At 37.9% G+C, this 72,089-nt stretch overlaps 1 protein-coding gene, 1 long non-coding RNA gene and 1 pseudogene across 2 annotated transcripts; all 3 read right to left on the bottom strand.

The window, feature by feature from the left end:
• Positions 1–35,681: 35,681 nt before the first annotated feature.
• Positions 35,682–37,226, bottom strand: LOC148549857 (putative protein phosphatase 2C 52). Its single transcript, XM_088497224.1, has 4 exons — positions 36,913–37,226; positions 36,708–36,825; positions 36,402–36,625; positions 35,682–35,987 (listed from the first exon to the last, which is right to left on the bottom strand). Exons 1-4 carry the CDS (start codon positions 37,039–37,041, stop codon positions 35,682–35,684), a joined length of 777 nt encoding a protein of 258 aa, XP_088353350.1. The 5' UTR covers positions 37,042–37,226.
• Positions 37,227–37,813: 587 nt separating this feature from the next.
• On the bottom strand, positions 37,814–39,321 carry LOC107613899 (uncharacterized). Its single transcript, XR_015896046.1, has 5 exons — positions 39,043–39,321; positions 38,600–38,730; positions 38,426–38,485; positions 38,150–38,311; positions 37,814–38,015 (listed from the first exon to the last, which is right to left on the bottom strand). It is a non-coding gene; the product is annotated as an uncharacterized LOC107613899 (long non-coding RNA).
• A 1,104-nt stretch (positions 39,322–40,425) lies between these two features.
• LOC107612119 (putative indole-3-acetic acid-amido synthetase GH3.1 pseudogene) lies at positions 40,426–42,070 on the bottom strand (annotated as a pseudogene).
• Between the last annotated feature and the right edge of the window lie 30,019 nt (positions 42,071–72,089).

Genomic DNA, 72,089 nt, shown 5'->3' on the forward strand with positions numbered 1-72,089 from the left:
TCCCTAATAACTAAACTGGACTCGGAAATAGTTATTAATATATTTATGAGTTTGAAAGCAAATATATATTTTATTTTTTTTCAAAAAAGCAATTAGAAGGATAAATCATAAATGGAAGTCCATAACTTTCACTAGATACAGTGGATGAAGCCTTAATAGAGTATGTGTTGAGTGTGAATGTGTGTGAATTGTATGACTAAGAAAAAAAATAGATTAATGTCAAATAATTTTATTTATCAAAGTAAATAATATTTCATAAAGTCACTTATTGATGCACCCACAGAAGAGAATGTTGAACATATATACTACAACTCATAGGGGTTCATCACTTTCTTTTGACATCTCGTCAGTTAGTGATTCAAAGGAATAGAAATAATCTGTCTAGACTCTAATTTGATATATTAGTATTTCTTATGTATATGATCACATTAAATTAGTGTATTATGCACTAATCAATCTGATATCTAGTCAGTTAGTTGCATGTTCTGTATTTAGCTAGCTTATGTATATTAGTCTTTCTTATGTATATGATGACACTAAATTCATTCCTATGTGGTCTATATATACTTTTTCATCAACTTAGATAATATATATGTGAACAATAATATTATAAAAAATAAGAGTGACATTATTATTTTTTAATAATTATGGTGAATTCTCTTATCTATTAATGTATAAAAAATTGGTTTTACACTCTTTAGTCCACAACTTGATTAAACTAATTAACCATCAAAAGCCACCATCCAAAAATTGATTACTATGATAAATGAATGAGTGAGAAATGGTCTTCATCTTCCTAGTTTTTGATGATCATGACTTCAACTATTTTCTAAGTGTCAAAACTCAATAGAATGCAAACACTGAAACATAAATTCAAGAATCCGGTGTGAGTAAACATAAAACAAAGAGAAGAAGACAGAATTGGACGATTGTTGGTCCTTTGGAAGCATTGGTGTCCTTACTCGGTCGTAAATCAGCCGTAAATCAAGTCACTTGTATAAGAAAGTAGTAGTCTTATGTTCAAATCTATAATCAAACTTAATTTATAAGTTATATAAGCAAATATGATTCATGTTGATAAACAAATTTCTAATTGTATCCATTCACGATTGTCACTTGCTAGTAGGATGCTGAGTATAAAATCAGAGGAAAACCAATCCAGGAATCTTTTGACCAGTGGATAACTTTGTTTAGAGAAATGCAAACAATTCCAAATGAAATTCCTGCTAATTACTATGAAGCTAAGAAAATTGTTTCCCAGCTTGGGTTTAAGGAGGTTAAGATAGATTGTTGTGTCAATGGTTGTATGATATATTACAAAGAGGACAAAGATCTTAGACAATGTAAATTTTGTAGGGAGCAGAGATTTAAGCCTAGGAAGGGTAAAAATAAAGAGGTTCCATATAAAAGAATGCATTATTTGCCATTGATTCCAAGGCTACAAAAGTTGTATGCATCAATGAGTACTGCCCCTCATATGTTGTAGCATCACGAAAATCGCAGAAACGACGACGTGATGATGACACATCCTTCTCATGGTGAAGCATGGAAATATTTTGATACCAAGCATCCTCATTTTACAAGCGAATTGCGTAATGTTAGACTTGGACTTTGTTTTGATGGGTTTTCTCCTAATGTTCATTTTAGCACACCGTATTCTTGATGGCCTGTTATAGTCACCCCTTATAATCTTCCACCTCATATGTGTATGAAAGTTCATTTCTTGTTTCTAACGTGCATCATACCTAGAAAAGAAAATCCTAAAGCAAAAATTGATGTTTATCTTCAACCATTGATAGATGAACTTAAAGAGTTGTGGGACGAAGGCGTCCTAACATACGACATTCATAGAAAGAGGAATTTTCAGTTAAAGGCCGCATTAATGTGGACCATTAACGATTTTCCTGCTTATGGAATGTTGTCTGGTTGGAGCACGGGGGGAAGATTAGCGTGTCCAATATGCATGGAGGATACCAAGGCCTTTTGGTTAGATTATGGCGGAAAGAATTCGTGGTTTGACTGTCATAGGAGATATTTACCTGAAGGTCATCCTTATAGGCGTAATAAAGTTGGTTTTAAGAAGAATGTTGAGGAGGAAGAACCTCCTATTAGGCTTAGCGGCGAACAGGTCTGGGAAAGAGTTAGACAATATCCTAAATAAAATAGTTGACACAGGAGGACAAGTGTGATTGAGCGAATATGGGGTGGAACACAATTGGACCAAAAGGAGTATATTTTGGGATCTCCCATATTGGAAAGATCATTTGGTTCGTCATTGTTTGGATCTAATGCATATTGAGAATAATGTTTTTGATAACATAATGAATATTGTTATGGATACTCAAAGAACAAAAGACAATGAAAAGGCAAGGTTAGACATGGCTGTACTTTGTAGGCGACCAGATTTGAATTTGGTGGAAGTGCATGAAGGTCATTGGGCAAAGCCTAAGGGTAACTATGTCTTGACACTCCAACAACGAAAAAATATTTGTAAATGGGTACAAGAGTTGAAAATGCCAGATGGATATGTTTCAAATTTACAAAGGTGTGTCGATGTCAGGGGAGGAAAATTGTTTGGGATGAAAACTCATGATTGTCATGTATTTATGGAGTGTTTACTTCCATTAGCCTTCAAAGAGTTGCCAGACCACGTGTGAAAATTGTTGACCGAAATAAGTCAATATTTTAGGGACCTTTGTTCATCTACTCTTTGGGTTAACGATCTTGTACAAATGGAAGCTAATATTCCTGTTATTTTGTGCAAGTTAGAAAGAATTTTTCCTCTTGCTTTTTTTTGACGTAATGGAGCATCTACCAATTCACTTGGCATATAAAGCACATGTTTGTGGACCAGTTTAGTATAGGTGGATGTATCCATTTGAGTGTAAAATAGGCATGTATAAGAGATCGGTGAAGAATCGGGCTAGAATAGAGGGTTCAATTTGTCAAGCATACCTGGCTAGAGAGACATCAAGTTATTGTTCTTATTACTTTGAGCCACATGTAATGTCTAAGAGAACAAGACCGAACCGGAATGGCATAACTTGTCCTCATCTATTGAGTTTAGCATTCGGTCCAAAAACTAGGGCAACGAGTGTCGGTATGTTCAAGGTCAACGGTATAGATTTCATACTTCTGAGCTTGCATGTGGAAAGAAGACAGATAATACAGGTATATATGTTAAAGGTGATAGAGAGAATGATGCATCTGATTGGTATGGTACTCTTAAAGAGATTTTGATTGTTAAATATCCAAGTCTTGTTAGTTTGAGAGTCACCTTGTTTTACTGTGAGTGGTATGACCCTACCAGGCCTCGGGGAACGCATAGACACAAAGACTACAAAATAACTGAAGTATTACCTACTAGGAGATATGGGAGTTACGATCCATTCATCCTTGCACAAAAAGCTAGATAAGTGTATTACATGCCATATCCACAAGGCTGTAAGTGTAATTGGAAGGTTGTAATTACATGTAAACCGCGAAAAATAATAGAGGAGACACAAAATGAGTCTGAAACTGAGGTGTATCAGAATGATGAACCTCCACATGCTAGGATCATTTCAGAAACCGAGTTTCCAACATCATTAGCATCTACATCAGGAGATGTTAATATGATACAACTTCAAGTAGCTAACCTCCAGGTTCTTAATGTAAATAATGAGGAGGATGATGATGTTGAGATCTATGATGACGATGATGCTTACATTGATGATGATGATGGAAGTTTAGAATTCTCGGATTGAGGTTTTAGTTCGTTGTAATTCATATTTCGTAATTTCTTGTATCGATTACTTGTAATTCAAATCACAAGCAATTTAGTTGTGAAAATAAATATTTAGTGTGTGCGTGTGGAAGATGACACTGATATAATTTAGATTCTGAGAAATTAGGTTTTTATTTTCTCCCTCTGTTTAAGTCATAAGATGATGCTGGTTTGTGGTTTTGGTGGTCATTGCAGCTTTGGGATTGAATTGGTCATCACATAATCATGTATTGATTCTGCTATTATTTCTTTCTTTTATCAATGTGTTGTATTTCCTTTTTTGATGTTATTGTTTTCTTATGAAGATTGTGGTCCTGGTTTGTTTGTTTAACATGGATAAATCCAGGCAGAATCATCCATATCTATTATGTATATCATCTTGATGGTCCATATGAAGCTAAAAAGAGTACAGTTCATATTTACTCATTCATATAAACTGTCTACATTCTTTTATCCTTTTGTTTTCTGCATCTGATTGAGCCTTTTTTTGGAGTGTTCACAAGCATCTTTTTCTTGTAGTAGAAACTGTATGTGTTAGAAAAAAGTGCTTGGCATCTAATGCTTTTTTTTTTAATTTTCTGTTTTACCTTTTAATACAGTATTGAGAAGCAGCCCCCACATCAAAAAATTTGGAAAGTTGGAATATAGTATAGAATATGGTTGGTAGAGACGGAGATTGCAGCTGTGGCCGTGGCCGAGGCCGAAAGGGGAGGCCTAGGCTTTCTACTGGTCACCCCCTTGACTTACATGCAGATCCATACACTTTTGTTGGGTCATCATCAGCCATGACTGCTCCGACCAATGGGAGACCGCCACCTATTGCTACGACTACCTTCTCTCGTCAGGAGCCTCAGATACACATGATGCCTACTCCGGGTGTGCCAAGATCATGCACACAACAAGCCAATGAACCTTCCAACACTGCCTCACATGGTGTGCAGAGTGATCCAGCTATTGTAGTGCCCAGTCGAGCAGGATCTTGTGGGGAAAGACAAACCACATCTAATGGTATCCAAGATACTCATGGTCAAGGAATATCCACCGCCACTGGTCACTCCAGCACAAGTGCTCCCAAGCTTAGATATGATGGTGCCAAATGGTTTGTTATTTGCTTTAAATTTTATGAATTGCATGTCTCATTTTTACTAAGTAATCTGTCCTTATCATTTTTTTTTGTTTTTGATGTAGTTGACACCCACGTAAGCCTAGTTTGAAGCGTATTTCTCAGGTTTTTAAGGAAAACTACAACAAGACTTGGCTGAGTTTTGATGAGGCAGATGATGATACTCGAAAAATATGGTGGACAGAGTGGAGGGTAAATTTTAATTACTATATTACAGTAATTAACTCGAAAAATTATATGGCTGAGTTTTTAAGGACCTGCGTGTTTTTACTGCACATGCTAATCTCATTAATTAATTACTAAAGTACATGTCATAATCTGTTTAATTTCAACGTGATGAAGGGATAATTTGTTGCTGATAGATTTTTTTCTCAAATCTTGTTGTTTAGAATTTCAATGGAATATTATATACTATACCATCTGATTTATATATATACTTGCTGGCTGCTTTAGTTAACATGTATGTCCCTGCATCATGGACGAAATATATAGTGATTTATAAGGGTAATGATCATACTATATAAACTTTAGAAACACCAATTATTATAGATACTACCCAAGAAGAATTTGAGTCTTACTTTTTGGAATCTCTTGGTTACTTGACTTGTAAGATTTTTTAGTAATTCAGACTACTACTACCTAATATTTTTAGATAAATTAAGATTAGAAAAGATATGGTGGACATAGTGGATAGAGTAGAGGGTAAATATGTATCATAGTATGTTATATAATAACAAGATATTATTTTTTTTACGACAACCATGGCCTGAGCTCTGGAGAGAGGTAGTGGGGGTGGAGGACTGTTTTTCTTAACACCCTTAGAATAGGAACTCCTTCTGCCCCTGCCATCAGCGGCACACACTTCCAGAGGAGAAACTTCTTTATATCTCCTTCCATTGCGCTTCATTGCCTCTGTTATGTCAGATGCTCTCTTTAAGAGCTCAGAGAAAGTATTTATGTTGCTCATAGAAAGATAAATTTGGGATCCATCTTCCACATTTCTAATACACCCGTACACCAATTGTGGCTCTGGGAGAGTGTCTATACAAAGTAAAGCTTGATCTCTGTACCTCTTGACGAACGCTACCAATCCTTCTCCTTGTCTCTGTTTCACTCTCCCCAGGTCCATGATGTGCATGGAGGGGTTCCTCTTCCAGGAACTTGTTGCAGAACTCCGTTACTAATTGCTCCCAGGTGTTGATGCTACTGGCTTTCAACTTGCAATACCATGTGAATGCCCTTCCTGTCAGTAATTTTGAGAACTCCTTGATCTTGAGCTCCTGGTGGTTCCTGAACACTCCGAGATCGTCCAAGAATGACAGGATGTGTTCATTGGTACTTCCAGTACCATCAAATTTACGAAAGGTAGGTGGTTGGTACCCCTTAGAGTACGGTTTTGCCAAAATATGATGCCCGAATGGTGGACTTATCTCCCAAGTGGGTTCACTTGCTTCTCCTTTGCCCTTTAGAATACGTGCCAACTCCCTACTAGTGACTGGGGTGTTCTCGTCTTCCTCCATATTCTCCTGGTTCGCGAATAGAGGCGGTGAGGGGGTTCTATACCTCGTTTGATCTCTAGCCATCATTTCCGTGATCAAAGCTTGCATCTTTGTTTGGTTGTCTATCATATAGTTGTACACATGAGCAGGAATGGTTACATAAGTGTGCATGCCAGTGGTACCTCCAGCATGGGGTGTGAAGAAATTTTCATGGGCATGAGCTCCTTCTCCTCCTGCACCCAGATTCTGCTGCTCTATGTGTTCCTCTTCTTGGTTGTGCCCGTCCTCGTCTTGAGGTGATCCCAAGCTGAGGTTGAGATCCCGAGGAGCTATTGAGCGTCGCTTAGGTGGTCGATTCTGCCCAGGATGAGTATTGCTAGATTCAGCCATCACGTCGAAGTGTTCCTCCCCAGTGGAGTCGCCAGATGATTCGGGTGGGTTTCGTGAAAAATAGATTAAGTGAAAAATAATAGTTAAGATGAGAGATTAGGGGTAAGTAAACTTGTGAGGAAGACACTTCTATTAATGGCAAATAAGCAATACAAGAACTAATAATGAGGAAGAGAGGTGGAGAACAAGTGTTGAGACCTCCACTAATGTCACGAGAGGATGAATGAGCTTTGTTTAAAGTGAACAGGGTTGGTGTAAGACCCAGAATATTTGAAAAGTCTTATTAAGATCAAGTCTCAAATCCTACAGTTATTTATAGCCTTAATTTCAGAGATTATTTTATTAAAGATAATTAAGGCAAGTTTTGATTTATTGGATTTGAGATAAGTTATGATGATTATCCAATTTTATAATTATTGGACTATTTTCTATATTTAAAGTATAAGGTTGATAGTTATGAAATAATAAGGATTTTATATGATTCAGATTAGCTAAGTAATATTTTAAATATTAATACTGCTATTTTGAAAAATGAAGAAATTAAGTATATTATTTCTAATTTTTGATTTGAACGTTTTATTGAAAATAAAGTGTGAAATTGATGAGCAAATAGTATTTTTATACACTATTATTGTTGGATTAGAATTTATTTCTAATTACTACATTATACCAATTTTTGGGTGAAATTACAAAAATGCCCTCAACCCTAGTTTTCAAAAAATGAACGAAACCCTGAGGCCTCCATTCCAGCATCCGAAACCCCATCTATCTTCCCTTTCACCCACGGAGCAACACCCATGATTTCCCTTCTTCCACGGACGAAAGGAACAGAATCAAGGAAGGGAAGGGAGATTTAGCTGCGGCGAGGAGGGGAGGAGGGAGCTCATCGCCGTCATCCCGCCTCACCACGCCGCGCCGCCGCAGCAGTCCATGCTGCCAGGGTCGCCGTCGCCAAGCTCCCTCACCGTCGCACCACCATGTCGCCACCAATTTGCCATCGTCGAAGCTCCCTGCGTCGCCACTGTTCGCGCAGGAGAGGGTTTGAGAGGGGGCAGTTGTCGTCCGTGCGTTAGAGGAGCTCGTCCTTGCCGACCAGTCACCGTCAACAATGGAGGAGAGAGAAGGAGTCAGACGCGTGGAGGAGGGGGAAGCAGGATCTGAGGCCGAGAGGAGGTCCAACCACCACGTCGGGACCCTTCCATGTCGCCAGCGTCGCCGTAACCTCCAGCCGTGCCGTCGCTAGTCCTGCTTGTCCAGTCGCCAGTCTGCTCGCCGCCAGCATCGTCGGTATTGAGGTCAACCACTCCTACCACCGTTGAGCCTTGTTTGGGGCTGGTACTTCTCTTGGAGGTTTGGAGAGAGGAGGCAGAACTGCGAGGTAGAGGGGCCAGTGGGGGTTTGCCGTCGAGCTGCTGCACCAACCACCACTGCCAGTGTCGCTGCCGGAGGAGGGAGCTGCATCTTTGTAATTTCGGCCACCGAGAGTGGTTCTGTGACTTCCGGGATCACCGCCGGAGCTTCTGGCTACTCCTGCCATCGTCGGAAAAGTTGCCGGTACGGGTTTTAATTTATGGTTTCTGTCCTTTTTGGATTTCGGAAAGAGTGTTGACACTACGTGGTTGTACAGCTGCTATTATTAGAAATTCAGGCTGCCGCCGTCGCTCGGAAGTTATTGGCGGAGCCGCTGCCGGGCCGATTTGGAGTTGCGGCTGCTTCGTTTTGTTAATTTAGTGAGTATTTCTATTTCGAAAGCCTCGCGTTAGTATTTTGCTGTGTTCGGTTAATGAATATGAATTTTGATAACGTGGGATAAAGTCCTGATTATTGTATGTTGCGATTAAAGTCGTTGAGATTGTGCGAAAAACAAGCGGAGCCGAGATTTTGGTTGTTGATTTCGGTTGAGGCAGAAAAGACTCTATGAGGCGTCTGGATTATGGATTTGCGTTTTGAGGTAGGGGCGCTTTCCGAAAACTATAGTTTATTATTGGAATTATTACATATGGGTACTGATGTGAGATATTGTGTATTTGGTGATTGTATTGGCCTTATGTATTATTTGATTGACTCGAATGTTTATGGATGTTGGTTTGGTTGAGTTGTTGTGTGGTTTGTGAAATGTAATGTTTTGAAGCTGATTCTTTAAAGATTTGAAATGAGTTTAATCCGTTGAGGATTGGTTTGAATCGAGTCAATTATTTTGATGATGTGAAAGATAGAATACTCTTGAAATTCAGCTTGGGTTGCTTGAATTGATTTGGTTTTGATAAATGATTTATTGATGAACCGATTCTTTAAAGCTTTAGAAATGAGTTAAACCGGTTGATATTGAGTTGATTTTTGGAATGGTTTCCTTGAGATATGCCACTGAGGCGACTGTTGGATTTAGTTTGCTTTTGGATTGATTTCTGGTTTTGAGCTGTTGAAAAGAAATGAGAAACGGTTTAGTTGGGACCCGAACCGGGTGGCAAAAGTCCAAGTTTTAGGGGAGGTGCTGCCGAAATTTCTATAAAAATCCGAGTCTTTATTGAAATGCTATTTGGAAAAATAATGAGTTAAAGACTTCTACTATTTTATTTGAATTATCAAGAAAAAGATGATTCATGCTTTTGAAATGAGTTAGTAAAAGAGGAAATTGTAATTTAGTCTTGCTTCTTAAGAAAGGTATTGTATCTCTTTCAAGAGAAAGTTATTTAGATGAAACTTGTGTTTTAAAGCTATTTGAACGTGAAAAGGGTTTATGCCTTTGAATTTGACTTGGGGGTTTCGATTAAAGAAGTTTCAATGACTTTGAAAGAACTTGAATGTCTATTGACAAGTTTCATTTTGAAATGTTTTGAGAAAGGTTTTAAGTACTCCTTAAATTCTGAATTCTTGCAAGACTAAAACAATTTTTGAACAGTTGAAACGCTTTAGAATTTATCATAGGGGTGAAGTTGGTTTTGCCTAAGTAAAGGAAATGGCTTGGAAAGAAGTAAATGATTACATGGCTCGGTTTGGCTTAGATCCTGTTTTATTACTCAAATCGGAAAGCCAAGGTTTAAATGATTTTAAATGAATTTGGCGAAATGAGTTATGCTATTCTCCCCTAATGACTTGGGACTTTGCCGAGGAACTTTTGTTACAAAAATCCCATTTGTTGGATGGGTGATTTTGAATATCTCAAAGAGGCTTTTAACTTGCCATGATTATGGAAGTTTTGGAAAGAGGACGCCGAGAGTGGCATTGTTTTAAAAAGGGAATTTACCTTGATTAAAAGTGGCTTATGAGCCTGAGATAATTTGAGAAATGAGATCTTTAAAGCCAAGGCTGAAAAGAGTTGAAACTTGATTTCAAAGTGAAATGAATTGAGAAAATGATTTATGGCTTAAATGTCGATTTCATGAATTTGATGATTTTGAATGTGGAAGTGCTGTTTTGTTGAGAGCCGGAATGGCTGTGTATGTTTATACATATTGATTGGTTCTGGATTGAACCGTGAGCCGGAATGGCTGTGTATGATATGAATATTGGCTGGTTCAGGAAGGAACCGTGAGCCGGATGGCTGAGATGGATGTTGATCCATGGATGAGATTGATTGCATGTTTATGCTGAATCATTGATAAATGTGAATGTTGCACTTCCATTATCGGAGATGAGGGTTTCCCTAGAAGGAAGCAGTGGCTAGCCACCACGTACTCCAGGTTGAGACCTGAAGCTCTTTTGACCTCTACGTCGTAAGTGTGGCCGGGCACTGTGAAAGGCCCGGATGAGCTCGCCCCCGTAATATTCACCAGTGAGGGTGATGGATATGGATCATGATTATGATCAATTTTATGATGAGTATAACTCGAGTTGGGGATGCACGACAAAGGGACAGTCCAATGGTTAGCTACCAGGACTTGTCGGGTTGGCTTTATAACCGACAGATGATATCATCAGCCACTAGGGACAGGCATGCATCATATGCATTTATGTGACATTGGTTGGGTGTACATATTATACTTGGTTTGCCTATGTGATTAATTGCTAATTGTTCTACTTGCAATAACTGTTTATTTGTGCTTGCATCTTCCTATTTGTGTTTGCTACTGGGACTCTGTTGGACTGTGGTGATTGGTTGATGGTTGGATAATTTGGGCCTAGGGCCGTGGTTGGAATGAGATGAACCGATGGTTGATTTCGGTTTTGTGTTTCTGGTTTGGAATGAAATATGAAAGGCTATTTTGTTTCAGCATAGATAAACCGTTTTGAAAGGCTTTTGAGTTTTTGAGAATTGAATGATTCCTCTTTCAGAAAAAGATTTCCGACTTTACTTTTATTGTAAACCGTTGTTTTTGAAAAAAGGTATAAGATGATTATTAATCACTGGTACGGTTTATCTTCACGTATCCTATTACAGTAATTCCTAAAAACCCTCTACTGAGAACCCTTTCGAGGATGATGTTCTCACCCCCCTACATTTTTCCCCTTTCAGGATATGGGCGCAGAAGTCACGAAGAGTTTATTTAGTTGTGGTTGAAATGCTCTATATTGCTTTAGACTATTATTTGTACCCTCGCCTTTATCTTGAGATATTCTATAAGAGAGATAGGAATTGTATTGTCTAATGCTTGTAATATTATTTATATATATATGTGTATATATATATGGATGTACTCTTTATGAGCTTTTGTAAGTTGTATGGTATTTGTGGATGTACGTTATCGAACGAAAGTATTTTTGGGAACGGTATTGCGGTTTAAAGTTTTAAATAGGCTCATATTTTAGTATTAAATAATATAAGTGTCGTCGTAATGTCCGAGCTATCAGAGTCGCGCAGCCGGAAGCGTGAGCTTTGGTAGTTAGGGTGTTACAGTTGGTTAATGGTTGTTGAGCGTTTTGGTGGAACACCAGAACGCCAGTTTTTACTCGTGAAGGTAGTGAATGAAATGAAGAACAATGAAAGGAAATTTGGGTAGAGGAAAAGATGGATTTTTTAGCTTCTTAGCTTCAGAAGTCAGAAAGGTCTATGAAGAAGAAGATGAAAGTGAAAAGTGAGAGTCTGGTTGAAGGTGAAGGTGAAAAGTGAAGTGTGGTTGAAGGTGAAAAGTGAAGTGCCTTACAGAGGTGACTTGAGGTCCTTTTTATAGTGTAAAACCATGATGAAGAGGACACTCCTTAGCCAATGGTTTTAGTCTGACATTTAGTTTACTGCTCTTTCCAAAATATCTTTAGGTACTCCTGTCACCTCAAGTCTTGTCAACTGAAAAGGTAGGAAGTTGATTCCCACACGTTAAACTAAAGCTCCTGACATGTGACATTAGTGAAGGGACATCTAGTTTGGTTTTCTTTCAACTAGATGACACCTTTACACTCCAAATCCAACCAATCCACTTCCACCAATATAGTTCCCACTGAAGAGAAATTCAACTCCTTAAGGTGTTCTTTTGGGTTCCATCCTTTTAGCCCAATACCTTTAGGAGGAACTTAACTCTTTTTTTACCATGTTTGTAGGTCATTATAAAAATTAATTATGTACAAAAAAGGTTTATATTTTTAGTATACATTCAATCATAGAGCTCAAACTCTTTAGTGAGAGTTGACGGATTTCTTATTGACTAATCATTAATTTTACAAGTATTTAAATTATATCCAATATCCATTTAACTAGCACCCCAGGGTATTAGGTGTCCGGAATCAAAGTATAATAAATACATTGTTAATTATTATGACAATGGCAGGTCAAAGAAAACCCTATTACCATGTTCATCTTGAGAATATCCTATTGACAAATATGCGGTAATTATAACCATTAAGAATTCTCAAATTGAGTCAGTTCAATGGTCATATCTATATATGCACCATCTATATATATAATTTAATAATTGAGATCTATTAATCTTTATCCAATGAAGACCATTATATATATATATATATATATATATATATATATATATATATATATATATATATATATATATATATATATATATATATATATATATATTGATCTTTTTGGATTATTAATGTCCTTTTTAATAATCCTATGACCAAGAACAATTTAGATTAAATTATAAAAGATTTATCTCTCAATATTATGATCACTATCACAATAATAAATCTCTAAATTTAATCAAAGACTTTATTATATTAACATTTTAATATAATAACAATAACAAATTATTTGACACATAATTTATTAGATTGTGGTCATACTACTTATTCCCAACAGTAATATGATGATCAGATAAAGCTTTTTCGGAAAGTAAATATTTGATCATTAACAAGTAAAAAATTATTATCTTCTAAACTTTTTCACATTATGTTTGACTCTTATTTTTTCAAATAAATATTTGCCATGATAGCTCGTGCAAGTGTCTTCAACGTTCATTTTATTTTCTCTTTCGTTTATTTTGCTGCTTGCATTGTTTGTAAAAATATAAAGTAAATAAATTTGTATTTTTTAAATTTATCCTTAGGTTATTATTATCATAATATTGTTATCAAACTAAACTTTGGTTTCACAAGTTCGTGAATTTCACTGAGATCTGATGATCATATGCAAAGAATGAAACAGAATTCTAATCACATTGCGTTAGGATTTTATGAAAATATGATAATAAATTGAAATATAAGGATATATTCATATATAATAATAACTAGGTTCTAGTTGCCTTTATATATATGGCGTAGAACCTGTTATCACCAAAATAATGTTGAACATAATATTATTAGAAGAATTCAAATTAAAGCGCTTTTAATGCAAGCTTAATACTTGGGAGGCGGAAGTGATGTGTGGACGGAGATAGGCTTGCTTTGATGGAGGTGGTGAGTTGTAACGTAAGGAGGAGGAAGTGAAGGTGAAGAATGGCGGTGGAGATTTTTAATTAAATATATGGTGGAGGTGGTGACTTGTAAAAATATGGAGGAAGTGGTGGAGACTTGTAGACATATGGTGGTGGTAGTGATAGAGATGATGGTGGTGGCGATTTATAGATATAAGGAGGTGGTGGTGATGGGGATGGTGATGGAGGAGACTTGTAGAAATATGGAGGTGGTGGTGAAGGTGAGGGTGGAGGAGGAGACTTGTAAATATATGGTGGTGGGGGTGGAGAGTTAAAATAATAGGGAGGAGGAGGAGATTTGTTGATATATGGAGGTGGTGGAGAAAGAGAAGGAGAAGGTGGAGGAGGAGATTTATAATAATATGGAGGAGGTGGCGACGGAGAAGGTGGTGGTGGAGACTTGTAAATGTATGAAGATGGAGGAGGGGGAGACTTGTACATATAGGGTGGGTGAGGTTTATGTGCGGGTGGCGCCGCCTGTGGAGCTGGGTGGTAGGGAGAGTTGTGGCCTCCATAATAATTAAGGACTCTGATCATCATCAGCAGCAACATTTGTAACACCCTAACTACCAAAGCTCGCACTTCCGGCTGTGCGACTCTGATAGCTCGGACATTACGACGACACTTATATTATTTAATACTAAAATATGAGCCTGTTTAAAATTTTAAACCGCAATACCGCTCCCAAAGATACTTTCATTCGATAACGTACATCCATAAATACCATTCAACTTACAACAACTCATAAAGAGTACATCCATATATATATATACATAAATATATATAAATAATATTACAAACATAATACAATACAATTCCTATCCCTCTTACAGATTATATCGAGATAAAGGCGAGGGTACAATAAACCATAACTAAAACAATATAGAGCATCATAACAACAATTAAATAAGCTCTTCGTAACTTCTGCGCCTATATCCTGAAAGGGGAAAAATGTAGGGGGGTGAGAACATCATCCTCGAAAGGGTTCTCAGTAGAGGGTTTTTGGGAATTACTGTAATAGGATACATGAAGATAAACCGTACCAATGATTAATAACCATCTTATGCCTCTTTTCAAAAACAACCGTTTACAATAAAAGAGAAATCTGAAATCCTTTTTCTAAAAGAAGAAACTGTTCATTTAAAACAATATTCAAAAGCATTTCAGAAGGTTTATCTATGCTGAACCAAATTAGCCTTTCACGCATTTCCAAACCATAACCACAATACCGAAACCAACCATCGGTCCATCTCAATCCAACCACGGCCCTAGGCCCAAACAATCCAACCAACAACCAATCACCACAATCCAACAGAGTCCCAGATGCAAACACAGGAAGGAAGTTCAAGCACAAACAAACAGTTATTACAAGTAGAACAGTTAGCAATTAATCACATAGGCAAACCAAGTATAATATGCACACCCAACCAATGTCACACAAATGCATATGATGCATGCCTGTCCCTAGTGGCTGATGATATCATCTGTCGGTTATAGAGCCAACCCGATAAGTCCTGGTAGCTAACCATTGGACTGTCCCTCTGTCGTGCATCCCCAACTCGAGTTATACTCATCATAAACTTGATCATAATCATGATCCATATCCATCACCCTCACTGGTGAATATTTATCCATCACCATCACTGGTGAATATTTATGGGGGCGAGCTCATCCGGGCCTTTCACAGTGCCCGGCCACACTTACGACATAGGGTCAACAGAGTATCAAGTCTCGACCTGGAGCACGTGGTGGCTAGCCACTGCTACTACCCAGGGAAACTCGTATCTCAGATAGTGGAAGTGCAACATTCACATTTATCAATGATTCAGCATAAACATGCATTCAATCTCATCCATGGATCAACATCCATCTCAGCCATCCGGCTCACGGTTCAGTCCAGAACCAGCCAATATTCATATCATACACAGCCATTCCAGCTCACGGTTCAATCCAAAACCAACCAATATGTATAATCATACACAGCCATTCCGGCTCACAACAAAACAGCACTTCCACCATTCAACATCATTAAATTCATAAAGTCGGCATTTAAGCCATAAATCATTTCCTCAATTCATTTCACTTTGAAATCGAGTTTCAACTCTTTTCAGCCTTGGCTTTAAAGATCTCATTTCTCAAATCATTTTAGGCTCATAAGCCACTTTTACTCAAGGTAAATTCCCCTTTGAAAACAATGCCACTCTCGGCATCCTCTTTCCAAACTTCCATAACCATGGCAAGTTAAAGATTCTTTTTGGAAACACTCAAAATCATCCATTCAACAATGGGATTTTATAACAAAGTTTCTCGGCAGAGTCCCAAGTCTTTAGGGGAGAATAACATATCTCATTTCGCCAAAATCATTTAAAATCATTAAAACATTGGCTTTCTGATTTGAGTAAGAAAATAGGATCTAAGCCAAACCGAGTCACGTAACCTTTACTTCTTTCAAAACCATTTCCTTTACTTAAACAAAACCGGCTTCAATTCCATAATTAAATCTGAAGCGTTTCAAACTGATAAGAGAATCATTTTTGTTGTGTTAAACTAGAGTTCAAAAGATACTTTGAATCTTATTTAAAACGTCAAAATAATGAGGCTCATCAATCGAAATCCAATTCCTTTTAAAATCACGAAAACTCTCCCAAGGGACAATCTTTGTGTTTAATAGAGAAAAACATAAACCCGTTTTACCTTTTAAAACAGCCTCAAAGCAAAATTCTCTTTCAAATGACTTGTACCCAAAGACATACTGTTCTTCTTGGAAAATAAGGATAAATCATGATTCTCTTTTCAATAATTCTTTCAAAGCATAACTTCATTGCTTTCTTAATTGCTCTAAGTAAAGGTAATAAAGAAGCCATAATTTCACAATCCTCAAAATAGATAGGAAAGGCATTAAACTCAAAATTCCCCAATTAACATTTCAAATAAGGACTCGGATTCTATAGAAATTTCGGCAGCACCTCCCCTAAAACTTGGACTTTTGCCACCCGTTTCGGGTCCCAACTAAACCGTTTCTCATTCCTTTTCAACAGCTCAAAACCAGAAATCAATTCAAAAGCAAGCTAAATCCAACAGTCGCCTCAGTGGCATATCTCAAGGAAGCCATTTCAAAAAATCAACTCAATATCAACCGATTTAACTCATTTCCAAAGCTTTAAAGAATCGGTTCAGCAATAAATCATTTATCAAAACCAAATCAATTAAAGCAACACAGGCTGAATTTCAAGAGTATTCTATCTTCCACATCATCAAAATAATTGACTCAATTCAAACCAATCCTCAACGGATTAAACTCATTTCAAATCTTTAAAGAATCAATTTCAAACATTACATTTCACAAGCCACACAACAATTCGGCCAAACCAACATCCATAATCATTCGAGTCAATCAAATAATACATAAGGCAGATACAATCACCAAATACACAATATCTCACATCAGTACCCATATGTAATAATTCCAATAATAAACTATAGTTTTTGGAAAGCGCCCCTACCTCAAAACGCAAATTCCATAACTCAAACGCGTCACCGAGTCCTTTCCGCATCGACCCGAAATCAACAATCAAAATCCCGGCTACCAAAACCTCAGCTCCAAACCGTTTTCTCAGCAACCACAACGACTCTAATCACAATATATAATAACCGATATTAACTCTCATAACAACAAATGCTACAACTCCTCAACGCATAATAGAGCAGTAACTGGAGGCCTTTCAGATCGAAACGCTTACCGAACCGAAGGAACAGCTGAACCGAAACAACGGCGGTCTCTGAACCGGTTCGGCGGCAGCCCCAGGAGCCATCCTAGGCGGCAACGGTGATCAGACTCCGGCGACTGAAATCAATATACAGTGATTGTAACGTTTCCGGAAACTCAAGAGAAACGAAACCCAATACTTAAAACCTTACCGGCAGGATTCTCCGGTGACGGCAGAAACAGCCAGAGGCTTCGGCGGCGGTCCCAGAAGTCACGGAACCACTCCCGGCGGCCGGAGTCACAGAGAGGCAGCTCCCTTCTCCGGCAGCGACACCTGCGGCGGCATGAATCCCTTTTTGACGGTGGCAGCTCCGGCGAAGGCAGCGCCGGCGACACAAACGACGGCTGGACGCGGTGGTTGGACTCCCAACCCAGCCTCAGATCTCTCTCGCCTGTTCTGCTCCCGAACTCTCTTCTTCTGGCTCTGCCATACATGACAGCGGCTGACCCTGTGGCGAGGACGACGGCGGCTTCCAGACACGGCGTCTTCTCCCCTCCGGCCATGGCTCGCATCTCCTCCCTCTCCAGGTCGCGATTCGAACGGCGACGGCAAGGAGGATTCGACGGCAAAAGGCTGGCGAAGTCGGCGGCGCTGTGTCTCCCCCTCACCCGCGAGCTCGACGTTGGCTCCAAGGTGGACTAGCGGCGGCACGGGCAACAGCGCGGCTTATAGGTGACAGCGACGCGGTGAGTTCCCCTTCTCCTCTCAGTGACACGGCGCGACCCATGGCTCCGTGGACGGAACGACCCTGGCGGCGCAGATCGGTAGCAGCGGCAGCAACGTGGCCTCCTTCCCCCTTTCTTTTCCGGTCTCCTCTACTCCCCCTCAGATCTCTATTTCTCTTTGTTTCTTTCTTTCTTGGAGAATAAAGAAAACTGCCTGTGTTGTTGTTGTTGCTGCGCAGCAAAGGTAGTGAGGAAAGGTGTTGGGCTGCGCAGCGTGGAGGAAGGATGGAAGAGAATGGGTTTAGCAAAATTAGGGTTAGGGGCATTATGGTAATTTCACTCAAAAATAGGGATAATATAGTAATTGAAACCCCAATTAAATCTAACACTAATTGTATATAAAAATACTATTTGCTCCTCATTTTTACAAATTATTTTCAATAAAATGTCCCAACCAAATAATTAGAAATAATATACTTAATTTCTTCATTTTCCAAAATAGCAGTAATAATATTTAAAGTATTATTCAACTAATCCAAATCATATAAAATCCTTATTATTTCATAACTATCAACCTTATACTTTAAATATAGAAAATAATCCAATAATTATAAAATTGGATAATAATCATAACTCGTCTCAAATTCGATAAATCAAAACTTGCCTTAATTATCTTTAATAAAACAGTTTCTGAAATTAAGGCTATAAATAACCATAGGATTGAGACTTGATCATAATAAGACTTTTCAAAGGTCCTGGGTCTTACATCCTACCCACCTTATAAAAATTTTTGCCCTCGAAAATTGATACAAAATGAAAGAAATTCCATAACAGTTCACCCTTGAACACATTTAAGGAATAAGCAAAAATATCTCAAAATATAATCATATATACAATTTTCAAATACTTTGATTGTCATAAGCATAAGGAGGCAAAGGTAGGAGCATGGTCGCAAAGCAAACATTACCAGATAGGCTCAATGCAAAAGATAACATGGGTCAATCATGTGATAGTAGGGCAAGGCATCAAAAGCTATAAAACAGGATGGAGTTAAAACGATGTGCTCAATATCCGCACACTAATCTCATATCGACCTCAAAGTTTCAACTTTCCAACTCCATCAAGCACTTTACAATCCCATACTCAATCACAAGCCTTACAACCACAAACCCGTTCGCAAGGAACAAAATGCCCACAACTCATACGTTGCACACCTACCGCTTCAACTTCCGTATACACATCACATCTTAAAGAACTAACGTATCGCGTTACTACGCCTACAAGTCGCACGTGATACCAAAACAATTCTCGAGTCTACTCAGAAGAATATGAGATCTTAGAAAGGAGAGACGGATGTCAAAGACAATAGTCATAGATTTGAAAGAATATATCCAATCCCAGATAAACATGGATGTTCAAGCAATAAAGTTTGCTAGACATAATTCAATTGACAACTTCAAAGATAACTCTTAGATCAAAGAAGTTCAATAGGATCAACAAGAAGATAACCAGCGCATCAGCTTGAAACAAACTCAAACTGAGTCGATGAAGTATGAGGTTTACAAAAGAGAATATCTCAAACCCAAGGCAAAGCTCACAAAACTCAAGGGCATGATTAAAAATACTTCTGAATACATTGTTCTTAAAAGAATCGAAAACTTGCAGGAAAATCACCTCGCAGTCTAAAAGAAAAGTTAAGCAACAAATGTCCTTCAAGAGAGTAACAAAAGCATAAATGTGGCTTTACTTCAATACAATTCCATGTTGAAGTAGATTTTGTAGAGTTCCAAAAACAAATGCACACAACTTTGGCTAAGAGCTAAAATATTTCCTCAAATATTTTAGAAAGATAATTAAATGCACAACTTAACCAAAAGCAGTTCATAAAAACTCGGAAATAATCAGATGCTTGTTCGAAATTCTCAAAATTTCATATTCAAACAAGCCTGTATAACATTTATAGCAAGTACGAAAGAGGAAGTTAAACTCTTTTTTAGAAAAGAAACTCCGAGATAAAAATTTGCTTACAATCTGGTAAGGAAATAAGTGGTGCGTTACAAACAAACCGGTTTCCACTAAACAAGGAAACTTTCCAAAACCTCATTTAAAATAGCGCATGCCGATTTTTAAATTAACTTCATCAATATTGAACAATGGTTTCAATCTAAATCAAGAAACAGAAAATAAATTCCGTTTAAAACTTCTTACAAGAGAATTCAAAACTTCTTTAAAAAGTCCAAAACAATACTCCAAAAGTGTTCTTGAAATCTCCATCTCAGAAGAACATTCAAGAAGTTTAAGATGTACTAAAAAGGAGTCAAGCCTTGCAAGAAAGGATCTTAAATTAGAGTAGTTCAAACAAGATCCACTAAGCATGAAATATCAAACAAGTTTTAAATTGATCCAAAAGAATACAAAAGTCACAGAAAAGACAACTCAATCATTTGTAATTCTTCAATGATAAATCTTTAACTAAAAACTCTTGTAGAGATAATGGGAGAATAAACAATGTACTATCCTGAAACGAATCAAACTGACCCACATAAGGATGAGATTCACAAGAGGGGACAAACCAAGATCAATGGTAATGTTCACAAGATGTAAAAGATTAGTTAAAAACAGAATCACGTATGACATTCATAGAGGTGAAAAGCTTAAGAAGGAACCAGTCCGTTCATAAGAAGAAGCTATGAATCCAACATTTTCAAAAGAACAACAATGGCATAAACTATGTAGTATGCTAAACCAAACTCAATTCAAAATAAGTTAAGTAAAGCTTATCAAACGAAACTCAACCGGAATGAAAGCGAAAAATTCTTTCTTTCCAGTATTTCAGAAAATATCCAAATACACAATCAAATAAAGATGTCCATTGGCACTATAGTAAAATTACTAGAAGGTCAAAATTTACTTTTAAAATAAGTACAATTGCATAAACCAGTAAAAGTACAGGCAAAGTATTAGAAAGAAATAGTTGTTAAACTGTATAAATAATTTCAAAGTCTCATATATAGAAAAGCATATATCTAATCAACAGCAATTTATAAAATCTCAAAATTGGCTGTGATCACTGTCAAGTAAGAGAAAAACTGAATCAACAATTTCTCAAAGAATGGACTCAGAATCCGGAGTTAAAAGTCACAGCACATTAAGACAGGTTCAAGGCCATATCAAAGAATACTTGAATCAAGAAGAACTCAAACAGAGGAAGATAGATGCAACAAAGATCTTAAACCAGCATATGCACTTAAGGTCAAACAAGAATACATATGGATAGAGGAATAGAGTGAAGACATCAAATTACTCTTCAAAAGGTCTAGCAAATAAGAACTTCAAGTTAGGATATGAAAGAACATGCCAACTCGAACAGAATTCAAGACACACAACTGAATAGCCTCGAGAAGTAGTTTCCAACTTTTCCAAAACCCGCGATTCGCTTTACTCAAAACTAGGATTTCATCTATGATAACCCATCAGTGCTTTCATATACATATTTCACTAGTATTAAGCCGGCCAAACTTAATATCAGGAATTATGCAACGCAAGACTAACAGCGTTAATCAATAGACCGTCATGTGCATAAAGCTATAATTCTCGTCTTTCGACAAGACCTAATGCATGACAAACACTCAGAGTATGCAACTGAAGCATAGTCAGTCCATTCCTCAGGCTCTACAGGAAGAACTGCTCTGATACCATAATGTAACACCCTAACTACCAAAGCTCGCACTTCCGGCTGTGCGACTCTGATAGCTCGGACATTACGACGACACTTATATTATTTAATACTAAAATATGAGCCTGTTTAAAATTTTAAACCGCAATACCGCTCCCAAAGATACTTTCATTCGATAACGTACATCCATAAATACCATTCAACTTACAACAACTCATAAAGAGTACATCCATATATATATATACATAAATATATATAAATAATATTACAAACATAATACAATACAATTCCTATCCCTCTTACAGATTATATCGAGATAAAGGCGAGGGTACAATAAACCATAACTAAAACAATATAGAGCATCATAACAACAATTAAATAAGCTCTTCGTAACTTCTGCGCCCATATCCTGAAAGGGGAAAAATGTAGGGGGGTGAGAACATCATCCTCGAAAGGGTTCTCAGTAGAGGGTTTTTGGGAATTACTGTAATAGGATACATGAAGATAAACCGTACCAATGATTAATAACCATCTTATGCCTCTTTTCAAAAACAACCGTTTACAATAAAAGAGAAATCTGAAATCCTTTTTCTAAAAGAAGAAACTGTTCATTTAAAACAATATTCAAAAGCATTTCAGAAGGTTTATCTATGCTGAACCAAATTAGCCTTTCACGCATTTCCAAACCATAACCACAATACCGAAACCAACCATCGGTCCATCTCAATCCAACCACGGCCCTAGGCCCAAACAATCCAACCAACAACCAATCACCACAATCCAACAGAGTCCCAGATGCAAACACAGGAAGGAAGTTCAATCACAAACAAACAGTTATTACAAGTAGAACAGTTAGCAATTAATCACATAGGCAAACCAAGTATAATATGCACACCCAACCAATGTCACACAAATGCATATGATGCATGCCTGTCCCTAGTGGCTGATGATATCATCTGTCGGTTATAGATCCAACCCGATAAGTCCTGGTAGCTAACCATTGGACTGTCCCTCTGTCGTGCATCCCCAACTCGAGTTATACTCATCATAAACTTGATCATAATCATGATCCATATCCATCACCCTCACTGGTGAATATTTATCCATCACCATCACTGGTGAATATTTATGGGGGCGAGCTCATCCGGGCCTTTCACAGTGCCCGGCCACACTTACGACATAGGGTCAACAGAGTATCAAGTCTCGACCTGGAGCACGTGGTGGCTAGCCACTGCTACTACCCAGGGAAACTCGTATCTCAGATAGTGGAAGTGCAACATTCACATTTATCAATGATTCAGCATAAACATGCATTCAATCTCATCCATGGATCAACATCCATCTCAGCCATCCGGCTCACGGTTCAGTCCAGAACCAGCCAATATTCATATCATACACAGCCATTCCGGCTCACGGTTCAATCCAAAACCAACCAATATGTATAATCATACACAGCCATTCCGGCTCACAACAAAACAGCACTTCCACCATTCAACATCATTAAATTCATAAAGTCGGCATTTAAGCCATAAATCATTTCCTCAATTCATTTCACTTTGAAATCGAGTTTCAACTCTTTTCAGCCTTGGCTTTAAAGATCTCATTTCTCAAATCATTTTAGGCTCATAAGCCACTTTTACTCAAGGTAAATTCCCCTTTGAAAACAATGCCACTCTCGGCATCCTCTTTCCAAACTTCCATAACCATGGCAAGTTAAAGATTCTTTTTGGAAACACTCAAAATCATCCATTCAACAATGGGATTTTATAACAAAGTTTCTCGGCAGAGTCCCAAGTCTTTAGGGGAGAATAACATATCTCATTTCGCCAAAATCATTTAAAATCATTAAAACATTGGCTTTCTGATTTGAGTAAGAAAATAGGATCTAAGCCAAACCGAGTCACGTAACCTTTACTTCTTTCAAAACCATTTCCTTTACTTAAACAAAACCGGCTTCAATTCCATAATTAAATCTGAAGCGTTTCAAACTGATAAGAGAATCATTTTTGTTGTGTTAAACTAGAGTTCAAAAGATACTTTGAATCTTATTTAAAACGTCAAAATAATGAGGCTCATCAATCGAAATCCAATTCCTTTTAAAATCACGAAAACTCTCCCAAGGGACAATCTTTGTGTTTAATAGAGAAAAACATAAACCCGTTTTACCTTTTAAAACAGCCTCAAAGCAAAATTCTCTTTCAAATGACTTGTACCCAAAGACATACTGTTCTTCTTGGAAAATAAGGATAAATCATGATTCTCTTTTCAATAATTCTTTCAAAGCATAACTTCATTGCTTTCTTAATTGCTCTAAGTAAAGGTAATAAAGAAGCCATAATTTCACAATCCTCAAAATAGATAGGAAAGGCATTAAACTCAAAATTCCCCAATTAACATTTCAAATAAGGACTCGGATTCTATAGAAATTTCGGCAGCACCTCCCCTAAAACTTGGACTTTTGCCACCCGTTTCGGGTCCCAACTAAACCGTTTCTCATTCCTTTTCAACAGCTCAAAACCAGAAATCAATTCAAAAGCAAGCTAAATCCAACAGTCGCCTCAGTGGCATATCTCAAGGAAGCCATTTCAAAAAATCAACTCAATATCAACCGATTTAACTCATTTCCAAAGCTTTAAAGAATCGGTTCAGCAATAAATCATTTATCAAAACCAAATCAATTAAAGCAACACAGGCTGAATTTCAAGAGTATTCTATCTTCCACATCATCAAAATAATTGACTCAATTCAAACCAATCCTCAACGGATTAAACTCATTTCAAATCTTTAAAGAATCAATTTCAAACATTACATTTCACAAGCCACACAACAATTCGGCCAAACCAACATCCATAATCATTCGAGTCAATCAAATAATACATAAGGCAGATACAATCACCAAATACACAATATCTCACATCAGTACCCATATGTAATAATTCCAATAATAAACTATAGTTTTTGGAAAGCGCCCCTACCTCAAAACGCAAATTCCATAACTCAAACGCGTCACCGAGTCCTTTCCGCATCGACCCGAAATCAACAATCAAAATCCCGGCTACCAAAACCTCAGCTCCAAACCGTTTTCTCAGCAACCACAACGACTCTAATCACAATATATAATAACCGATATTAACTCTCATAACAACAAATGCTACAACTCCTCAACGCATAATAGAGCAGTAACTGGAGGCCTTTCAGATCGAAACGCTTACCGAACCGAAGGAACAGCTGAACCGAAACAACGGCGGTCTCTGAACCGGTTCGGCGGCAGCCCCAGGAGCCATCCTAGGCGGCAACGGTGATCAGACTCCGGCGACTGAAATCAATATACAATGATTGTAACGTTTCCGGAAACTCAAGAGAAACGAAACCCAATACTTAAAACCTTACTGGCAGGATTCTCCGGTGACGGCAGAAACAGCCAGAGGCTTCGGCGGCGGTCCCAGAAGTCACGGAACCACTCCCGGCGGCCGGAGTCACAGAGAGGCAGCTCCCTTCTCCGGCAGCGACACCTGCGGCGGCATGAATCCCTTTTTGACGGTGGCAGCTCCGGCGAAGGCAGCGCCGGCGACACAAACGGCGGCTGGACGCGGTGGTTGGACTCCCAACCCAGCCTCAGATCTCTCTCGCCTGTTCTGCTCCCGAACTCTCTTCTTCTGGCTCTGCCATACATGACAGCGGCTGACCCTGTGGCGAGGACGACGGCGGCTTCCAGACACGGCGTCTTCTCCCCTCCGGCCATGGCTCGCATCTCCTCCCTCTCCAGGTCGCGATTCGAACGGCGACGGCAAGGAGGATTCGACGGCGAAAGGCTGGCGAAGTCGGCGGCGCTGTGTCTCCCCCTCACCCGCGAGCTCGACGTTGGCTCCAAGGTGGACTAGCGGCGGCACGGGCAACAGCGCGGCTTATAGGTGACAGCAACGCGGTGAGTTCCCCTTCTTCTCTCAGTGACACGGCGCGACCCATGGCTCCGTGGACGGAACGACCCTGGCGGCGCGGATCGGTAGCAGCGGCAGCAACGTGGCCTCCTTCCCCCTTTCTTTTCCGGTCTCCTCTACTCCCCCTCAGATCTCTATTTCTCTTTGTTTCTTTCTTTCTTGGAGAATAAAGAAAACTGCCTGTGTTGTTGTTGTTGCTGCGCAGCAAAGGTAGTGAGGAAAGGTGTTGGGCTGCGCAGCGTGGAGGAAGGATGGAAGAGAATGGGTTTAGCAAAATTAGGGTTAGGGGCATTATGGTAATTTCACTCAAAAATAGGGATAATATAGTAATTGAAACCCCAATTAAATCTAACACTAATTGTATATAAAAATACTATTTGCTCCTCATTTTTACAAATTATTTTCAATAAAATGTCCCAACCAAATAATTAGAAATAATATACTTAATTTCTTCATTTTCCAAAATAGCAGTAATAATATTTAAAGTATTATTCAACTAATCCAAATCATATAAAATCCTTATTATTTCATAACTATCAACCTTATACTTTAAATATAGAAAATAATCCAATAATTATAAAATTGGATAATAATCATAACTCGTCTCAAATTCGATAAATCAAAACTTGCCTTAATTATCTTTAATAAAACAGTTTCTGAAATTAAGGCTATAAACAACCATAGGATTGAGACTTGATCATAATAAGACTTTTCAAAGGTCCTGGGTCTTACAACATTGATAGCAATTAAGCAAAATGCTAATGCATAAATGAGTGGGGAAATGGATCCTCTCAATTTTTTTTAACAATTGAGGGAGTAAAGTGTAATCTCTCACTATTAATTGTTATAGGTAGGATCAAAAGAAAACATGAGAGAGAGTGTATTAAAGGGTTATATATCACACTTTACTCTCTCAATTTTTTTTCAACAATTGAGAGGATCTATTCCTAATAATCGGAGACAAATGCTTCCATGTCATTGAGGTTCCCATAACAACTAACTCTTATTAAGTGTTAAACCCTAATTAGTCCTCTTTTCCTTACTAATTAGGGTTTATTTTTGTTGCTTGGCATAGTGAGGATTGCAACCCTATATAGTGCAAGCATCCAATACCTTGACTTATAACAATTATTTGTTAAATTCATTAATAGATTGCTGCCTTATTTGTTTTCAACTTGATGTGGCTTCCATAAAACAAAGTTCACATTTTCCACAAAGTCAAGGTTATTTGAGAGGGTTGGTGATGGCATACGCACGTCTTGAGGAACCAGTTTTATTAATTAGTAGCATATGTATGATGTATCAACTATCAAGATTCAAGAGTGTTATTATTTCTCTTCGGGCACTCCAAACTCCAAAGTGTGAAGCAGCTTATCAAAGTCAATCACTAACTTGCTCTAACATGTCTTTTTAATTTCTTTATACTTTGATTTATTTGTTCTTTCATCCATATTTAGCAATATATATTTCTGGATTATAAAAACGTGTTATTAATTAGTGTTATATATTTGCTTTTGTGCTCACATTTTTGTTGGTGAATAATGTTTAAACTGCCTCAAAAGAAAAAAAAAGAAAAAAACCCTTATCAATGTGCTAACAAAATATAAACCATGCATGATGGCATATGGTAGAAAAGTAGAACTGAAATATTTTCTATAGACATATGTAAATAAATGTTTCTCTAATTCTTTATTAATTTTTATATTTCCTCCAATCCTTTCATCATCTAGGTTTATGTCTACAAGAATTTTAAAGCAAAGTGATTGTATGTGTTAAATATCTTTAAATTTATGAGTCAGTTCAACATATAAATTAAAGGACAATTTACATAAATAAATTATTGGAAATAGAAATTTACACAAATACAATTTTCTAAAACATCTTACATTCATATTTTGAATGAATTTTATGTAAATCGCAACATTCTACCACGGTTTAAGAATTACACGTAATTTGCACAAGTTATCGCTGATTATGTTTAAAACACATATAAGCATAATCCATTGTACTCTATTACAGACTATGACTAAAATGCAAGACATAAATCGCTGCACTTTATCGCAGTTTATGAAGGAATGGTGAAGCATAGTCTGCTATAATCTATAGCGGATTATGAACAGGTGGATTCATTATATACAACAGTTGAAGGTAATTGTGAAGTAGAGTGTCAAATTCACAATGTCTAGTGAAGAGAGTTTTTTAACTCTATTGTATTGCTCTGAAAATTTTTAAAAAAGCAAAAGAGAGGATGTAAAGTTTACTGGAGAACTTTTGAGTGTCTTTATCCGGTTATCGAATACCTTGTCAGATCTAAAAATCAGTATATTGCAGAAGTTTGGGGTGTATGGGATCAAGTGGGTGAAGAATTTATTTTACCAGATCTCTATTGCATTTGTGTCAAATGGTGTGAATGAAATACGATACGTTTGTGATAACATCCGACGAAGATCTGCAGGTTCTGTAAGTGAGAACACACGAGTTGTATGCAAAGTTGGAAGATGGTGTCAACAGTTCTGAAGCATCGTCTCCGAATCCTCAATCGACTGCGTTGAGGGTGCTTCTAGTTCGATGCGTGGTTGCTCCGACTTATCCGTTGGTTGCATCTCTATCTTTTATAATTGGGATGACTAGTTCTCTTTGCATGATTCCTAATTCTGTAGTTGACAGTGAACCGAATCAAGTTGAAAATGCAATGCGAGATGATGATTCGGACGAAGAGTCTGTCGACATAGTTGTGGACAGTGATGAGGATACAAGGAGCAATCTACCTACACAATATGGCCCATCAAGTTCTGGCACACAGCAACATCCTCCACATTTCTTGACCTTGAACTTGGAAGCTATGGGGCAACAGCTGGACTTAGATGCTATCTTTGGGGGTCAGGGATTGCATGATAGAGCCGCTCTTATAAAACTTCAGATTGGGCAATCTTTTCAGAATAAAGAAGAAGCTGTGTAAAGAGTTATACCATCTGTCGTGGAGTTGAGTACAGGATATTAGAGTCAGATCATTTTAAGTACCATGAGAAATGCAAGGAGTTTGGTAAAGGTTGCAATTGGTTGATTCGCATCCCACTTAGGCAATAAAAGGGTACCTAAGAGGTTAGAAGGTACAATGGATTTCACACTTGCTTGGCTACATTGATTTCAAGTGATCACCCACAACTTGATTATTACGTCATTTGTGCGAAAATTTTTCCATTGATTAGAGCCGATGTTGTGGTTACGGTAAAGATGTTGCAGCAAGCTACAGAAGTAACCTATAGTTTCAGAACTACTTACAGAAAGGTTTAGCTGGCAAAGCAGAAGGCAAGAGTACAAATATATGGAGATTGGGAAGAGTCCTACGGCGAGTTGTCCCGTTGGATGCTTGGTGTGCAGTCCACCATGAGTAGATAGTAGCATCATAATGTAAGCACGGGCATATATACGCACCGTATCCTCACTCGCATCGGCTGGGAGCACCCTAAACCTCTCATCGAACTATGTAAAGTGGATTGTCATCTGCTTGACTTTATTCGGTAGCGGCAGCTCGCCGAATAACTCCTGAAATCACTCCCACGCTGGTCTGCCATCTTCAATAAACTGTTTAGAGTCAGTGAGGCACCTACTAACAGTCTCTCCATCATGGGCAACCCCAACTGATACGTCCTGCAGTATGATGGTACACTCTCCAAATGGCATGTGGAAGCTGTGTGTCTTAGGATGCCACCTCTCAATGAATGTACTCACCAATCTATAAGCTCATCCACTCAAAACCAATGAGTGTTCATCTTAGTCAAGTGATACAAACCATCCCTTTCCAAATAAGGTATGATCCGGTCATGCAAAGGCATATTTTGTTTCCTCTTAATACTGTAAATACACTTAGTTGACTGCATTATATGAAAAAAATAACTACGCAATTTATGAAAATATCCTAATCAGATTTTAAATACATAAATGCGTGTTTTCTATTTAATCTTTTAAACATACAAAAATTATATAGATGTTACGTGAAAATAAAAAATATAAAAATTCTAAAACATGCAAGCCTAAACCATAAATCATTTATGAAAAAGTCCTAATCAGATTTCAGATACATAATGTGTGTTATTTATCTAATCTTTTAAATAAAACTGGATATATGTTATGTGAGAAAAAAAATATAAAAATTCTAAAACATAAAAGTCTAACTCATAGATTATTTATAAAAAATATCCTCATCAACAAATAAATATACAAATACGTGTTATTTATCCAATCTTTTAAATATACAAAAATTGCAAAAATATTAGGTAAGACAAAATATAAAAAGACTTATATATTTAAACAGTTACAACTAATCTCTTAATGCAACGACAACTCTTATAGTTAGAGAAAGTTTAGGAGGCCAGCAGTTTTATTAAAATTTGGCCAGCACTTAACCATCAAAAGAAAAATGAGTAATCATACACCATTAGATATAATCTCACATCATTAAAAATATCAATGATGGCTAATTGATGACTACAAATCATTACTGGCCCCCAAATACTCCTCCTTACCGTTAAAAAAAAAACTAACCTCTTCATTAATACTTACAGCAATGAGAGCAATGCCGTTTCAACTGGTATAAGCGATTTTCTTCAGCCATAGTCCCACTAGAATATGGTATTCTAAAATTCTCTCTCAACCTCCTCTCAATCTAAAATTTGTTCACACAAGTAAATGAAGAATCTGTTACTGATTATCGCCGTTTTATAATGCTGCAACACATAAACTGTAACAGCCTCTAGCAGATTATGCTTCACCATTTCTTCATAAACCGCGACAAAATGCAGCAGTTTATAGCTTGTATTTTAGTCATTATCTGCGATATGGTACAACAAATTATGTTTGTGTGTTTTTTAAACGTAATTCACGATAACCTATAACGAATTACTTATAATTCTTAAACCGTAGTAGGGTACCACAGTTTGCATAGAATTCATTCAGGACATAAATGTAAACTGTTTCAAAAAATTATATTTGTATAAATTTAATTTTCTAATAATTTATTTATGTAAATTATCTTAAATTAAATTCAGCCATAATAGTTAGGTATATATATACTAACAGTAACTATTAAAATAGAATAAATATTAGAATATAAAATATATATTAAAAATAAATTTAATTATATATATACATAATAATTAATTTTAATTTATAAATAATATTTTTTATTAAAATCTAAGTCCACATTTTAGTAGAATTATATAAAAAGACGATAACATAATACATATGTGTTTTTACTTCAATTTTGTCTTTCATTCATTTGATTGGCTCTAATTACTAATGTTCTGATAGTGTTTTATTAATTTACCCACTTAATTAGGGAAAATCAACTCTTTTAATTCAATAGAAAATATAAAAAAAATTTAAAAAAAAATAAAAGATAAGAAGAAAAAAAAAGAAAGGAAAGAGAACAAAATTAATCTAGTCAATATTCCCGTTGTAATTTCTTATTCCTTCACTTCCTAGTACATTTATATTTTGATATTCTTCCTATTCATATGTAACATTTTTTGTAATAAAAACTGATCAACATTCTTATATCTGGTGGGCATAGTTTTTTAAGTTATATGCTTAATATAATGTTACAGCTGTTATTACTTCTTATATAATTATGTGGTTAGGAACATGTTTTGAGGTGATCGAGTAGATATATTTATTTTTAATTTTAAAATTATCATTTTTAATTGTAAATCTCAACGACTTTTTTTTTTTAAATTAAAGCAAAGATAGTAAAGATAAAAAAAATACTATACATCAAAATCTTTTTATTAACAAAGACTAATCAATATTATAACTAATATTATTTTAAATTATTTAACTTAATTAATTGAATTTAGTTCATAAAAAAATTTTAGATATATATCACTACCTAAAAAAAAAAGATCTTTTCAATTAGCAGAGATAAAAACAGTGTAAAAAATTTAAACAAATATATAAAAACTAATTTTTAATTTTAAAAAATATCCCAAAACAAAAGCACCTTAAATTATGATATACTACCACTCTTATCATATCATGTCATTGTGGATTTTATTAGTGAAGCCAGGCAACACTTATTTAAATCATTTTATAAGAGAAACAACTACGTATACCTATTGAGTTTTGAAGTTTTCTCTATCAATTTCTTTTAAAAAATAAATATATTAAAAACTATAGCTGTATAAATACACAAGCTTAAAATCGTTCACTGAACCGACCATTTGAAATTATACATATTAATATAAAATGTACATTAAAAATATATAAATTTATTTGAATAATATTCAAATATTAGTTAAATTGATATTTGTATTTGTATTTAAATTTTGAATTTATTAGACAATTATCTTTTTGATATATTTTTATTTATTTAACACCTATAAAGAGATTGTAAATTATATATTGATGGTGTATATATAGTAGATAATTAGATATATAGCAAACACATCATCATTTTCTCTAATCTCTTTTCCTTCTAACATAAACAACACACATGTATAATTAATTTTTAGTGTATACATAATAATTTTGTAAAAACTAAAACACGATTAGCAAAAAAAATATTTATATCCATTTTCTACTCTTTCACAATTTATTGATGACTTAATTAGATGCAGCCCTAGTCTTTTGTTAAATCCTCTGCTAATGATAGTACTAATTAGAGATAAACAATATAGTTGACTAGTAGCGCACGTTTTGCAACTATGGAGGTCTTGTGGTTTGACATGCTAACGTCCCCTTTCTCATTTGCCATGTTTATGTATACTTTACTTAGTGCATGTATTTGTGCCATGCACAAAAATTTGTTATTTTTTATTAATATTTGAGGTATATTTAATAAAAAAATATTTTTCGACATATTAAGTTTTATTATTTATCATTAAACTAACTAAAAATAATTCTAATTTCCTTGCAAGAATCTTGGGATGGAAATATAATTATATATATATATATATATATATATATATATATATATACCATTTATTGTTATTATTATTGATTGACGGTTCATTTTTATTGTACTGTTATTCTGACAAAATTATTTTCCTAATTAAACGCCTCGTTAATTAGTATGTAATTTACTAATTTGTTTTAATATGAAGATGTAATAAGGAATGCAGAATATAATTGTTCAGGTATATAATATTTCGTCATCTGTATACACAAATTATGTGTACAAAACCGAATAGAGAATACAAAATTTGATACACTAATTCGATGGAACATATATAAATGGTTATAAATAATTATTTTTCTAATGCTTTATGCTGAATTTCTTTTTAAATCAATAAAGATTAAATTTTAGATCTTTAAATTATAGAAATTTTAATATTATATCATAAAATTATTTTTTTAATTTAAATTAATAAATAGAAATATATAAATCATTACATCTTAACGCTAATTAATTATTTGTCAAAATTAGCTTACCTTCTAAAAATCTTTATTAAAATTTAACTTTTAGATTTAGAAGATATATATGTGATGGAAAAAGATATTTTTAAAAAAAAATTGATAACATGAGAAGAATTGAGTTTTAAATAACTATCGAGTTTATAATTTTTATAATCTGAGTTTTATTATTTTGATTTAAAGGTAATCAGATATTTATTATTTTACTTTATTTTTTTTACTTTAGAAAAGATTAATCTATATTAAATTAGCTCAATTCAATTTGCAGTTAGGTTTAATTATTTAATTGAAATGATATTTATACAATAAACTAAAAATAATTCAAAATTATTCATACTAGATAATTTTTAATTCGTAATACATGTAAATAATTTATAAATTTAATTTAAAAGTTAACCTTTACTTTTTTTATAATTTTAGGGAGAAAATGAGATAATTAAGATAGTTAGAAAAAAAAATAAAGAAAGAAGAAGAACATGTTGAGAAGAAAGAAATGAGAGAAAAAATATAAGGAAGAAAAGAAAAGAGTTGACAAAGAAGAAATCTCCCCCCCCAAAAACAGTTATGTAACAAAAAAAAAAAAACAAAAACGAAAAACAAGGGAAAAAAATCAAGCATTAGAGGAGGAGAAAGAAGAAAAAAGTTTAATTTAAAACATAATTAAAAAATAACTTAATATTCATCTAAAATAGACAATTACGGTAACTTTTTGGCTGCTACAAAAAAGGGAAAGACTTAAATCAATACTATAATGTGTTCATTTTTCTCCAATAAGGCAAAATGTTATGTTTAATAGCAATAGTATAGTACATTGGAACTATTTAATGCAAAATATGATTTCATTTCATCATTATATAGCATAACAATATCTCAGAATTATCTTATTATAAAAATTAATTACTTCTAAAAATTAATTTCTTTTATTATCTTAATGATCATATAAAATTACCCTAGCACTCCTACGGATTAAAATTAATTGAGTTTTATTAACTATTTTCCTAAAAATATTGGTTACAAATTTAAAATTATTTCAAATGTTAGAAAGATTGAATTTGTCACTATTGAATATTGATGATCTAGAACTTTCATCTTCTTAACCCAGAGATTTTATTTTAAAAATCTTAACTAATTTATTGTAGATTGGTTTAAAATTTAAATTAACTTTATTATAAGCTTTTGTAGATTTTCGAATTTTAATTGAAACTCATCTTTACTAGCTACTTGGCCTGATTGTGTTTGGTATTGATCAAAGACCTTTACAAAATAATCTTATGCCTAAGGTTTCTTTAGCACTATTTTGTCCTTTTTTTTTCCGAACATGAATGTTTTGTTCAAACCAAGACACTGATACGTCAATATCAAATCTTCAGCAAGGAGAATTTATACATGAAACAGAACAAGCATACATGATTAAACTTTTAAAGAAAGAAATTCTTTTTTGGAAATTGACCTGTGAACTTCTTTGTAAATACGTTCAACTAAACCTAAAATAATTATCCAACAACAAACATTCATAATTAAATAATTAATTGTTCCATGTTTCCACTAAGAAAACTTCCTGTCGTGTAATACTATAACATTCACCTTATATACCGAGCATCAGCAAAAGAATTTAAGCATGGTCAAATTCAAAGAACCATCATAATTTCTTATATATATTTTATTTGAATTAAATTATAGATAGTTGATTTTTTACATTATTTTTATGATCTACTAATTCCTGAAATTTGTAGTAAAGTTATTATGATCTTTAAAACTATTTTATTTAATTTAATATCTATAATTTTATGTATATAATATTTATAGTTCTATACATTAGATTCAGAATTCATGTTCGGAAAAAAAGGACAAAATAATGCTAAAGAAACCTTAGGCATAAGATTATTTTGTAAAGGTCTTTGATCAATACCAAACACAATCAGGCCAAGTAGCTAGTGAAGGTGAGTTTCAATTAAAATTCGAAAATCTACAAAAGCGTATAATAAAATTAATTTAAATTTTAAACCAATCTACAATAAATTAGTTAAGATTTTTAAAATAAAATCTCTGGGTTAAGAAGATGAAAATTCTAGATCATCAATACTCAATAGTGACAAATTCAATCTTTCTAGCATTTGAAATAATTTTAAATTTGTAACCAATATTTTTAGGAAAATAGTTAATAAAACTCAATTAATTTTAATCCGTAGGAGTGCTAGGGTAATTTTATATGATCATTAAGATAATAAAAGAAATTAATTTTTAGAAGTAATTAACTTTTATAACAAGATAATTCCGAGATATTGTTATGCTATATAATGATGAAATGAAATCATATTTTGCATTAAATAGTTCCAATGTACTATACTATTGCTATTAAACATAACATTTTGCCTTATTGGAGAAAAATGAACACATTATAGTATTGATATAAGTCTTTCCCTTTTTTGTAGCAGCCAAGAAGTTACCGTGATTGACACTAATAAATATTCTATGAGGCTTGCTTTTGCTTTTCCTCAGAAAATCTAGGAAGTTGGACCAATGAGTTTACTCGGGTGACACCTTTCAGACCCGACCAATTTTGATCTTTAGCTGCTACTACTGCTGAAGCTCCATCCTCACCATCAACAGATATTCCTCTATAGGTTTGATTTTCTTCCGAGGTTCATACAGTGAAGTTCCTTTGCAAAGAAGGCTCGGCCGTTTGACCATTATCGGATTCAACTGGATTACCCGAATGGTTGCTTTGGATTGTTGCAGAAGAATAGCATTGCTCATCACAATCAAATTCCACATCCATTTTACCATCCAAAAAAAGGCATACAACAGCACAATCATCCATCTTTGACGTGGGATACTTGAGTTTCCACTCTCGGGCTGCAGAATCCACTAGAACCCTTGCTGTTGATGCTCGAGTTAGTGCCGTGGATACTATCTCAACCACTTCTTCATTGCTTAACACATCCCAGACCTACACAAAATACCAAGATGGATATTAAGCATAAGTAGCCTTAAAAAAAACACAGGAACTAGTTAAAAATTTTTCAAGTGTTGGATTCAAATTCATCATATCATATGTCTATTCACTTACAAAAGTAAATATACACATAGATGAGAATGACAGCTTTTCTTGCTTACATGGGTAGAACTATTATGCATAGCAAAATTTTCCTACAGCAAGTTATACATAGCTTAAACTAAGTTACTTTGATTTGATGACTTTCACATGGTCCAAAACTACAAAACAAGAAAAAACTATGCATCTAGGAAACAGAAAATGCTGCAAATGCTCTATGCTGAGAGACTTTACCGATAATTGTAACATTATTGTGGCAACTGAGACCACAAGAACAAATAAAAGCAGATATATTTTCGAAAGCCTTACTCCATCCGAGGCAAGAACAATGAACTCGTCTTTGTCTGTAAGAAGCCGGTAAGAAAATTCTGGTATAGAAATGACACCGTAATCCTTCAAACAAAAATCGCCAAATGCTCTAGCCATTGCTAATCCAGGTGCATCATCAAAAGGTAACCACACCCTTGGAACTTCTGGTTCATCTTGCAAGGCAAATACCCTGCCCTTGCACCTTTTGATTCTTTCAGCTTCCTCTGTAAAAAATTCAGATAAGCTATCTCAAAGCAAAAACATAGACTGAACTGATAAAGGATGAACAATGATGACAAAACTAACTTGGCAAATCAGGTTTTAAATCAATTGTCAACTGAATTGCCACCATGGAGTCATTGCTGTCCTTGGATCCCATGATTGCTCGGGAATCCCCTATGTTGCTCATGAACAGATTTGATCCCTGGAAAGTGAACAACATAGAAGTGTCAGTGAAAAGAAGCAATGAAGTATATGCAGCAATTGAATGCACTACTCATTGAGCTGCTACCTGCTTCACTATGGTTACAGCCGTGCTCCCACTACAGAAACAATCCAGATTCGGATGAGACCTCAGCTCTTTGTCCATGGCCTTATACGCCTTCATGAAAGCTTCTCTCCACATGGAATTTACTAACATGTGAAACCAAGTGATAGAATATACTAAAAATATGTAGGATGATTGGTCCCTCCTCAAGAATCACATTGACAACATCAAACTCTGAGGCTCCTGACATTAATTTAATCCATAAACTATGCATTGGAAAACTAAACTTAAGTAGAAAAAGCAGAGAACACAAAAGGCTTCAATTTTCAAAAGGGTTAACAACTAAATTTCTATGCATTTTCTTTCACAGAACAGAACATAAATCTTCATAGAATAGAATATTAAAATAAAGAGCAAGGCAACACACTTGTGATAGTGTCCAAGTTTTCTCATTCCATAGCAAGGAGGAAGAATATAACGAACAAAAACCAATCTTTTTTAGACAAAAAGCAAACAATTTTGGCCTAGAATACACACAGACAAGAAAGGACACCAATTTATAAAATATAAAAATGAGAAACAAAATACAAGAAGAAATAGCCTTAAATAAATTAGCATAAGCATTGATAGAGTCACACCATCTATATAAATAAACCACATAATGCTGTTTCATCCAGCAAGTGCTAATCACTATATCCAGATCGAATTATCCATTACGTCTGGCTTTTAATTACAAGCCATGATATGGATTTGGATTGAGGATATTCAAATTTTATTATCAAAACTAATGAGGCTTGATGTAAAACACAAGAAATATTTGCATATTTAATCTGTTATTGAAATATTCATAGCCAACTAAGACAATAAACCTGTCATGACAATTGGAAAGTAAAAAAGAAAATAAATCAGTTTAACAATCTGTTACTGCACCTATATCAGAAGGTATTAAATTGCCTAAAATGCTCAAACAATAATTCAAGAAATAAAAAATTCTCATGGAGTACAACCAAACATTAAATTGCTACTGGTTTTTTTTTTGATACACAGTCTAGCAGTCCCCATCATATATCAACCTCAATGCACGACTGCATCCCATTGAACTTCGGATATTGTCCTTGTTGTACAACCTGTTCTCCACAGCACAAACAAATTTGAGATCAAAAGAAAGGAATTCAGCGAATCATAATGGATATCAAATAGTTTAAAATTTACTAATCACTAAGTTATAACAATGCAATAATTCATCTCTTATTATTGATACCTGTAATAGCCACTGATTACTTCCATATGGTGGGATGGGAGCCCCATGGCTATTAATCAATTCTGAGTCACCTAGCCCAAACCCTAACTGCACAGATGCATTTACTTCTGTATTTGGCACTGCTGATGTATCTTGAGAAGTCATAGGGTCCTTGAGAAGCTCCTAAGAAAAAATGATACATGCAATCAAACTTTCTATCAAGTATAACTACAGCATAGAATTTACCAGTTTATTTTAATTCGTGTAACCACTAATGTAATATTGTATCTTACTAACCTCTTCTGTACCGAAGCTAGCTTGCGTCCCTTGAGAAGTCATAGGGTCTTTGGGAAGCTCCTATGACAAAAGAAGGCATAAAGTCAAACTTGCTATCAAGTATAACTACAACGTAGAATTTAACAGGTTATTTTAATTCAAGTAAAGCATAATGCCATTTTGAATTTGACTGACCTCTTCTGCACCAAAGCTAGCCTGTGTGCCACCACCAATCTTATCACCCAAATTGTCACCCTCATTCTTCACAGGACAATTCTTCACTGTTTTCCATTACGTCCTAATAGCATTGAACTTGCAGGGAGTCGCTAAGACAGTAATAAAGCAAGAATTTTATATTACTGTTTCCCTTTCATCACTACTTATTTCAAAATCCATTTATTTTAGGTACCAGTTTTTTGCATAACCCATTTAATTCTGTTTGATCCCAATTATACAATTATTAATAAAATAGTAAAAAACCCCAATTTTGGCTTTAATTATTCATACAGTTCATCTTTTTATGAATACCCATGTGCCCATATTGGTGATCTTCACTCAATGTGATTATTTTTGACAAAAAATCGAACACAGCAACCAAACACAAAAGAGACGAACAGGAAAATTTTTTGAAAACTCACCAAATTCGGACCAGGTTGTGCGAAGGAAGCCGAGGAGTTGCTGAAGGCGAGGAGGAAGTCGGGGACCTGCTGCTTCTGTGTCGGCGTCGACGGGCGCAATGACGGAGCGAGACTGACTGCGAGGCAGTGACAAGATACAGAGCGGCGACGACGTCCAGGTCCGGGAGCTGCTGCTACTGCCGCCTGTGACGACGACGGCAAGGAAGGCACGCGAGATCGGATACCGGAGGAGACCGACGACGAGCTTGTCGGATGATGCTGATAGAAGGAGAAATCTGGGCTCGCGTCAATGAGATATGAGAGATGAGAGAGCTTCTGTGAAAGTGTGAGGTTGAGGGAGGAGAAGGGATTGTGAAACGACATAGTTTGGTGGATTGAAGAAAAGGACAAAAAAAGGAAAAAAATCGGACCGGTTTATTTAAACTAATTGGGTCAAACCGGATTTAAAGTATTTGGTTTAAAAATAAATTTTATTAATCGTTTTTATAAAACACCAATTATAGAGTGACACGTTAGCAACTTTAAAAAAAATTGTTTTTGCCAACGTTATGTGAGTCCCCCTTTAGTTTAAATCTTGAAAATAAATTATTATATTTTTTAGGATTAAAACCAAATATAATGACCAGCTTTGCTAGGTAGACAACAACATAAACAATGGGTTAAAAATTTGGTTCAATAAAATTAATTTCATTTAGTAATTTAAAAATTTTTACCATTCAATATACTCTAATTTACAATATACTCTAATATACTTGAAAAAGTGAAAATATCATTAGTATTTAAAGTTATTTTTCTAACAAATTTAAATATAAGATTAATGCAATAATGTTGTTTCAATTTAAGCAATGTTACTAAAAGTGTCTATGTATGAAAATAGGAAAGTGAGTGGAGGTTGTTTGTGTAACTTCCATCAGTATAAGGTTTTGTTTAATTGACGTGTGTGAAAAAGATAAAAAAGTAAATTGGTTATTATCTGAAAATAATATAGTAATTTATTATTGAAAAGTCTTTCCCTTTTTTGTGGCAGCCAAAAAGTTACCGTGATTGACACTCAATAAGTCCTAAACTAAATTATCATATTTTTATAGGGACAAAAAAATCAAATTAAACAAGATAATGACTAGACTCAAATAAAAAAATAAGAAAATAAAAAAAAGAAGTTTAAAGGTTAAAGCACACAGTTATGTTTTAACAGAGTTAAGCCACGACGGCCAAAAAAGAGAAAAGCTAAAAGCAAGCACTTTTGAACATCACATTAAGAAGTTAATACACAGATACTTCCATGAGATAATAATAATAATAAATTAAAAAAAAAAGAAAAAGAAAACATTTTTATTGAGATCTAGTTCTAGTGCATGACTACTGCATGGCGGGAAGGATCCTTCAACGACGACGTTCCGGTGTCCAGTGAGGTGCAGCTGGGCTGAAATGAACAGAGACCACCCTAGAGTCGAGCAGTTTCATTATTGGTGTGAAGCTTACGCACCTTGGAACCTTGTACTGATTAATGGACGCACCCCTGGAGATAGCATAGTCCATGAGCTCCTCAAATGTTCCATTCTTCACCACTCTTATTTCCAAAGGTCCAATTGAATTATCTGCAACTCTTCCCTGTCTATAAACCGAGTTTAAAGACTCCTCCATTGCCAAGCAGCACTGGTTTAGAACTTCATTAGTTGGAGGACGAGAAGCGTTCTTTATAATAAGCTCCCAGTAAATCACGTAATGCCCTGGGATCGATTTTGTGTCTGCATAACTCGTGTACTCAACCACCGTCGTGTTGAACTCCTTTAACAACACAGATGCGTTCTCTATGCCTCTCTGAAGCTCCGATTCATCGGTTTTGTCAGAATCGATGCTCAAAAGAACGTTCTTTCTTCTTACAAAGCGGAATTCTGGCGCGGTGTTGTGGAACCTTGTGACTTGAAGAATGTCACCCACACGGTAACGGTTGAGGCCGCAGTAGGTTGTGATAACGAGCTCGTAGTACTTCCCGACTTTGACGTCGGCGAGGTCAACGAGCGGCGGCGGCGAGTCACGGGAGAGAGTGAGAGGAGACGAGTCATCGTGTGGAATGAACTCGAAGTAACCCATGTTTGGCATAATGGTGTAAGAAACGTCAGAAGGATCCGAAATTGGCCTGAGATTAAGACCAAAGTAGCACTCGGAGGAACCGTACATGGTGCAAGCTTTAGGTAATCCACCACTGTAGTAGTCCAGCGTGGGAATGTATTGCGCCATGGCACCGGTGACGATCACGTCCAGGTACTTAGTATTTGGCCAGATTCTTGTGATTATCCGTTCCCAGTCCTCACTGGAGCACTCCATCGTTATGAATTCCGCCAGCTCCGGATCGGGTTTGAGGAGTTTGGCCATGCATTCCCTTATGGAAGGGTCGGTGATTTTGGGGCTTAGGGTTCCGGTTGAGATGTCATGGCTCAACTGTTGCCAGTTAAGCTGGAGGAAGTGGATGGCCCTGAGAAGGCCGGAGGCGAAGACGGCACCGACGCGGAGGACTTGGTGGCGCATGATGAGGCCGCATAGCATCTGTGTGTACATACTCTGGAACGAATCGGGGCAGAGGATCGCCTCATTCGGGCTTGTGTACAAGTTGTATGGGTCAAACAGACGGTTCTTGAAGTGCTCTCTTTTGTAGTAGCTTGTTAGCACCGGCCGCGCCACCAGCCCTCCGGGGGTCTTCGTTTCTGCCTTCACGAACAGGAAGTGAAGCGCTTTTCCTTTGTCCAAATCAGGGACGTACCTGTGTATGTGCAAAGCGTAAGAACCAAATTAATTAATTAATTTTTTATCTTAATTAATTAGGAGTTAGTACTGTAGCTGATACATATACACGTCGGTTGCGTTGAGTTAATGCAAGCACTGTGAAAGAGAAGAGAGAGAAAGAAACGTACTGGTTCATGACTGGCATGAGAAGGCTGTACAGTAACTGACGTCGGTCTAACTCCTCATGAATGAACGGCATCAGTTTTCTTTCGCCAGCAGATGTGCCAGAACTGGAAGTTTTCATCATTACATATCATTATCATATACATATCTCGTGACTGGTAAATAGTTACTGTGATCCAATTTGGTTACAAGATACTTGCATTAATTTCAAGTAAAAGTGTCACACTAAGTTTGGTGTGCCACTTATCTTTTATGCAATGTATTGTGCACACCTTCTTATATATGCAATCACAATGTCTCTGTTTCTTGTGCCTTGATTGTTATCTTTAATTTTGCTTGCTTGAAACATATGTACTACTAACATTTCTTGTGTAAGACATTCATGATCCATCTTAGTCCCATAGCCACGGTTTTAATGTTTATGCACATTCCGGGACAGTTTTCTCCCTCAATTTTAGTGTCCATCATGCAGTGCCATATATGCTTGGAAAGCTCTTGATTCCTACTTTCCAATGGTTTTGGAATCACCTCATTTGGAGCTCTGTAGCTCAAGTTATTCTTTGTTGGAAGTATGCCCCTTCAGGCTGTGGAGAGCAACATTTTCCAAGGTATTCCTTAGCCAACGTTTGACCTCACCTTTGAGGCAAATGTTGGCGCAAACGTTGAGCTCCTGGGTGGCTGTGCTGATGAAGCTTCCTTGATTTGATCATGGGCCACGCTTTTAAAAGCGTGTCCTAAGGCTCCAAAGTGTGCTCCAGCTTCAAAGTGTGCCCCAAAGCTCTTTTTTTCTCCTTTTTAGCTTATTTTGTGCTTCTTTGCTTCTTTTTCTTCTTATTTCCTACAAAGTTTATCAAATAAAAAGATCAAGGAAATATTCAATTTAAGTATAAAAGAATGCAATATTTAAGCACTAATTGTCAATTACTTGTATGAAAAAGCATAGAAAAACATGACATGGTGACATGTAATCACAACACCAAACTTAAACCTTGCTTGTCCCCAAGCAAGAAAAGAATCACGCATTTAAAGATTGACAATCCAAGGTAAGAAGAGTAGCAACTCAATTTTCATGGTAAGCTAGTTTTCTAAGCATGCTACAATCACAAAAGAGATGTAAATGATTGATGTTTCTATCTAGCTCAATTTATGAAATCTTTCTCTTATATTTCTTCCTTGAAACAAGCTTTTGATTTTCTTATTAGCTTCTCCTTTTGGGTGCTTTGCCCCATGAGTTAATAACAAAGCTACGACTTCTAAATGCTTTGTTTTCAAGTATTACCACTTGATACATAAGCACCACAAGCATTTGATTAGAGGACTTCATTAAACACATTTTTCTTTTCTTTTCTTGATTCTCTAATCATTGATGCTCAGGGCCTTGAGATTTGAGGGAGTGCTTTTGCACTTTGAGCCTAACCTTGACTTCTAAGTGTTTTGTTTTCAAGCATTTGGTTTGATACATAAATACCACAAGTACTTAACAAATAAATTGCCATTGGTACTCAGAGCCTTCAGCTTTCTCATTCTTTCCCTTTTTCTTTCCTTGCTTTAATTGTATTTGCTTCTTCAAGGTTTTCATAATTTTCAAAAGATTTCACAAAATGTCCTAGATGAAAACTTCAATTAAATGAAATCCAATGCAATTGAGCAACAATTAATCATACTAGCTTTCCAATGCTTATATGCACATGCTAAAACCTTCTTTAATGCCTTGTTTGTTTATGATCATGATACTTTACTGCTTTAAGCTTTACAAAACTCAAGTTGGTAGTCATAATACCACAGCAACATGTTACAAATCAAGATTCAAGCTATGCTTTATTCATACACACATGTAAACAGAAAAGATGAAAACAATCATGCAATTTAAGTGTTGTAAACAAATGAGAAGAAAAGGAACTTTACAACCTTGTAATTCATCTTCTCTATTGTTGTCATTTTTCTCCCATTCTCCTCCTTCCCATACCAAACTCAGAATGCTTGCTCATCCTCAAGCAACACACGGGCGCGCCATGTGCGCGGACACGTGGATTGAAAAATCTCACCCCTCCACACATTGACCCGAGAGTTGCGCCTACACTGCGCCAGCACCATGCCTAAAGCACAAACCACCCGCGCGTGCGCTCACCTGGCGCGTACGCATCCTTGAAGCCAATTGCACAATGCACGCGCACGCACGCTATGCGCGCACGCGCCGATAGCGCCACCTGCCCTCCTGGTACAAAAATCAGAGAGTTGTACCATAATTGTGCCTATTCTGTGCCCGCACTGACGCGCAGGCGCACTTGGCGCATCCGCGCCGGTCGCCAACTCGGTCAGGCACGCGTCTGCATACTGTGCGCGTCCGCACCGGTAAAAAAAAAAGAGTTTTTTTTCCTCTTCCGTTTTCTTTTGTTTATCGCATTCGTATACTTCTATTCTTTGCATTTCAATTTTGTTTCTATAGCCTCTTTTCAATTTTTTTCTAATTCTTTTTTTTTTCAATAATGGTGTTGAATTTTCTTACTCAGTTATTGAGAAATTCTTGGTTAATCTTGGTGCTTCTTGACTTGTTTGATATTGTTGGGTGATGAAACTTTTAAATCAATGTTTAACCTTGTATGACTCTTATACCCTTTGTGCATTGATATGAGCTTATATGTCCTTCATGACCCACTCTTTCTAGTTGAACTTGATGCTTTTGAGTGCTCTTCATGCTTTAACTTTACTCTTGCATCAAGTATTAATTGATATGCCCTTTGCCTATATTGCTCTCTCACTTACATGCGTAGCTAACATGTAGTGAGAACCCTACTCTTATTTGGCATTAGCCCCCGCCTATGTTTTGTTGCTTTGATATCTTTATTATAGGCTTAATTATCTTTCTTTTTCTTTCCTTTTAGGTTGGCCACCAAGAGGGAAAAGATAAGCTTCTAAATGGGGCAATAAACAAGTTCACTCGCACAACCCTTTGAAGAAACTCATCAATTGTAGCAACCCATCCACCTTGCTTCTCTTTGCATGCACCGAGGACGGTGCAAATTTCTAACTGTGGGGAGGTCGTCCGACCGATCTCCATGGGTAACAATTTCCTTTTTTAACAACAATTCTTGATTTCCTTTGTTAGTTAGTTGTTGCATTGCATGATAGGTTGCATGCTAGTTAGAATTTGTACATATTTTTCATCACTTCCTTTTATGTTAGGACTACTTGGTTAGGGTGATGATTTCTTTTCCAAGAAAAATTGTTTTATGGCACCCTACCAATTTGAAAAAATTTTTTGTGACAAACTTGCTTGAAGAATTTATTTTGGAACATGGTTTTTGAGCTAAGAACACAAGCATGTGAGTTTTGAGCCTAATTGTGTGGTTACATCTTATAACCACTTATTTTCTATTCTTGTGTGCATTATTCTCTTTCTATGATTGTAATCTTTGGTTTGTTTGATTCTTTATGTCCATTGTTCCATGTATATATGCATTTATATGATTGAGGTCATCATTTTATTTAGCTCACTTACCCAAATAGCCTACCTTTCATCAACCATTGTTAGCCAATTTTGAGCCTATTTAATCCTTTTTGTTCTTAATGTTAGCACATCACTACCCCTAAGTGAAAAACAATAAATATCCCTTAATTTGGATCTTTGATTAGTTTAGGCTAGTGAGGGTGTGTATCATTTGGGTATGGAAAACTTGGGACATTGGTTGAGATAAAAGTGTAATTTTTATTTTTGTTAAAAAAATTGGGAATTGGGTACATATTCATGCACTATATGTAAAACCATATGCATTGATACTCTTGTATATGCTTTATTACAAAAAGAAAAAAAAATTTACAAGATAAAGAAAAAAAATAAATATATAAAAAGAAAAAATATATAGAAAAAGAAAAAAAAGAGAAAAAGAAATAAAAAAGGGACAAAAATGTCTCAAAGTAAAGTTCAATAAAAATCAATGCATATGGAATGTGAATTAAAAAGAATGCATGAGTATGTGAAAAAGTGGGAATCATGGGTAGCTAGGTTGTGTATTAGAATTGTAAAGGTTGTTATATGTGTTAGGTAAGAGCTTAGGTTTATCGAAGATTCAAATTCCAAGCTCACTTGACTATATGCATCCTTACCTTTACCCTAGCCCCATTAAAACCAATGAATAAGTCCTCATGATGAATGTATGCATGCATTGAATAATTGTTGATTGTTAGATGAAAAACAAATCATGGAAAGCATGAGTAGAAGAGAATTGAGTGAATCGACCCTAGCGACTAGAGCGGATACACTTCCGGTGAGGGTTCGATGCTCAATTCCTTGTTCCCGGCTTTCATGAGCTTTCTTCTTGCAAGTCTATTTGAACTTCATTTTGATAATTGAATTGGTAGAATTTGTGAGTCGTCATATGATCTTAGCCCTACATGTGCATATGTGTTCTTGGAGATTGATTTACTTTTAACCAAGTAGGTAGAATCATTTTGTATTTAGTTGCATTCATATAGATAGGTGCATATAGTTTATTTACATTGAATAAATGTTCATACCCTTTTCTTGTCCTTCTTTATTCTTAGCATGAGGACATGCTTGGTTTAAGTGTGGGAAGATTTGATAAACCCCAATATTGTGGTTTATCTTGTGCTTATTTTGGAGGATTTTATCACCTTTTCTCACATTTATTCAATGAAATAGCATGGTTTTGCAATTCTCCCTTGATTTGTGCTTAAATGTGAAAACATGCTTTTTAGGCCCTAAAATTGATGATTTTAATTCACTTTAATTACATGCGATGTCTTGATATGTTTGTTGATCTCCTCCTCCTACTTGCTAGATTATCACTGTCACTTTTATGGCCTTCTTTTGCTGCAGGTATGCCCCTTTTATTTATTTATACATATTCCATAGCAGCTTTTCATAATCTAATGTGAATCTTCTTACTATTTCTTTTGTCATTTGAATATTATCCATAAAAAATAATTACTTAAAGTGAAACACTACATAAAGAAAAACAGAAAACTTTTAGATTCATCGTTCTAGTTTCTTTTTTAATCCTCATTTGATATTACTCAAATTTAATAGGTTAATGATATTGATCTTTTGTAACTAGTTAGAAAGTTTTTCCCTTTCTTTCTCTCTCTATCTCTCTCTCTCTCTGAATATTTTTAACTTCCTATATAATAAGTATTTTTTAAATTATCTAATCCATTAAATATCACTTTTTATTTATACTAAAAATTTAAAATTAAAATTAAATGATATTAATTTTTTTTAAGGACAAAAATCTATAACAATATAAAATGGTAATATTAAGTTTCACGCTTTTATATATGAGAACATTATGGTTTATTATATTATATATTATCTTTGAACCACATAATAAAAAAATAAAATTTTATATCTTATTTTTGTTATTTATTTTATTTTCTTTTAATTGACTAAATTAGCCTATATATTATCAACTCATTTCTGTTATTTATTTAATAATTTTTCTCTTTTAGTAGTTATCCATTAATAAATATTAAATTGTCCAAATTCAAACCTATTCTCTTGAACCATTTTTTAATCATATGGTTGGAATCGTTTAAATAGGAGATCTTTAGACTCTAAAATTTTTAAAGTAAATAAAATAAAATAAAATAAATAAAAATGCCTAATAAAATAAAATAATTCAAAAATTAAAAGATATATAAAAAAAATAAATTAAAACTTACATGCCCCATACTACTAGAAAACTAGTTATTACAGACGGATATTTCCGACGAATTTTATCCCACGGGAATATAGACGGAATTTCAGAGGGATTTTTTGTCGGAAAACAAAAAAAATGAATTAGCATAAATTATAGACGGAAAAGAAAATTCGTCGATAATTCTGTCGGAAAAATTAATTTTTTTCCGTGAGAAATGGTTACAGACGGAAATCCGTCTATAATTAAATGGACAAAAACGGGACATTTTATTAAATTATTACAGACGAACAATCCGTCTGTAATTTAAAATTTTCCATCGATAATTTTTAATTGAACCTAGCTTTTGCCCGAACTCCATTCACAGCACACAAATCAAAGAAACCTAGCTAAACCTAGCGGTTTAACTTCAAATCCTTGACCAAAAAAAAAACCTTCAAATCGCTCCTTCTTCTCTCCGTCGCACGAGCTCCTTCTTCTCCATTCCTCACCTACAGCTCCACCGTTCAAAAATGCTTGATGCGTGCATACGCGCCAGGTGCGCACGCGCGGGTCGGTGCTTTGTTTTCCAAAATTTTTTTCCATGTTCTTGCACCAATCCAAGCATTCCAAACCTCCAAACAGCTACCCAAACACCATAAAACCTTATTTAACATACTAAACTACCAAGTGTACTCAACAAACTCAACAAAACATGAAATTAAACTAATTATCAATATGTACAAAAGGGAAAAATAAAAAGAATTTATCATGGTGGGGTGTCTCCCACCTAACACTTTTGTTTATTGTCCTTAAGTTGGACTTATGGGGAGCTCCTCTTAAGGTGGCTTGTGCTTGTAGCTATCCTTGAAAAGTTGGTAGACAGCTTCGACCTTACATCCAAGCTATCAGTACAACGAGTAATGGTGCCGTTGCTGCTCGTATGAAAACTGAAGCGATTACTGAATATTGGTTCGGAGAAGAAGCTGAAGAAAGTGATCGGAGAGGTGGACAATGTGGTCACGGAGATGATAGGACAGAGAAAGAGGGAGATGGCGACAACGACGACGGGTCTTAACAAATTAGACTTGCTATCTAGATTCATGGGATCATCGAAGACGACAAGTACTTGAGAGACATAGTCATTAGTTTCCTGAGTATGAATTGGAGGAGAACAAGTTGAAGATTTTTTTCCTTGTGAACATTGAAGTTGTAGAGTGTGCTTTGTGTAGCTTGAAGTTACAGTATTAAACTGTTAGTATTATGCGAGATATGACGGAAATTGGGGCATAAGAGTGTTATTTTTGAAAAGAGGAGGTCAAGGACCATTTTGTCCACTGTTAGAGTTGGCAGGGACTATTTTCTCCTCCGTTAGAGTTGACGGAGTAAAGGGCCTAAGTGACTGATGGAATTAATTGTTAGAGACCAATCGAATAATTAATTTTAGTTGGGAACTAAAATGTCTGGTCCGAAATTATTTAAAGATCAAAATGGATAAATACTTAAATATATTATTGAATTATTAAATTAGAGGAATTAAGTTAATGGCTAAAAGTGATAGCCAAAAATAATAAATTACAATAATCTTTCAATATTTCTCTAATTGAATAAAACTTGGTATGTAATAAATAAAACATTAAAATAAAGATTATTTATTAGCAAGCGATTCACGTTTTCCTTTATATACTTTATTTGCACTTTACATGCAAGCGATTGACGTTTACTTATGTAGCAATTGAGCACACTTGTTCTTCTATGTTAAAAGCCAAAATGAAGACATAAATTAAAGATATGCAAATAAAGCATGGAAATGCAATGCTATAGGCTTGTTGGTACCCTCAAATAGGCGTGGAAGCATGAACCTTTGACCAAAACTGTTGAATTTCTTGAAATGGATAGTCTCTCACTAATGGAAGGGCTTTATGATCAAGAAAAATAAGTAAGCTATTTGGGAGAAATAAAATAAAGTAGAATGAAATAGCACAAAATTAAATAACCATGGCAGGTTCAAGATAAGATCTTAATAATTTCCCTTGTAATCTTTAAACATAACGGAAAGAAAGTTATAAAATACCAATTAAACGTTGACAAAAGAAAAAGGGGGAGTTATTTTGCTTTAATTTGGACTTATATAAAAGGTGATAATAATAATGCATGAATAGAGTAGCAGATATGCAAGACTAATTAAAAGCAATAAGCAAAAATATTCTTTCAAGTAAAAATGATTTAGTCATATGTGGAAAAGAATGAGACAAGAATCAAGATAGATTGCCCCTTTTTTTTGTTTTCGTGCACGATAGATTGATTTTACTTTTACTTTTCTATGGACTTGATACGACTACATATATTGCTATTATCACATCATGAACCCAAGAGCTGAGGATTGGAATGGACTAAAACTACTCTCTGATCTTTTTCTTTTTTTAACTCCATGAATCAGTTAATTTAGGTTAGTGAACTTAACGTTTAATTTTTTTTACTTGTTCCTATAATTTTATTAAATTTATAATTAAATTTTTATATTTTTTAATTAAATTTTTATATTATCTTTAATTTTATAATTAGATCTTTTTTATATTAAAAATATTAAAATCATAATATTTCTCTAAAAAAAATATTAAAGATCTAATTAGGTTTTTAATTATAGATGTCTTCAATTTGTGAAAAATATTCAGTTAAATCTAATATTTTTTATACTAAAAAGAATCTAAAATTAAAAACAGTGTAGGAAATTAATTAAAAAAAAGTATAAAGATCTAATTAAAAATTTGATAAAAATATAAGTATCAACAGAATAACTAAACCTATTCTTAAAGAGAGCAAGGTTTAATTTATCAATTTTTTGTTTTTATTTTTATTTTTTTTATCTTTTACATTTTTAAGATTTGAATCAAATTAAAATATTTAGCATTTTGACTAATTGTATGATGGTGGACTCGAATTTTAAAATACAATGACAGAAAAATGTTAATTTATATTTTGACATTTTTTTGTAGTTCTTTTTACTTTAATACATTTTGGATTTGTTTGTTTGTTCAATTGAGAAAATACTTTTTTCAAAAACTAAAGTAGAAAAAATTGTGTTTGGATATATTTACAAAAGTACATTTGATTAGAAATAGAAGCATTTAAGTTGTTTTTATTAGTTCAAAACAGTTTATTTAAATTTTATATATATATATTGGTAGTGTTTGGTGGAGAGACAGAGACGGAAAGACTGAGACTGAGAGACAGAGACTAAGAGACAGGAATTGAAATAAATCTCAGTATTCTGTTTGGTGCAAAATGTGAGACAGGAATTGAAACAAGAATGAAACTCTAATTTAATTTGCACAAAGGATAAAATTGGAATTAATTAATTGAAATGAAAGTATTTTAGGTATAAAATGTTATTAAAGTTTCAGTCTCCATCTCTAAAAATTTCAGTCCCCTGTGTCCCTACTTTTTGGAGGTATTGAAATACTGAAATTTTAGAGACAGAGACAGAAATTTTAGTACCAGTCTCTGAACTAACAAACACGATACTGAATCTCAGTCTCTCAGTCTCTGTCTCAGTACCTCAAAACAAACGCTACCATATATATATACATACACTTACTTACTTACTTGTTTCTGTATATATACACTTACACGATTTTGTATATTTTTAACTAAAATTAATTTTTTATATGTGTTCGTCACCTGGGGTTCTCGGGTTGTCGGTAGGTGATGAGTAGGAGAAAGGAATAGGTTCCGAACGGGCGTGGAGCGAGAAGAGGAGTGTGTTGGCAACGTTGGAGGGTGGACGGAGCAGGGGTGGCCACCTGCAAGGACACTCCAACGATCAAGTCAGAGTCCGTACTAAAGGTGGCAGAATTAGGTAAAGGAGTGACGTACCTTGGGGGAAGAGCTGTCCTCTTCCCTTATATACTATGTTGGGTGGGCCCAGTAATGGTCAGGCCCATTGGTGGAGAGTGAGCTGTCACCTTCCATGCGTGCGGGCCGTCCGTACCCCGAATCGGGGTGTCAGGCGCCGACCTAGACGGTACTGACCCGCAGGATGACGTGCTAGAGGTGGTAAGCTGGCTGGACTCCGGGTCGGGTGTAGGTGACCGACCCGTAAGAATCCTTTGTCAAAGATTTCGGGCCTGGGTGGGGCGGTGCCCCGACCCGACGACCTCTTGGGCTGGACTGTAGCAGTCCGTAATAGTGCCCCCAATGCGTCAACCTTGAGATCTGGGGCTCGTGGCTGGGCGCGTTTGCTTCACTTGTCGAGGCGGCGTTTTTTCTTCTTTTTCGGGAACCCGTTGCTGGTGTTTCGTGTCCCTCACGCATGGTCGCTTCGACCTTCGCGCTGTTTTCTTGGTTTTGGCGCTGGGTATTAAATGCCCATCATTTCGTTGATTCGAAATTTTTTGGTGCAAAGAAAAATGTGCCCCTACCTTTTGGCGTTCTTCCTCGGCGGTTACGCTTTTTTCCTTGTTTTTATTTTCGTTACTTCTTCTTCCCCTCACTTTTCTTTTCCTTCGCTATTTTTCTCTCTCATACTGCTGCTACTTCTGCTCCTGCTTTTGCTCTTGGCTGCTATTTCAAGCTTTTCTGTTCTTCCTGGTTGCTTCATCTTCTTCCCATTTGCTCTTTGCAGATTCCGCTTCTTCTGGTAAGTTTCTGTGGCTTTTCCCTTTTCTTTTTGGTTGGTTATTCCCCGTTTTTATGCATTTTTGCTCTTGTTCTTGGGTTTCTTTGTTCTTCTTTTTCTTCTTTAGAGGGGGTGCCACTGGGTTTTTGTGTTTGTCTTGCGTTTCTGGGTTTGTATGAGGGGGTTAGAGGGTGATTTATAGTTTTCTTTTCATGTTTCTTGCCTTGAGGGTTCCCGAATTCCTGTGTTGATTTGGGTGGTGCCCCCTGTAGGTATGGCCAATCGTCTTGCTTCGTCGAGTCGGGCTCAGCGTCCTTTGGCCGACTTCGTCGATCATTATGCCTGGGTATCCCCCGACGTGAAGGATACTCCTTCTAGGATCACCAGGGAGGGGCTCCAAAAGCTACGTCAGTCGGGACTTTTGTGTGGGGGGGGGTCCCGAGGAGGCGCTCTACCAAGTCTATGTCCCTGCTGGCCGGGAGCGCGTCTGCCATAAGAACCTGTGTTCTCCCCGGGTTGCCGACTGGTTGTGGGTTTAAGAGCCCATGTTTACGACCTTGGGGCTTCGTTTGCCTTTTTCTCCTTTTATTATGAGTTTGTTGAGTCGCTGCGATGTTGCGCCTTCGCAGCTTCATCCAAATAGTTGGGCTTCCGTCCGATGTTTTGAGATGGTTTGTGAGTACCTGGAGCTGCCAATCTCAGTGAAGAATCTTTGGCCTCTTTGAAGATTCTTTTCACGGTTTCAAGTCTACCTTTTTCAAGGTTAGGCCGGTCGAAGGTCATCAGCCTTTTTGGCTTTCGGTCGAAGGTGCTAGGCGGATCCCGACCTACTGAAATTTTGGTGCGGGATCCGATTATCTTATAAAGGTATCCTATGATGGGTTGCGCCCGGAGTATCGTAGCATAGCTGACATACTTTTGGCTATTTTTGCTGAGAAGAACCTTAATCCTCGTTTGCTGATGGGAGACCGGGAGGCCGGTCGGTCATATGTTGGTGGATTTTCTTTCCTTCGAGCTCTTTCCATTTCTTAATTTTCTAATACTGATGCTTCTCTTTTTCCTTTATTCGTACTTTCCATGGCTGGCGGGAAAAAGACCTTGGCCGATTTAATGAATCTTATCAAGGGAAACGAGGAGGGTGAGGATGACACCACAGCGGCCCCTACAGCGAGTTAGGAGCAAGGGGAAACCGAGGAAGCCGGGGAGGCCAGTGGTCAGGTGGACAGGACCGACCAGGCTCATCCAAAAGGCATCGTTTCTCCTGAGAAGGTTGTCGGGTCTGATGGTGTGGAGTCGGAAATTTTTGAATAGGATTTTAGTGATGATGAGCTAAAGGTTGTGGGTAACCCTAAGAAGAGAAAGCGGGATGCCTGGAAGGCCCTCTCCATTATGGAGAAAAATTTCGATGCTGGGGGTTTTATCGAGTCTCAACTGCTCCCTGGTACCGAGGAATTTTTTCATGAGGCCGACCTTTCTGAACAGGCCAGGTAGATCTATCGCAGTCTTCTTCGTGCCGCTGCTATTGCCAAGAAGGTAGAGCCTGTCTTGAGCAACTATCATGCCATGGAGGTGAAGCTTCGGAACTCCCAGAAGGATTTGATGGATTCGCGATCTCGGGAGGAGTCTTTGAAGACCAAGTTGTTCGAGCAAGAGAAGAGGGCTGAGGTTGATGCCAAGGAGATTAACAGGTTGGTAGATCGGGATATGGCTTTGATGAAGGACTTGAATGCCTCCTGGTAGCACAAATTGCGAATCACATTTTTCACACTTCGTACCACTAACCAGCAAGTGCACTGGGTCGTCCAAGTAATACCTTACGTGAGTAAGGGTCGAATCCCACGGAGATTGTTGGTTTGAAGCAATCTATGGTTATCTTGTAAATCTTAGTCAGGAAGTCAATTATGTTTATCAATTGAATTGTGAGTAACCAGTAGAGCATAAATTAAAAATTACTTGTTGTGCAGTAATGGAGAATATGTTGGAGTTTTGGAGATGCTTTGTCTTCTGAATCTCTGCTTTCCTCTGTCTTCTTGTTCACGCACGCACGTCCTCCTATGGCAAGCTGTGTGTTGGGGGATCACCGTTGTCAATGGCTACCTTCCATCCTTCCAGTGAAAACTACGCTCACGCACTCTGTCACAGCACGGCTAATCACCGGTTGGTTCTCGATCCGGTTGGAATAGGATTTACTATCCTTTTGCGTCTGTCACTAACGCCCAGCCTTCAGGAGTTTGAAGCTCGTCACAGTCATTCAATCCTTGAATCCTACTCGGAATACCACAGACAAGGTTTAGACTTTCCGGATTCTCATGAATGCCGCCATCAGTTCTAGCTTATACCACGGAGATTCTGATTAAGAGATCTCAGAGATACTCATTCAATCGGATATAGAACGGAGGTGGTTGTCAGGCACACGTTCATGGTTTGAGAAAGGTGATGAGTGTCACTGATCATCACCTTCATCACAGTTAAGCACGAATGAACATCTTAGATAGGAACAAGCGTGTTTGAATAGAAAACAGAAATACTTGCATTAATTCATCGAGACACAGCAGAGCTCCTCACCCCCAACAATGGGGTTTAGAGACTCATGCCGTCAGAGAATATAAAGTTTAGATCTGAAATGTCATGAGATGCAGAATAAGTCTCTAAAAGTTATTTAAATACTAAACTAGTAGCCTAGGGTTACAAAATATGAGTGGACTATGATGGATGATGCAGAGATCCACTTCTGGGGCCCACTTGGTGTGTGCTGGGGCTGAGATTTCGTGCAGAGGCCATTTGTGGAGTTGAACGCCAGTTTTTATGCCAGTTTGGGCGTTCAACTCCAGTTTTTTATCCTTTTCTGGCGCTGGACGCCAGAATTGGGCAGAGAACTGGCGTTGAACGCCAGTTTACGTCATCTATCCTTGTGCAAAGTATAGACTATTATACATTGCTGGAAAGCCCTGGATGTCTACTTTCCAACGCAATTAGAAGCATGCCATTTCGAGTTCTGTAGCTCCAGAAAATCCACTTTGAGTGCAGGGAGGTCAGAATCCAACAGCATCAGCAGTCCTTTTTCAGCCTGAATCAGATTTTTGCTCAGCTCCTTCAATTTCAGCCAGAAAAATACCTGAAATTACAGAAAAACACACAACTCATAGTAAAGTCCAGAAATATGAATTTTTCCTAAAAACTACTAGAAATAGACTAAAAACTAACTAAAACATACTCTAAACTATATGAAATTATCCCCAAAAAGCGTATAAAATATCCGCTCATCACAACACCAAACTTAAACTGTTGCTTGTCCTCAAGCAACTAGACAAATAAAATAGAAGACTAATAGGTTGAGAAGCAATAATATCTCAGATTTTTTGAATGAAGCTCAGATTCTAATTAGATGAGCGGGGCTAGTAGCTTTTTGCTTCTGAACAGTTTTGGCATCTCACTTTATCCATTGAAGCTCAGAGTGATTGGCATCTATAGGAACTCAGAATTTAGATAGTGTTATTGATTTTCTTAGTTCAGTGTGATGATTCTTGAACACAGCTTCTTTATGAGTCTTGGCCGTGGCCCTAAGCACTTTGTTTTCCAGTATTATCACCGGATACATAAATGCCACAGACACATAATTGGGTGAACCTTTTCAGATTGTGACTCAGCTTTGCTAAAGTCCCCAATTAGAGGTGTCCAGAGTTCTTAAGCACACTCTTCTTTTTGCTTTGGACCTTGACTTTAACCGCTCAGTCTCAAGTTTTCACTTGACACCTGCACGCCACAAGCACATGGTTAGGGACAGCTTGGTTTAGCCGCTTAGACCAGGATTTCAGTCCTTTAGGCCCTCCTATCCACTGATGCTCAAAGCCTTAGGATCCTTTTTAATTGCCCTTGCCTTTTGATTTTAAGGATTATTGGCTTTTTCTGCTTGCCTTTTTTTTTTTTTTTTTTGCTGCTTTTTCTTGCTTCAAGAATCATTTTTATGATTTTTCAGATTATCAATAACATGTCTCATGTTCATTGTTCTTTCAAGAACCAACATATTTAACAGTCTTAAACAACAAATTCAAAAGACATATGCACTGTTCAAACATTCATTCAGAAGACAGAAAGCATTGCCACCACATTTAACCAATTAGAATTTGTTTTATTTAAACTCGAAATTTTATGGCTTCTTATTCAAAAGATCTACTACTTTATTCATGTTTAATGATGATGAGAAAAATAAACTATAGCTTAATTGGAGATAAAATCAAAATAGATACTAATTACTACTATATGACTTCTAAGGTAAAATTAAAATAAGAACAGTTATCACAGAGTTAAGGCTAAGATTAGAACTCAACAACCTTGAGGTTTGGAAGTGGATGTTCCTCTAGTCTGTGAGGTGCTTGGTCCTTGCCTCTTGGAGTGTGTTGTTTTCCTTTAGGGGCCATGATCTTAGTGATCACGGATAAGCACACCAAACTTAGAGCTTTGCTTGTCCTCAAGCAAAAGAAAAGAAAGGAGATGGGTAGAAAGAGAGCTCCTCCCCACCATCCTGGCGTTTGAACGCCCAAATGCTGCTCTCCTGGGCGTTCAACGCCCAGTTGTTGCCCTTTTCTGGCGTTGAATGCCAGATAGCTATCCTTACTAGCGTTCAGCGCCCACTGGATGCCCATTTTGGGCGCTGAACGCCCAAAAATGGCCTTCACTGGCGTTTTCTTGCCAGTGAGCTCCCTATCTCTGTTTTGTGTGCAGATTCCTTCTGTAACCCTGTAAACTTATGCAATTGATTCTTTACCTTAGTGTCAGTGAGCTTTATATAAACAAATAAAAAAAAGAAAAATAGGGCAAAATGCTTAGAGGATTAATGCCCCATGGCTGGGTTGCCTCCCAGAAAGCGCTTCTTTATTGTCTTTAGCTGGACCTTGCTGAGCTTTTAATCTAGCTTCAGCCTTGAGCATTCTTGCTCAATGTTGCCTTCAAGATAATGCTTGATTCTTTGTCCATTGACAATGAACTTCTTATTAGAATCAATATCTTGAAGCTCCACGTAACCATATGGTGACACACTTGTAATCACGTATGGTCCCCTCCACCGGGATTTCAGTTTCCCGGGGAATAGCCTGAGTCTAGAGTTAAACAACAGGACCTTCTGTCCTGGTTCAAAGATTCTAGATGACAGCTTTCTGTCATGCCATTTTTTTTATTTTTCTTTATAAAGCTTGGCATTTTCGAAAGCTGTGAATCTGAATTCCTCTAGCTCATTTAGATGGAGCAATCGTTTTTCTCCTGCTAATTTGGCATCTAAATTTAGGAATCTGGTTGCCCAGTAGGCCTTATGTTCCAGTTCCACGGGCAAGTGGCATGCCTTACCATACACGAGTTGGTATGGAGAGGTCCCTATAGGGGTCTTGAATGCTGTTCTGTAAGCCCACAGAGCATCATCCAAGCTCCTTGCCCAATCCCTTCTATGGGTATTTACTGTCCGTTCCAGGATTCTCTTTAATTCTCTGTTAGAGACTTCAGCTTGCCCGTTGGTTTGTGGATGATATGGAGTGGCCACTTTGTGGCGAATTCCATACCGAACCATGGCAGAGTAAAGCTGTTTGTTGCAGAAGTGAGTGCCCCCATCACTGATTAACACTCTAGGGACACCAAACCTGCTAAAGATATGTTTCTGGAGGAACTTTAGCACTGTTTTAGTATCATTGGTGGGTGTGGCAATAGCCTCAACCCATTTTGATACATAGTCAACTGCCACCAGAATATAAGTGTTTGAGTATGATGGTGGGAAAGGTCCCATGAAGTCAATTCCCCATACATCAAACAACTCTATTTCCAAGATTTCTTGTTGAGGCATGGCGTAACCATGAGGCAGATTACCAGCTCTTTGGCAACTGTCACAATTACGTACAAACTCTCGGGAATCTTTATAGAGTGTGGGCCAATAGAAGCCATATTGGAGGACCTTGGTGGCTGTTCGCTCACCTCCGAAATGGCCTCCATATTGAGATCCATGGCAATGCCATAGGATTCTCTGTGCTTCCTCTCTGGGGACACACCTACGGATAATTCCGTCTGCACATCTCTTAAAGAGATAGGGTTCATCCCACAAGTAGTACTTTGCATCAGTAATTAGTTTCTTTTTTTTGTATTCTATTGTACTCCTTGGGTATGAACCTTGCAGCTTTATAGTTTGCAATATCGGCAAACCATGGTGCTTCCTGAATGGCAAATAGATGCTCATCAGGGAATGTCTCAGAGATCTCAAGGAAGGGGAGGGACGTTCCTTCCACTGGCTCTATCCGGGACAGATGATCAGCTACTTGGTTCTCTGTCCCTTTTTTGTCTCTTATTTCTATATCAAACTCTTGCAGAAGCAATACCCATCTGATGAGCCTGGGTTTTGAATCCTGCTTTGTGAGTAGATATTTAAGAGCAGCATGGTCAGTATACACAATCACTTTTGATCCTACTAAGTATGATCTGAACTTGTCAATGGCGTAAACCACTGCAAGTAGTTCTTTTTCTGTGGTTGTGTAATTTTTCTGGGCATCATTTAGAACGCGGCTGGCATAATAAATGACATGCAGAAGCTTGTCATGCCTCTGTCCCAATACTGCACCAATGGCATGATTACTGGCATCACACATTAACTCAAATGGCAATGTCCAGTCTGGTGCAGAAATGACTGGTGCTGAGACCAGCTTAGCTTTCAGCGTTTCAAACGCCTGCAGGCATGCTGTGTCAAACACAAATGGTGTGTCAGCAGCTAGCAGATTTCTTAGAGGTTTTGCGATTTTTGAAAAATCCTTTATAAACCTCCTATAGAATCCTGCATGCCCCAGAAAGCTTCTGATTGCCTTAACATTGGCAGGTGGTGGTAATTTTTCAATTACCTCTATTTTTGCTTGATCCACCTCTATTCCCTTGTTTGAGATCTTATGCCCAAGAACAATTCCTTCAGTCACCATGAAGTGACACTTTTCCCAGTTTAAAACTAGGTTGGTTTCTTGGCATCTTTTCAGAACAAGTTTTAGGTGATCAAGACAGGAGCTGAATGAGTCTCCATATACTGAGAAGTCATCCATGAAGACTTCCAGAAATTTTTCCACCATATCAGAGAAAATAGAGAGCATGCATCTCTGGAAGGTTGCAGGTGCATTGCATAGCCCAAAGGGCATCCTTCTGTAAGCAAACACTCCGGATGGACATGTGAATGTTGTTTTCTCTTGATCCTGGGGATCTACTGCAATCTGGTTATAGCCTGAGTAGCCATCCAAAAAGCAGTAATAATCATGACCTGCTAGTCTCTCTAGCATCTGGTCTATGAATGGTAAAGGAAAATGATCCTTTCTGGTGGCTGTATTGAGCCTTCTGTAGTCAATACACATGCGCCACCCTGTAACTGTTCTTGTAGAAACCAGTTCATTTTTTTCATTATGAATCACTGTCATGCCTCCCTTTTTTGGGACGACTTGAACAGGGATCACCCAGGGGCTATCAGAAATGGGATAAATAATCCCAGCCTCTAGTAATTTGGTGACCTCTTTCTGCACCACTTCCTTCATGGCTGGATTTAGCCGCCTCTGTGGTTGAACCACTGGTTTGGCATTATCCTCCAATAGGATTTTGTGCATGCATCTAGCTGGGCTTATGCCCTTAAGATCACCTATGGACCACCCAAGAGCTGTCTTGTGTGTCCTTAGCACTTGAATAAGTGCTTCCTCTTCCTGTGAATTTAAAGCAGAGCTTATGATCACTGGAAAAGTGTCACCTTCTCCTAGAAATACATATTTCAAGGATGGTGGCAGTGGCTTGAGCTCTGGTTTAGGAGGTTTTTCCTCTTTCAGAAGAAAGTTCAGAGGCTCTTTCATGTCCCCTGAATCCTCCAAATCAGGCTGAACATCTTTAAAGATGTCTTCCAACTCTGATTCGAGACTCTCAGCCATGTTGATCTCTTCTACCAAAGAGTCAATAAGGTCAACTTTTATGCAGTCTGTTGATGTGTCTGGATGCTGCAAGGCTTTGACAGCGTTCAACTTGAACTCGTCATCGTTGACTCTCAGGGTTATTTCCCCTTGTTGGACGTCAATGAGGGATCGTCCAGTTGCTAGGAAGGGTCTTCCTAGAATGAGAGTGGCACTCTTGTGCTCCTCCATTTCCAGCACAACAAAGTCAGTGGGAAAGGCGAATGGCCCAACTCTGACAATCATGTCCTCAATCACGCCTGATGGGTATTTAGTGGAACCATCAGCAAGTTGGAGACATATCCGGGTTGGTTTAACTTCTTCAGTTAAGCCAAGCTTCCTGATAGTGGATGCAGGTATTAGGTTGATGCTTGCCCCAAGATCGCATAAAGCTGTCTTGGTGCAATCACCTTCTAATATGCATGGTATCAGAAAACTCCCAGGGTCTTTAAGCTTTTCAGGAAAGCTTTTCAGAATGACTGCACTGCATTCTTCAGTGAGGAGAACTCTTTCTGTTTCTCTCCACTCCTTTTTATGACTCAAGATCTCTTTCATGAACTTGGCATAAGAAGGTATTTGCTCAAGTGCCTCTGCAAATGGAATCTTTATTTCAAGAGTCCTTAGATAATCTGCAAAGCGAGCAAATTGCTTATCCTGCTCCTCTTTCCGGAGTTTTTGAGGATAAGGTATCTTGGCTTTATATTCCTCAACCTTAGTGGTTAAAGAAGCCATTTTAGAGGGGTTGTTATCAGCACTTATGTGTGTCTGATCCCTCTCTGGCAATTGCGTACCAGAGTTAGAAGCTGGAGTGACGTTAGACGCCAACTCACTGTCTGTTCCTGGCGCCTGAACGCCAGAAATGTGCCCCTGTTGGGCGTTCAACGCCAGATTCTTGCCTGTTTCTGGCGTTGAACGCCAATCCTGCCTTGTTTCTGGCGCTGAACGCCAGTTTTGGGCATGGTCTGGGCGTTTAGCGCCAGCCTTCCACCCATTTTCTGGCGTTTTAGTGCCAGAATTATTTTTCCCTGGGCTCTTACTGTCCTCAGGGGGATATTTGGTGGGTTGCTCATTTCTTGAATTTTTGATGCCTTGAGGTGGGGCATTTAATGTTTTCCCACTTCTTAATTGAACTGCTTGGCATTCTTCTGCTATTTGCTTTGATAGCTGCTGCTTTGTTTGCTTAAACTGTTCTTCCATATGTATATTAGCTATCCTTGTCTCCTGTAACCTGTCTTTGAATTCAGCTAGCTGCTTTGTTAGAAAATCTAATTGATGATTGAATTCAGCAGCTTGTTTCACAGTACTGAATTCAGCAGTTACTGTTTTAACCTCTTCATTCATGGAAGGGTTGCTGCTTAGATACAGATGCTGATTCCTGGCAACTGTATCAATGAGCTCTTGAGCTTCTTCAATTGTCTTTCTCATATGGATAGATCCACCAGCTGAGTAATCTAAAGACATCTGAGCTCCTTCTGCAAGCCCATAGTAGAAGATGTCTAACTGAACCCACTCTGAAAACATTTCAGAGGGGTATTTTCGTAGCATCTCTCTGTATCTCTCCCAGGCATCATAAAGAGATTCATTATCTCCTTGTTTAAAGCCTTGGATGTCCAGCCTTAGCTGTGTCATCCTTTTTGGAGGGAAATATTGATTCAGGAATTTTTCTGTCAGCTATTTCCATGTTCTTATGCTGGCCTTAGGTTGGTTATTTAACCACCTTTTAGCTTGATCTTTTACAGCAAATGGAAACAGTAATAGTCTGTAGACATCCTGATCTATTTCCTTATCATGTACTGTGTCAGCAATTTGTAAAAATTTTGCCAGAAACTCTGTAGGTTCTTCCTGTGGAAGACCGGAATACTGGCAACTTTGCTGCACCATGATAATGAGCTGAGGATTCAACTCAAAGCTACTAACTCCAATGGAGGGTATGCATATGCTACTCCCATACGAAGCAGTAGAGGGGTTAGAATATGACCCCAAAGTCCTCCTGGACTGTCCATCTCCGCTTATGTCCATGATGAATCTATGGATATAACTTGGACTGATTTACCTTTTTATTTATCTTATTTTTTAAGAAGTAAATACTTAAATAAAATAAAATAACTAAAAAGAATTTGAATTTTGAAATAAATTTTTTTTTTCGTAAAAAAAATTAAAAATAATTAGTTAAAAAAAACGAAATTTTTTGAAAAAGAAGGAAGCTATTTTCGAAATTTAGGGAGAGAGAGAGTTAGTTAGGTAGTTTTGAAAAAGTTAAGAAACAAACAAAAAGTTAGTTAGTTAGTTGAAACAAATTTTGAAAAGATAAGAAGTTAGGAAGTTAGAAAAGATATTTTAAAAAGATATTTTTGAATTTAGTGAGGAGAGAGAAAAACAATAAGATAGTACTAGATTTAAAATTTTTAGATCTAATGCTCCTTGTTTTTCGAAAATTTTGGAGGGAAAACACCAAGGAACACTAAACTTAAAAATTTTAAGATCAAGACACAAGGAAACTCAAGAACACTTTGAAGACTCACAAGAACACAAGAACATGAAGGAAGAACACCAAACTTAAAATTTTTAGAAAACCAAGCCAAAATTTTCGAAAATCAAAGGGAAATCAACAAGAAAACACCAAACTTAAAGTTTGGCACAAGATTTAATAGAAAAAAATATTTTTGAAAAAGAAGGTTTTGAAAAGAGTATAAAAGATTCTAACCCAATCAAATTAATGCTCTAGCCCAATGAGTTATGGGACCTTCAAAAATTTTAAGAAAGATTATTTTTGAAAACACCAAACTTAAAGTTTGGCACAGGATTTAATAGAAAAATTATTTTTGAAAAAGGTTTTTAAAAAAATATGATAGCCAATTATCATGAACATAAACACCACGTTCTAAATAACTGAGCTATAAATTTAAAGTGTTTTAACAAGGGATAAATAATAAAAGACTCTAAACCAAAAAAAGAGAAAATTTTTCCTAATCTAAGCAACAAAATAATCCGTCAGTTGTTCAAACACGAACAATCCCCGGCAACGGCGCCAAAAACTTGGTAGCACAAATTGCGAATCACACTTTTCACACTTCGTACCACTAACCAGCAAGTGCACTGGGTCGTCCAAGTAATACCTTACGTGAGTAAGGGTCGAATCCCACGGAGATTGTTGGTTTGAAGCAATCTATGGTTATCTTGTAAATCTTAGTCAGGAAGTCAATTATGTTTATCAATTGAATTGTGAGTAACCAGTAGAGCATAAATTAAAAATTACTTGTTGTGCAGTAATGGAGAATATGTTGGAGTTTTGGAGATGCTTTGTCTTCTGAATCTCTGCTTTCCTCTGTCTTCTTGTTCACGCACGCACGTCCTCCTATGGCAAGCTGTGTGTTGGGGGATCACCGTTGTCAATGGCTACCTTCCATCCTTCCAGTGAAAACTACGCTCACGCACTCTGTCACAGCACGGCTAATCACCGGTTGGTTCTCGATCCGGTTGGAATAGGATTTACTATCCTTTTGCGTCTGTCACTAACGCCCAGCCTTCAGGAGTTTGAAGCTCGTCACAGTCATTCAATCCTTGAATCCTACTCGGAATACCACAGACAAGGTTTAGACTTTCCGGATTCTCATGAATGCCGCCATCAGTTCTAGCTTATACCACGGAGATTCTGATTAAGAGATCTCAGAGATACTCATTCAATCGGATATAGAACGGAGGTGGTTGTCAGGCACACGTTCATGGTTTGAGAAAGGTGATGAGTGTCACTGATCATCACCTTCATCACAGTTAAGCGCGAATGAACATCTTAGATAGGAACAAGCGTGTTTGAATAGAAAACAGAAATACTTGCATTAATTCATCGAGACACAGTAGAGCTCCTCACCCCCAACAATGGGGTTTAGAGACTCATGCCGTCAGAGAATACAAAGTTTAGATCTAAAATGTCATGAGATGCAGAATAAGTCTCTAAAAGTTATTTAAATACTAAACTAGTAGCTTAGGGTTACAAAATATGAGTGGACTATGATGGATGATGCAGAGATCCACTTCTGGGGCCCACTTGGTGTGCTGGGGCCCACTTGGTGTGTGCTGGGGCTGAGATTTCGTGCAGAGGCCATTTGTGGAGTTGAACGCCAGTTTTTATGCCAGTTTGGGCGTTCAACTCCAGTTTTTTATCCTTTTCTGGCGCTGGACGCCAGAATTGGGCAGAGAACTGGCGTTGAACGCCAGTTTACGTCGTCTATCCTTGTGCAAAGTATAGACTATTATACATTGCTGGAAAGCCCTGGATGTCTACTTTCCAACGCAATTAGAAGCATGCCATTTCGAGTTCTGTAGCTCCAGAAAATCCACTTTGAGTGCAGGGAGGTCAGAATCCAACAGCATCAGCAGTCCTTTTTCAGCCTGAATCAGATTTTTGCTCAGCTCCTTCAATTTCAGCTAGAAAAATACCTGAAATTACAGAAAAACACACAACTCATAATAAAGTCCAGAAATATGAATTTTTCCTAAAAACTACTAGAAATAGACTAAAAACTAACTAAAACATACTCTAAACTATATGAAATTATCCCCAAAAAGCGTATAAAATATCCGCTCATCACCTCCCGGGGTGAGACTGCTGCTATGAAGAAAAGAGTCGAGGAGTTAGAGGAGAAGCTGAAGTTAGCAGAGAGCTCAGCAGAGGCTGCTTCTCAGGAGATGACTGCTTTGAAGAAAAGGAACAAGTATCTTGCAAAGGGAGCTCGCGAGGCCGTTAAGCTGACTGAGGAGGGGATAAAGCTGTAGGTAGCTGTGCTGGCTCCCGATCTTGACCTCTCCCAAGTTGGTGCGATGAAGACTGTGGAGGGCGGGAAGATTGTTGATATTCTTTGAATGCTTGGTTATTTCCCGACCTTTATTGTTTTTTGTTTTGTAACTTGTCTTTTATTCTGGGCCTAATATGGGGTGCCTTTTGGTCGTATTGAACACTTTTGCTTATGCTTTAGATATTGCTGACTTTATTCGGGCCGTCGTGGCCTCATTTTAATTTTCTGTCTGCTTGGGCCATCGCGGCCTTTTATTTTACCGTTTGTTGTGGTATTTTATTGCTTGAGCTGATTTGTTCTCTTTTGGTCCCTTTTCGGTTCCCGGGGTGATCAGTCCCGGGTTCCCGTTGGGTCGACCGTTTTTCGTCGCACTTTTTATTTCGATATGATGCTTGCAAAAAGTAGACTTGTCATTTTGTTAGATGAGAAAATGATATAACATATATAATCAAGTGAGAGATAGTAGATACAAATATTAAAAGATAATGAATACGACTCTATGGCTTGTGAAGGCGAGACTTGGGGGGGTTGAGGTCGTGTAGTCACCCCTTCTTACGAGTAGAACCTCCTGAGGTTTGCCATGTTCCATGTTCTCGGCACTTCGGTTCCATCTAGCTTTTCTAGCTTATAGTCTCCTTTGCCAAGGGCTTCTTTTACTCTGTAAGGTCCTTCCCAGTTTGTGGCTAGCTTGCCTTCCCCTGGGGTTGGCGGGCCTATGTCATTACGTCCTAAGACCATGTCTCCTTCTCCTAGGCTCCTTTTCAACACTTTGCCGTTGTATCTGAGGGCTATTCTTTGCTTTATTGCTGCTTCTGCCAGGTGCGCCATTTGCCTCGTCTCGTCGGCTAGGTCATTCTCGACTGCTTCACTCCCTCCTCCAAGGAGTAATCTCGGGCTCGGTTCCCCGACTTCGACTAGGATGACTGCGTCGACCCCGTATGTGAATCGGAAGGGGGTTTCACCGGTAGACGATTGGGGGGTGGTTCTGTATGACCATAAGACTGAGGCTAGTTCGTCTGCCCATGAACCTTTCTTTCCTTCAAGTCGTTTTTTTAGCCCTTTTAGGATGACCTTGTTGGCTGCTTCGACCTGGCCGTTGGTTTGGGGGTGCTCGACTGAGGAGAACTTCTGTTTGATCCTTAGCCCTTCTAGAAATCCTTGGAACTTCCTATCAGTGAATTGTGTCCCGTTGTCTGATATGACAGCTTCCGGGATCCCGAACCTTGTGACCACTTGTCTCCACATGAACTTTTGGCAATTCGCGGCGGATATGCTAGCTAGTGGCTCTGCTTCCACCCATTTGGTGTAATAGTCTATGGCTACTATCAAGTACTTCACTTGCCCGGTCCCTGGCGGGAATGGCCCCAAGAGGTCGACTCCCCATTGGGCGAAAGGTCGGGGAGCCATCATCAGGCTGAGCTCTTCGGGAGGTGCTTTGTGGAAATTGGCGTTTTCTTGGCATTTTTTACATTTTTTCACAAACTCCTGGGCATCCAACATCATTGTGGGCCAATAGTATCCTGCCCGGATGACTTTTCTTGCTAGGGATCTCCCCCCGATGTGGTGCCCACAGCACCCTTCATGAACTTCTCTTAAGACATAGTCTGTCTGGTTGGGTACAGGCATTTGAGTAGGAGTTGGTGAAACCCTCGTTTGTATCGCTGCCCATGTACGATTGTGTATTTGGGAGCTTCCCTCCTGATAGCTTGTGCTTCCTTCTCGTCTGGGGGTGTTTCTACGTGCTCCAGATACCGGGATATCAGGTCTATCCATGAGGGCGGATTTGGTGCCTGGATTGTGCACACGACGATTGCAGGTTCCATTGCCAGTCCTTGGATTAGGGATCTGTTCCCGGTTATCGGTTTGGTGCTTGCGAGCTTGGAAAGGAGGTCGGCTCAGGCGTTTCTTTCTCTGGGGACATGCTGGATTGTGACCTCTTCGAAGCTTTTGCATAGCTCTCTTACTTTTTTCAAGTATTTTTGTAGCAGTGCATCCCTGGCTTGGTAGCTGCCGTTTACTTGGGAGGTGACGACTTGGGAGTCACTGCTAACTTCCACCCTTGATACTCCGACTTCCTTGGCTAGCATTAGCCCTCCTATCAAGGCTTCATACTCGGCTTGGTTGTTTGAAACTGGGAATTCGAACTTGATGGATTGTTCGAAGGCTACTCCTGCCAAGTTTTCGAGGGTAATTCTGGCCCCTCCGAACGTTTGGTTGGATGCTCCGTCAACGTGGAGCTTCCACCATGTGCTCGGTTTGTCGGGAGTTTCTCCTGTGACTTCTACGAGGAAGTCTGCCATTACTTGGGCTTTGATTGCTTGCCTTGGCTCGTACTGCAAATCATATTGGGATAGTTCTACTGCCCATGCCATCATTCTTCCCACCAGGTCGAGTTTTTGGAGGACTTGTCGGATGGCTTGGTCGGTTCTTAAGATGATCGTGTGCCCTTGGAAGTATTGTTTTAGCCTTCTTGATGAAATTAGTAGGGCGTAGGCTAGCTTTTCCAATTTGGTGTACCTCGTCTCTGCTCCTTGAAGTATTTTGCTGATGAAGTATATTGGGCGCTGGGTCTTATCCTCCTCCCTGACTAGGACTGCCGCCATTGCTTGCATGGTTATGGCTAAATATAAGTACAGGGGCTCGCCTTCTTTGGGCTTGCTGAGTACAGGAGGTTCCGAGAGTATCCTTTTGAAGTGATTAAATGCTTCTTCACACTTCTGGGTCCATTCAAAGGTGATTCCTTTCTTCATTAGGTTGAAGAATGGGATGGCCCTCTCAGCCGAGGCTCCGAGGAACCGGGAGAGGGCCGTGAGCTTCCCGGTTAGCCGTTGTACATCTTTGATGCACCCGGGGCTTGTCATTTTGAGGACGGCTTCACACTTGTCCGGGTTGGCTTCTACCCCTCTTTGTGTTATCATGAACCCTAGAAATTTTTCTTCTTCCATAGCGAATGCACATTTAAGTGGGTTGAGTCGTATTTTGAATTTTCTTAATGCCTTGAAGACGGTTTGGAGGTCGTCTATCAACTTTCTTGGGTCTGCTATTTTTACCAGGATATCATCGACATATACTTCTACCATTTTGCCGATGAGGTCATGGAAGACTCTACTCATCAACCTTTGGTAGGTGGCCCCTGCATTCTTCAGTCCAAAGGGCATTACCTTGTAGCAATAGGTGCCTCCTGGTGTTATGAAGGCTGTCTTGTCCTCGTCAGGTCGGTGGATCAGGATTTGGTTGTAGCCGGAATAGGCATCCATGAAACTGAGGAAACGATATCCCACTGCCGAGTCCACCAGGGTGTCAATGTTGGAGAGGGGAAAGGAGTCTTTTGGGCATGCTTTGTTTAGGTCGGAGTAGTCTACGCACATTCTCCATTTTTCGCTGGCCTTCTTGACTAGGACAACATTGGATAGCCATGTTGAATATTCGAGTTTCTTGATGAACCCTGCTTCTAGTAGCCCCGCTGTTTGCTTGGGGACTTCTTCAGCTCTTTCTTGTGACATCTTTCTTCACCGCTAGGCTACCGGTTTGGCCTCTGGCTTTATGGCTAGTCGGTGAGACATGACTTCGGGGTCTAACCCCGGCATGTCTGATGGGGTCCATGCGAAGAGGTCGTTGTTCGCCCTGACGATTTCTATGAGGGGGCCCTTAAGTTCATGGGGTAGGTTCCTATTAATGAAGGTGAATTGGTCTGCCAACTTCCCTATTTGGAATTTTCCATGTCCCCTTCTGGTTCAGGTCTTGGTTTATCCTCCATCCTTACGTCCAGATCTGCTAGGAACACACCAGCTGCCTTTTTAGATTCTCTTCTTAAGGAGAGACTGGCGCTGTCGCAGGCGACTGCCATTTCTAGGTCCCCCCTTATGGAACCAACCGTTCCCTTGTCTGTTATGAACTTCATTGTTAGGAACTTGGTGCATATTACAGCTGAGAATTCATTAATAGTTTTCCTCCCTAGGATGATGTTATAGGCAGTGGAGTCTCTAAGGACTACAAAATCTGCCATAACCGATTTCCTGGCGTCGCCAGTTCCTAGGCTGATTGGGAGAGTGATCGTCCCGTCGGGCTTGATGTAGTTATCACCAAGTCCCATGACTCCATGTTGGTGATTTTTGAGGTTGAATTCCTTGAGTCCCATGGCGTTGAACACATTTCTAAATAGGATATTTGAGTCGGCTCCCGTGTCGACTAGGATGCGCCTAACTAATCCCGTCCCGACCATTGCTGTGACTACCATGGGAGGGTTTTCGGGGACGTCTTTGAACCATTTGTCCTCTGGGTCGAACGATATCGTGGGGAGCCTTTTGCTGGTGGTGGGGGCATCCGTCGAGATGGAGAGCACCCGGGTGTCCTTTCTTGCTGCCGACTTAGATTTGGGGGGGACTATCTCGTCCAACTACAATGTTAACCACAAAGGTCGGGGGGTTACTGGCATTCCTTGGGGGTTCTTGTCTTGGCTTGACAGTTCGGTTTCGGTCTTCCTCGGAACGTTCTCTTTCTCGCCTCCTTGGCTCCCTGATGGGCCGGGAGAATTCGCTCAGTTTCCTCTCTCTGATGGCCTGTTCCAAGGCATCTTTGAGGTCGAAGCAGTCTTGTGTTGTATGTCCAAATCCCTTATGGTAATCGCAGTAAAGGTTTTTGTTGCCTCCCGTTCTCTCCTTCAGGGGTCTAGGTCTGGACAGGATCCCTTTGTCTGCGATTTACTGATATACTTCCACTATGGGAGTCGTAAGCGGCGTGTAGTTCGTGAACCTCCCTACCCTTGGTTGCTTGGGCAGTTTATTTGGGGTGCCGTCCCTGGGAGCTTCTTTGTACCTTTCGACCTGATGTGTCTGTCGGGTTGGCGGGTTGGGAGGCTGCCGTTTGTTGGCTGCCACAACCGGACTAACCTCTTCGTCATTAATGTATTCTTTGGCTATACTTTGGATTTTCTGCATGGTCCATACAGGCTTTGTTGTGAGGTGTTTCCTAAAGTCTTCATTCAGCAGGCCGTTTGTTAGGCATAGGCTAGCGACAGAGTTCGTGAGGCCGTCGATTTCCAGGAATTCATCGTTAAATCTATCCAGGAACTTCCTGGTCGGCTCCCCGGGTTTCTGGGTAACTTCTAACAGGTTGATCGGGTGCTTTGCTTTGGCTATGCGTGTCGTGAAACGGGCTAGGAACTTCTAGGTTATGTCTGCGAAATTTGTGATGGATCCTTGTGGGAGGGTGTTGAACCATCGGATTGCCGGGCCGGCTAGCGTTACAGGAAACGCCCGGCATCTAACCGCGTCGCCTACTCCTTCCAAGTTCATTCTCGCTTCAAAGGCTGTGACATGCTCCTGAGGGTCCTTGGTCCCATCATACCTCATGTCCGTCGGCTTGTCGAAATTTCTCGGAAGCCGGACCTTGAGGATTGATGGATGGAAAGGGGTTGCTCCCAAGATGACGGGGTCTTCTTGTCTTTTGGCCTCTTTCTGGGACCCCCAACGGCTTTCTGACTTTCTTCGAGTGGGTCTGGAAGTCGCTTGGGTATGCACCTCTTCGTGCCTTGTTAGGGTTCTACCCTGGCTGTCGTGCACGCGAGAGGGGGAGCGGGTGTGGGCGTGGGACCGGCTAACGCCGCCGTGTGAGTGAGTGGCGTTTCCGTGGGATTGGTCTCTCGCCGCCAACTCCCGCTCGAGGTTCTGTACCCTGTGCCTAAGCTCTTGCATGATCCTGGCGCTGTCGGTCCCTGTCCCCCGAAGGGGCGCCTTTCAGGGGTCTGGGTGTACATTTGGTTGGGTTGAATGGAGGGTCTTGGGTGCTCGGCAGCGCGGGCTATCGAGCTCGCTCTGCTCAAACGGGCTCCACCTCCTTCGCGGAGCTCCTCCGAAGTGATGTGTTGCTCCATGCTCGTGGCGGGATCCCCACAGACGTCGCCAATGTTCGTCACCTGGGGTTCTCGGATTATCGGTAGGTGATGAGTAGGAGAAAGGGATAGGTTCCGAACGGGGGTGTAGCGAGAAGAGGAGTGTGTTGGCAACGTCGGAGGGTGGACGGAGCAGGGGTAGCCACCTGCAAGGACACTCCAACGATCAAGTCAGAGTCCGTACTAAAGGTGGCAGAATTAGGTAAGGGAGTGACGTATCTTGGGGGAAGAGCTGTCCTCTTCCCTTATATACTATGTTGGGTGGGCCCAGTAATGGTCAGGCCCATTAGTGGAGAGTGAGCTGTCACCTTTCATGCGTGCGGGCCGTCCGTACCCCGGGTCGGGGTGTCAGAGGCCTACCTAGAGGGTACTGACCCGTAGGATGACGTGCTAGAGGTGGTAAGCTGGCTGGACTCCGGATCGAGTGTAGGTGACCGACCCATAAGAATCCTTTGTCGAAGATTTCGGGCCTGGGTGGGGCGGTGCCCCGACCCAACAACCTCTTGGACTAGACTGTGGCAGTCCGTAACAATATGTAATAACAATCAATAACTATAAAATAACTTAACCTCAATTACAGGATAATTTCATAAAAAGTATTTGAATTAGTATAATATTACATTTACTAGATAATGAAACTGATGAAATAATATAAAAAACATTTAAATTGATATAAACATGTCAATTCAAAATTTAGGATTTCTTAATGACTTTAAGAAAAATTGAAATCTAAGAATTATATGCACTTAAGATTTTTTATGTTTTTTAAAAGGCATATACTTGTCTGATCTACTTCTTAAAACATATGGTTAAATTTGTAACATACTAATATTCTAATATATTTTTTTCGTTTCAACTGCATGCTTAAAAAAAAAAAGTAGAAAAATGACGCATTTCCTGTCCTAGCATTTTTCAGAAATATAAATTAAACGAATGGTTAAAAAATAAAAGAGTAAAGTATCGTTTTTGTTTCAACGTTTGGGGTAAATTTTATTTGTGTCTCTAACGTTTAAATCGTCCTATTTGTATCCCTAACGTTTGTAAAAGTGATTCAATGTTATCCTGCAGTCAATTATACATCATGAGCGCTTTAATTTGAATTTTAAAAATCTCTTCTTGAAGTTAGAATACAAATGTCTGAGATAGAATTGATGATCTACTCCGAAAAATAACTCATCAAATGTTGAAACTAATTCCTACAACATTTACATAATTCATTTTTTTAGGGACATAATTGAATCTAAACACAAATAGTGGGTATAATATTAA

The sequence above is a fragment of the Arachis ipaensis genome, chromosome B8 (assembly GCF_059453495.1).
Source record: "Arachis ipaensis isolate K30076 ecotype BB chromosome B8, ASM5945349v1, whole genome shotgun sequence".
NCBI lineage: Eukaryota > Viridiplantae > Streptophyta > Magnoliopsida > Fabales > Fabaceae > Arachis > Arachis ipaensis.

What these genes read in the sequence shown, in the direction of transcription:
- LOC148549857 (XM_088497224.1), bottom strand. Translation starts at nt 37,041, where the DNA reads ATGTTAGTAAATTCCATGTGGAGAGAAGCTTTCATGAAGGCGTATAAG. An exon ending in TTTAAAACCTGATTTGCCAA is followed by an intron (nt 36,626 to 36,707) that starts GTTAGTTTTGTC and finishes AATTTTTTACAG; the next exon opens with AGGAAGCTGAAAGAATCAAA. An exon ending in TTGTTCTTGCCTCGGATGGA is followed by an intron (nt 35,988 to 36,401) that starts GTAAGGCTTTCG and finishes TATTTTGTGTAG; the next exon opens with GTCTGGGATGTGTTAAGCAA.